The 66351-nt window shown below is 52.9% G+C and overlaps 1 long non-coding RNA gene across 1 annotated transcript; it reads right to left on the reverse strand.

Annotated features, from left to right (window-relative positions):
- Positions 1-30007: 30007 nt before the first annotated feature.
- On the reverse strand, positions 30008-44756 carry LOC108581252. The gene is made up of 3 exons (XR_001893191.3): positions 35662-44756; positions 34604-34756; positions 30008-30480 (listed from the first exon to the last, which is right to left on the reverse strand). It is a non-coding gene; the product is annotated as an uncharacterized LOC108581252 (long non-coding RNA).
- Between the last annotated feature and the right edge of the window lie 21595 nt (positions 44757-66351).

Consider the following 66351-nt stretch of genomic DNA (forward strand, 5'->3'; position numbering starts at 1 on the left):
CCCTTCGTGAGCAGCTGGGATTGGGGATGTTTGTTACCGCAGGGCAGCCTAGCATGTCCCGGCCAATTCCCACTTACACGCACGGTGTGTGTTTGACATGGACCAGGACCTGGGCATCTCTGGGGCTTGTTTCCCCACAGAGCCAAGTCTGCAGGGCACCCAGCAAATAACCCCCAAGTCACTGTTCACGCTGCTCCTGCTTCCCTGGGTGGCTCCTTCCCCCTGCAGAGCCTCCAGAGCCACGCATGCTCCTTGCTCCAGCCTGAAGCACCCAGGAGGCCCCAGCAGCAGGTTACGACCAGCAACGAGTTCTGGCTCACGCCGCTGAACCGTGGAAATGAGTCTGGTTTTGATCGATATCCTCAGGGCCTCTGGGCTTGGGTGTGATCAGTTTCTGCCCTCGATAAAATAGCTGGAGGGGAGAGCTTGCCCCAGACGGATGGACATAGGAAGAAAACAAATTTTCACTGTTTTTCTTTTTGTTCTCTCCACTATTCAGGAAATATTGGTGCACTGGCAGCCAGAATGTTCCCCAGAGTCACACAGGGCCAGGCATCCAATGCAGCATTGGCTCAGTGGCTGATCCGTCCTTCCGCGCACTCGGAGGCATGGACAGCCCCAGAAGCCTTCTCTCCTCCCTCCCCAGTGACGCGGTCAGTGCATTTTCAGGTGAGGAACGGCCTGTGTTATCATTGGAGCTTCCTAAGAGTCCCAGAGTCTGACGTGCCTGCCAGACCCGCCTCGGCCCGGCTCCCTGGGCCCTGCTCCAAGGGGCTTCATTGCTCCTGCCCCGGGTCATCCCTCGGCTCACCGTTTCTCAGGGAGGCGTCTTCACATCAGATTTGTGGCTTTTCTGTTAAAATTCTTCACAAACTGGCTGTGCCCTGGCAGGCTTGGCCCAGGGCTAAGCAGGGGCCTTGTGGAGAGTGAGTCTGGGCTCCCACCAATTCAGATTGTGGGACTTCAGTCTCATCTTCTGTAAAACGAGGATAAGGGTGCCTTCCTCCCGCGTGGTTGGAGGGATTGTCCGCGGCCGTGTGAGGACATCAGCGCAGCCTGGGGATACACCAGCACTCACTCGGGTGTTGCTGACCCTGGGGAGACGGAAGGAGCAGCCGACTTGCACAGAGAAGAAAGCAAAACACTCTGGTGGTTAAGGGCACTGCCGCAGTTGCTGTCACAGGGACTGGCGTTCCCTGTCAGGAGGGATATGGCTCTGCTGTGAACCAGGCCGAAGGAATTTCATGGCCTCTCAGCTTGGAACGTTGAGAATTTTAAACCTACCCAGATGTTGCACACCTGGCTGTCCCAGGAAAATTCTCTTTTTTTCTTTTATTTCTTTATTCTTCAATTTGGGCAAATACCTACTTGGAAAAGCAGCGTAAAGCATGTGCTCCCTGCAGCTCCTACGTGGGGCGGCTGCCCTAGGGTCTTTACAGGGTGTTTGGTGCAAACTGCCTCTGTTGACCAAAGTCGAAACCAATTCTGTCCTTAGCCCCATCAATTCCAATTGTGGAAATGTATTCAATAAATGAATTCACACCTGAACAAAATGTACGTTCACACACAGTTGTCGGAAGATTGTCTGGAGACCGGAGAACGCTCTCACAGGGCCTGGCTGGACACTGCGTGCTCATTCACATCAGGGGGCCTCACGGGTTCCGCACACCTGTGCTGACAGCAGCCACCATGGAACTGTATCTGAGTGAGGGGCCCTGGAGGGCCACATGTGTGTGAGCTCCCGTCGGCGTAAATGGGGACACAGGCAGGTGCCCCGTCCACCACCTATCCTGTCCCTGCTCAGTGTCAGCCTCCTTGCTGAGTGCGGTCCCATCGGCAAGTTTTCAGATGAATCAAGGATGCTCCAGGTAGGGCCCCTGTTTCTCCAGGTAGCGCCCCTGTCTATGGGGAGCTGCCCCTCCTCGGGTGCCTGGAGAGAGCACATTTGTTGAGGGTGGCAGTCAGTATGGCTCAGGTCTCCACACTACCTGCCCCCTGCTTCCCTCCTACTGAGGCTGGGTGGACTTCGGGGAGGGGAGCCAGTGTTCTTGGGTTCACAGACACAGAGCAGGATGTGGGGACAGAAAAATCCCTGCACAGACCCCTCGGTTCTTCCCACAGATCCTCTTTTTCGTGCCCAAATCACCTGGACATGCTTCTGTTGCCCTGGCTGGTTCCTAAAGTGGCCCTGATTCCCGCGTCCAGGGCACTGTCCTCACCACGTGCCTCTTTCCCTGAGGCCAGCCCCGATCCCTGCTGCAGCCCACAGCTGCCCTGCCCAGGGGACTTCAGTCCCAGGTCCACAGCAGCTCTTGGGGGTCCCACTGGGAAGGCTTGGGTGGGTCAGTCCCATTTCCCAGCATTCCACTAGGGCCTTCCTGGTTAGTTCTGGGGTCGAGACCCCTGTCTCCTCATCTAGATGGGGACACTGAGGCTCTGGGAGGGAGGTGGCGCTGGGGGGACCAGCAGGAGGTCAGCAGCCAGGCCTGGGCTTGTGTGTTCTTGGGATGACCTGGGGCCCTCCTGCCTGGCCTTTGGGGCCTCTCAGTCCAGGTCTGCAGCCACCTGTGGTCCTGAGGGCCACACAGCTCATGGTTTGCAACCCAGGTCATTTCTAACTCAGTAAAGCCTGACCTTTGTGGTCAGCGCCATCACTGCCAAAATCAGGTCAAAGGCAGCTCCCTTGTGCACAGAGCAGGTCCACTTCTGCTGTTGACAGGTGGGAGTCCCAATGTCCTGGGGTCCGATCAGCCACATTCCTGTCTTCATGGCAGGGCCACGCATGCATCCCCCACTCTGCTGATGGACCAGAGGTCCCCAGACACGGAAGCCAGATGTCACCATGCTGGTCCCTAGAGCAGCCGTGCGGGGCATGGAGCAGCAGAACTCAGAGCTCAGGCAGGGCTGATGCGGGAAAGCCGGCCACCCCGTGCTGCGGCCCCCATGGGGGAAGGAGCTCACCTGAAGGGGGCGCTCTTATTGGCTGGGAGCCTCCAGTGACTCCACAGCGCTCTCCTGAGTTGTGCCAGACACCTTCGAAACAGTCACTGGGCTGAAAAGTGACCAGGCTACGGGGTCGAGCTGTGAAGATGAGTTGGCCGTGGTTGTGGATGGCGAGGGAGGGAGCAGCCCCGGCCTGGGCTCTGGCAGCCCTGCTGAGTCCATCTCCCTGAGGATGGGCCGGGCTGAGCCGGGACTGGCACTCCGTGATGTGGAGCGGGGCGTGCTGGTGTGGAGCGGGGTGTGCTGGTGTGGAGTCAGGGGGTGTGCTGGTGTGGAGCGGGGTGTGCTGGTGTGGAGCGGGGTGTGCTGGGGGAGCCTTTGCTGGGAAAGACTCCTGCTGAGAGGAGCCCTGTGTTGTGGAGGCTGTGGTTCTGAATCTCTCAGCAGGTGTGATTCTCTGCTCATTCAAGTTAACTAAACTATAAATCATACCTGCCACATCCCATTCCCATTGGTTTCTGTCGATTCAATGCTCATTTCTTGTTAGAAAGTTCTCTGGGCATCAGGAGTAGCTCCATACGCAAAATGAAGCAGGTGTGGCAACTTCAGACAACCGAGTGTCCGCTGGGCTCTGCCTGCAGGTGTCTCCTGTTTCATGAAACCAACTTGGCCCTGATCGGCCCATTATGATAGGAAGGGCGGAGTTCGCTCCTGGGGACGGAGGGGCCGGCTCTGGGAGGATGAACTGAGGCTCAAACAAGATGACATGACTGTGGCAGGTGTTCCTGCCCAGGTCCCTCTGACATTGCAGGTGCCATGCTCGCCCCACATCCCACCCACGTCCTCCTTTGTCCCATCTCTAGAGGCATCCAGGAATGCCCATCTTAAGGGAATTCCTCCCTAAGCCCATGTTCTCTCCCAGCACGCCCTTTAGTTCTCCTCCAATTTCTCCAAAAGCCTTGCCTTTTAATTTGTTTTAAATGGTGGGCTTTAAAAATAAATTTATTTTTACCATGAATATGCTGTGATTCTAAATGAAATGTCGTCTCCCTCAACATTTACCTTAGATAAAGGAATCTCAAGTTCTCTCTGCGGAGCAACCCTGTCTTTGTGAACCTCAGAGAGATGTTAAACACACACAGAAACACGGAGATGTGTGTGTTTTCTCAGACTCAATATAGCACAGCATGGACTTGTCTTCTTCAAATTTTTCATTCTTTTCCTTCCCCTACTACTGGTTTTAGGATGGACTTTCTGCATCTTTGTTGCTTACCTTTTGACAAGTGCATTTGGTTGTACACTTTCATTAATAGCCATCTCTGCCTCCTTTCTGAATTATAATTAGTAATTTCAACTATTATTGCCCTCTGGCTGACAGGCTGTTAACATACAACCTTTTACCTGGGTTTGGTTTTATTTCTTCTGTCAATGCTATTATTTAATAATTATTTAATATTGTACCACATGCATCATTTTCTTTTCTCACCATAACTTACTGTATTTTCAAACTGCTTCTCAGCAAATTATCTTCTTTATGCGTTTCCTTCAGAATTCTAGTAGGGAGAGGGTCCTGGAGTTAATCCTCCTTTTCTGTATCTTTTGAAAACAGTTCTAGTCTCATGAACTCCTCATATTTTTACTTTCCATCTAGCCCTGTTCAAAACGTGTGGCTGCCTCCGGGGATCCTGGGAGATGTTCCTCCTAAGAGGTTGACTTGGAATCACCTCGCAGGATATTCCTCCCCAGGGCCCCTCCGGGGATGTCTCAGCTCACTCTCTTGCCCCACCTGTAAATAGCCTCTGTGGGGGCTGCGATGAACCCAGCTTTCGTGGCCCCAGGGCTTCACCCCCTCTCTGCGGGCCCCACCACTGCCCTTGTCTTCGGGCTTGAGCCTGGGGTGGCTCTGGCCAGCGAAGGGATGGGGACGGTCTGCAGAATCCTCAGGCTTCCCGTGTCCACGTCCCTGGCTCCCTCACGCACTGGAACAGGACTCTGCCAGCAGCTGGGGGAGACCGTCCCTGGCTCCCTCACAGCACTGGAACAGGACTCCTGCCAGCGGCTGGGGAGACCGTCCTAGCTCCTCACCGCACTGGAACAGGACTCCTGCCAGCGGCTGGGGAGACCGTCCCTGGCTCCTCACCGCTGGAACAGGACTCCTGCCAGCGGCTGAGGGAGGAACCCGTCCCTGGCTCCTCACGCTGGGTGGGACTCCTGCCAGCAGCTGGGGAGACCCGTTCCTGGCTCCTCACCGCACTGGAACAGGACTCCTGCCAGCAGCTGGGAGACCATTCTCTGGGCATCCTCGAAGGCAACGAGCTGCTGCATGGGCTGGCTTTTAGGCAGCGAGATAATTCACGGCTCATCAGTAACACGCATCCTGCTGGGTGTCTCCACAACTGCAGTGGGAAAATAGGTCTCTTACGGAAGATTAAGGAGAAAAGGTCTCTCCCTACAGACTCCTCCTGAGCAGCCATGCACGTAGCGTTTACTCTAATGGGCGATGGGATTTTAACCAGCACATGTTCAGAAGGCAGGAGGCACACCTGGAAGCCATGCGTCAGGTGATGGCCTGATTGAGCTAGCGAAGCACGGGCATCTTGGTGGGGTCCGTTCCTGATCGAGGCGTTCTCCCAGCATCGTGAGCAGCGTGGGACTCAGAGGCTCCCGGATGCCCCGGAGGCTGAGCCCTGCAGTGGGGCAAGGAATGGACACAAATGCTGGGCACGTGTTGTGTTAGCCTTGGGAGGTCTTGGCAGCAGCCCGGGTCCAGGCACACAGGCATCATCAGTATGCTCCTGCTGGGGCTGTGGGGGTGGGCACCAAGTCCAGCTGAGGACACAGGCAGGTGTGCGGCTGTGAGTGCTGGGAGGGTGGCCCATAACCTTGGCAGCCCAGGCCCACACCTGCTTGTAACACTGACCAGAGGCTCCGTGTGCATTTGGCTGCCAGCCATGAAGCAGGCTCTGAGCTTCCCCTGGGGTGTGGGTTCTCCATTTTTCAGTGGATTCGGCAGGGGCTTTCCTGGGTGCATTTGCCCCCTGCGTTGGAGTGCTGTGCAAGTTAAATCAAAGGCGAAAAACAATCTTGATCACAAAGCTGCTCAAACTACTCTGTCACTCTGGTCTCTGGTGTCCCAAGAGGTCTTTGTGTTCATCTCAGGAAACAGGATCATAGAGTAAAAGACCCTCTAAGACTCCTCTGTGTGAGGTCCTAAATGGGAGGATGGGTGGAGGTGTGGCGCCCACCTGACCTTCCCTCTGTCCACATATGTCCCGCCCCTGCTCATGGGCGGGAGTCATGTGACTGGTGGCACAGCCAATGGGCTGAGGGCAGGAGGGACCTGGTGACACCGGCTGAGGTGGGCTTAGGCCCCTCCAGCTGCATATTTCCTGCCGCCCTAGCCACATGCTCTCTTGAGTGTGGGCATGAGGCGCGGAGCCTTGGTCATCAGGGCCCCGAGTGACTCTGTGGAGCTGAGCTGAGCCCCAGCCCACTGTGCTCACGGAGTGTGGGTGAGAAAGAACTGAGGTTTTGTGCTGCTGCTGGGATTTCAGACATTTGCTACCGGAGAAGTTGTCCCAGGGGTCCCAGACCTGGGCCTCCTCCTCGCTCAGTGCATCTTGGGAACTCTGAGCATTACCATCTTCGTCTCTAAAGTGAGAAGCATCATCACCAAACCTCATTCGCTTATGGTGAAGAGTAAATGAGTTAACACAGCAAAGCTTTAGAACAGTGTGTGGCAAATACAGTCACTGTGTTGGTGTTGACCATAAGGAGGGGAATCAAACTTTTGAAGGCCTTGATTGCCAGTCTCAGGAGTTTTGTCTTCATTTTAGAGGCCTGCCTTTTTCACAGTGTCTCCTGCACACACTAATTCTATAGAATATTAAGACGTCGCATGAAAACAGTATTCTGTGATAATTTTTTTTATTTTTTACAAGCAGTGGATTAGCAAAGTGAATGCATTACTTTTTTTACTGCAGAACTTGTCAGTGCCTTTAATAGGAGGGATGAGTCTCCAGGAGAGTTTGTTGTCAGGATTTAACACTTATTCTTGGAAAAGCAGTGATTTGTGCTGGAAATGAACTGGGCAGACCCTGCTCCTATCTCCATCTGCCCCAATCTCAGTGCCCTCCACTCCCCTCCAGCAGCGCCTGTAATGAAGTCACTGGACAACACCCACAAATGGAGGAGGGGAGGAGCATCACTGTCCACCCCAGGATCATGACGAGGGCTCTGTAACTTTAACAAATGCGCAGGAGACACCTGGCCTCAAGCTTGTGCAGCAGCTCTGGAGCCTGCCCTCCCTTGTCACCCACAACACCATGACTTTGGAGGGTCTCAGTTCAGTCCTCCCTCCAGAGGGACTGTCAGTGCTAGCCAGAAAATCACCCCTCAACGACCGGGCCCAGCTGCCCTCCGTCGGAGAGCAGAGAAAGCAGACCTCCAGGAGATTCTCACTCCGCCAAGGAGACATCTCCACCCAGTGCTCATCCTGAGCAAGGGCACTGGGAGGAAGAAACGCAATTTTTAAAACTGTGCTGCGAACGATGGCTTCTGCTGCTTGCATCTCTAGAGAGCTCTGGGCACTTAACATCCTTCCACCCACACGCCCGAGTCTGTGCAGGAACCTCCCCCACGCGGAGGAGACTGCATTTCCCAATAGCAGATTCAAGTCCTGAACTTCCTGTACCGTAAAGTGTTATCCACACTGGGGAGTGCCAGCCTGAGACTCAACTATCGAGAAAAACAGGAAGAATTCAGTCCATGGCCTCAATGCACTCATTTGGCTCCCAAACGGCGAATCTCATCAATGAGATTCTCAGCTAGAAGAGTCCACACTGAACTCATGCAGAGGCCAAAGTACACAGGCCTGGGGTTCTTGGTACCAGAGATCTCTGAGCAGTTTTCTGAACTTTCCAATTTCCTGTTGAAGACATGGGAACACGTGGCACACAGGCATGGAGACCTGGAAACCAACAGGTGACCTCAGGGAGGTTTGTGAAGCTCGCTGATGAGAAGACACTTGGACAGAGGTGGCTGGCTATCCCCCACGTCCATTTTCCCTCCTGGGACCAGAGCTGACTCCATTTCTCAGCCTGCCTTGCAATGAGCATAGTCAGGTGAGCACCTGTATGCAGGGGAATGTGGGCAGAAGCGATGTGCATCACATCCAGGCCTGGGCCCTAAACTTCCCATGGTCCCCTGACATGACCCCCTTCTTCCTGTTGACTGGGATGGTGACACCAGATGACCCTGGAAGCCACATGTTGATGGTAGCTGAGCAACCACCAGTCTGGGTCCTTGAGTGATTGCATGGAGCAGAGTCTTCCTGCTAACTGCCATGACCACTCCACATTCCTGTGAAAGAGAAACGAGTGTTTTCTTCATGAGATTGTTGAGTTTTAGATGTTTGTGTGCTGATACAGCTAAGCCTGGCCCAATACACAGGGTGAGGGCAGACTTTCCCCAAAGAAGAGGAAAATGGTGTTGGGAAGAGCAGAGGCAGGAGGGCTGGGGTGGGAGGGTGACTGGCTCTCCCTGGGGAGGAGTGTGCGGGATGGGGCCGTGGGCCTGTGGGCAGTTGGGTAGGGGAGCTGGCAGCTGCCTTCTCACTCTCTCTGGAAAGGCGGCCCCAGGGTTCTCAGAGCTGGAGACCCTCGGTCCGGCAGAAAAAGGCAGCCCAGTCCTCTTGCAGAGGAGAGAATACACCCATGTCTGGGGGCTGCCTTTCTCCCCCACGCTCGTGTGGCTGAACAGTGGCTACAGCCCCTTCAGTCCTGTGTCCTCCCTTCTGCCAGCAACCCCTGAGCTGCCGGGGTGGCGTGGGGTGTGGACCAGGAGCCCCAGCTGTCACCACTCGAGCCCATGGGCCAGAGCTGGCCTGGCTCTGTTCCTACGTCTGCAGGAGACCTGGAGGGTATGGGAGGCTGAGTGGGGGAAGCTGGCCCCTCATCAGTGGGCTGAGCAGTGGCCACGCCGTAGACATGGCACCATGCTGACCTCTTTTTGCTCTGGGTTCCTGAGGGAGGCCTTCTCCCTGGACTCGCACTTAGAGCAGGCTGTCCTTGGGCCCAGTGCCCTGCATGTCCATCGATTAGGGGATGGTGAGGGGTGAGACTGGGCTGAACGAGGACAGATTGCACCGTGACAAACATCCCAACAGCAGCTTCTCGGGCTGGCTGTGGAGGGCTCACATTTCAGAATTCATAAGCTCAGTCGTGCCAAATGCAATTACTTTTATGTAACTGGAGTTATTCTCTCTTTTGCCCCAATATTCTGACTGATGCAGAAAACATAATTTAGTCAATTCTAGGAAAACTCACTCAAGTTCAAAGTAATGCAGTAGAAGGTACGGGTGTGGGGGCTTTGCAGAAACAAGGGAATTAACCATAACTTTAAGAAAATACTTTCATTCTCCTTTGCAGGGGGTGCAGAAAGGGGACTGGGGTACTTGGCTGTGGGGACTATGTCAGCTTCTAGCCCTGCTCTAGAATGTGGAAGTCTCTGGAGTAGGGTGGGAAAATACCCCAGGTCCTCCCTGGCCCCATCACCCACCGGGGCCTCTTGCTGTCTGAACCCAGCCTGAAGCCAGCTGACCAGGGCTGTGGGAAGCCCAGTTCTAGGGTTCTGCTCCCCCAGCCCCCACAAATTCACAGCACAGCAGGAAGGGCAGGACATGGATGGGAGGGCATCAGGGCCACAGGCCCAGGACAGGCATACGGGTTGCTCTTCAGGGCATTTGCAGGTACACTAAGAAGCTGCAAGAGGGACACACACAGATACACACACATACACACACTCACACAGTCACACACACACACACACACACACACACCCCTGCCCTCCCATCTCCAGACCTTGTGGTCACAATGACCCTCCTCCTCAGCTTCCTGGCACTGCTGGACCTGTCCTGAAGGCTCTTTTGGCTGGAAGTGGATTGGCGGGGATCTGAGAGCACCTGCTCTCAGGTGAGTCCTGCTTTACTCATGTCAGAGATTTAGACTAAAACAAACACAAAACGCATCAAAGACCTAAGTGTAAGAGCTAAAAGTATAAAACTCTTATAAAAAATAAGTGTAAATTTTCATGGTCTTAGATTAGGTAGCACTGTCTTAGATGTGCTGTCAGAAGCACATACAACCACAGGAAAAAAATACGTCAATTGAATTTCGTCAAAATTTAAAACTTTTGTGCATTAAAGTTCATGATCAAGAAAGTGAGAAGAAAACCCAGAGAATGAGTGAAATATTTGCAAATCATACATCTGGGACAAGTATCCAGAATATATAAAAATTCTTAGAACTCAACAACATAAAGAAAAATAACCAAATTAAACAGTAGGCAAAGGATTCAAAGAGACCTTTGTCCAAAGAAGATACACAAATGACCAATGAGTATGTGAAAAGATACTCAGCAGCTACTCACTATGGAGATACCACTTTCCACTCACACTGATGGCTATAATAAAAAAACAGAAATGACAAGTGCAGTGAAGATGTGGAGAAACTGCGTTTCTCATAGATTGCTGATGGGAGAGTACCATGGTGCAGCCAATGTAGAAACAGTTTGGCAGTTCCTTAAAAAATTAAACAGAGCTACCATCTGACCAGGCTATTCCACTCCTGTGTATTTATACACAAGGGAATTGCAGACATATGTTCACGCAAACACTAGTATGAGCATGTTCATAGCAGCATTATTCACAGTACCCAAAAAGTGGGAACCCCAATGCCCGTTGAAAGATGAATGAATAAACAAAGCATGATGTGGTCACACCATGGAACGTGACTGTGTCCTCAGCCATGAAGGGAATGAAGCACTGACACAGGCCACCATGTGGCTGCACCTCAAAAACATGATGCCAAAAGAAAGAAGCCACACTCCATGGCCATGTGTTTTATGATCCTATTCATAGAAAACGTCCGGAGCAGCCAGCGCTACGGAGACAGAAAGCAGATTCATGGTTGCCAGGAGCTGGAGGTGAGGGATAGAGAATGGGGAGTGACCTGGAATGTGTGTGTAATTTTGAGGGTGGGGTCAGGTACTTGTCTGTTCTCACACTGCCATAAGGAAATCCCTGAGACTGGGTAATTTATAAAGGAAAGGGATTTAGTTGACAGTTCCACATTGCCGTGGAGGCCTCAGGAAACTTACAATCATGGCGGAATGTACCTCTTCACAGGGCTGCAGGAGAGAGAATGAGTGCCAGCAGGGGAAATGCGACGCTTATAAAACCATCAGAGACTCACTCATTATCACGAGAACGGCACGGGGGGAACCACCCCGTGACTCAGTCACCTCCCACTGGGTCCCTCCTGTGACATGTGGGGATTATGGGGATTACAAGTCAAGATGAGATTTGGCTGGGGACACAGAGCCCAAGCATATCAGGTAGTGATGAAAATACTCTGGAATTAGATAGTGGTGACTGTTGCATAAACTTAGGAATATACTAGAAGTACTAACTTGTGCAGTTTGAGATGGTGAATTCTATGGTATGTGAATGATATTTAAGTTTTTAAGTGTAAAAGATAAAAGAATTGAGTGACTGGACACATTGGGGGTGCAGGCATGGGCAGGGCAGGCCCAGTGTTTGCACTCAGGGTAGCAGGAAACAGCCCCCACCTCTGAGGCCCCTGCGCCTGGGAGGCCAGAGTGAGGGTCTCATTTCTTCTTCATTTCTTCCTCGGACAGGGAGGCAAGGGCAGCGGTGGGTGGCTAGTGTGGGGCGGTGCGGGCTCCTCTCCTGGGCTTGGCTGTCTCCTGCACAGCATCTGTCCCTCCCTGGCTGTCTTCTGGTGCCTAATCCCCTGGGTATCCCAGGTGTCTGGTTTCTCCTTCAGGAACCTGGGTCAGTTCTGTTCCCGTCCTGAGATGCCACGCCTGGAGAGGCGTCCCCAGTCCCAGCCCCAGGAGCCCCACCTTCCCCCGGGTCAAGGCCCCCAGCCCGACACGGCCTCTCTGGCATCTCTAGAAAAAGCCCTGCTCCCACAGAGAGGGGCCGCCTGCCCTACCATTTCTTCTTTTTAAATTAACTTTCCCAACATTTTCCTATTCTAAGCACAACTCATCGTTGGAGGAAATTTAGAGAATGTACACAAGGATTACATAAAAAGAAAAATGTCCTCCTCTATGGCCAAATCTTTCCCAAGTTGCACAAATACAGACAAGTGATACGTCTTTCTTTGTTAACAAAAAAATGCAACCACCACGTCCAGGTTATTCTTTTTTTTTTTTTTTTTTCTCTTGAGACGGAGTCTCACCCTGTCGCCCCAGCTGGAGTGCAGTGGCTCAATCTTGGCTCACTGCAAGCTCCACCTCCCCGGTTCACCTCATTCTCCTGCCTCAGCCTCCCGAGTAGCTGGGACTACAGGTGCCCGCCACCATGCCTGGCTAATGTTTTGTATTTTTAGTAGAGACGGGGTTTCACTGTGTTAGCCAGGATGGTCTCGATCTCCTGACCTCATGATCCGCCTGCCTCGGCCTCCCAAAGTGCTGGGATTACAGGCGTGAGTCACCGTGCCTGGCCCTAGGTTATTCCTAAGCCTGACTTTCTCACGGCATGGTGTTTTGTAAACGGTTCTTCATGAAAATAAAATAACCCTCCTGGGCCTCTGTTTCAGCGGCTGCACAGCATCCCCAGCGCCATTTGCATGGAGAACCTGACCCCTCATTCGTGAGGCAGAAACTCACCTGAGCTGAGCTCCAGGCATCTCTGCGGGGAAGCAGGGTGGGTGGAGCAGCACCTACCCTCCCCAGTGCCCCAGAGACAAACTGGCCCAGAACCCTCTTCCAGCAGAGGAGCCCTGTGCCCCTGGGAATGGGGATCAATGGGCCCTGGTGGGTGGGCTCTGCTGCAGAGGGGGCACTGAGGCCCAGGAGGGTCCCCACAGGCCAGACAGACCAGACGGCGATGGCTTTACCTCTCTGGGCCACGGCAGCCTGTGTCCCTCAGTCTTCCTTTTGCATCTCAGGAAAAGCCCCACCCCCTTGTCCACTGGGGCACTGGTTTCTGGGTCAGGTGCCTCCCGCTCTCCAGTAATGGCCTTTGCTTTGCCTTGGGGGAGCCCCGGCCCTGTCGGATGCAGATGAAGATGCCAAGGGGAGCCTAACCGACTGTGGAGCCATCATGGAGGGAGGCAGAGCTAGGGCTGGGGGAGGTCCCGGCTGCATCACCTGAGCCCCTGGATCCAGCCACACCTGAAGGTAGCTACCCTTGCACCTCTGAGTTACACGAACCAACAAATCCCCTTTCCGTCACCGAGGCTGGAGTGCAGTGGCACAATCTTGACTCAGTGCAACCTCCACCTCCCAGGTTCAAGCGATTCTCCTGCCTTAGCCTCCCGAGTAGCTGGGATTACAGGAATGTCACCATGCCTGGCTAATTTTTGTATTTTTAGTAGAAATGGGGTTTCATTATGTTGACCAGGATGGTCTCACACTCCTGACCTTGTGATCTGCCCACCTCGGCCTCCCAGAGTGCTGGGATTACAGGTGTGTGCCACCGCACCCAGCCCCCTTTCATTCTCAAGCCAGCTTGAAATGGTTCTGTCCCTTACAAATGGAGTCCTGGTTGGTTCCCTTCTCTGTCCCTCCCACCCCAGCTTCAGTCTTAGCAGCCTGGGAGAATTCAGAGACAAATGCGGGGGCCGTGGAGAGCCGGGTTCTGAGGCTGTGGCCGCTGCCCCCCTCCCGCCACACAGGTGGGCCGATGTTTAGGAAACGCTACTTCCACCGAAGCACCCGCAGCACCCACGACTGGACACCCCTCCCCAGGTTTCTGTCTGCTCTGATGAGCCCCCAGCTGCTCTCCCCCGACATCCCTGTGCTCAGCAAGACCCCAGCTCCTCTCTGGTGTTGGATCCCGTCCCCGCCTCCCCAGCCGTGCTCACCCCTGAAGCAGGAGCTTCTGAATGTCCTGGGTTTCTTGGCTCCTCGCAGAGCCCCAGGGTCCCTGATACATGTCTGGCACCGGTGGGGCACCCAGTAACTGTTCACCCACTCCCATAAATATGCTGTTTACTGCTGAATTATAAAGGGTGTGGGAACAAGAGAGAGGTTTCAAATCACTTTTCATTCTTATGGTTTGAATACATTACACAGTGATCTAATTAGGCTTGTATTTCAAGCAGAGACCACACTTCAAAGTAAAATTTAAAAATAATTCTACTATGGGAGGAAATGAATGTTTCTAATATAAAATTTCACCTGCTGTGTTTGGCAGGCAGGGAAGCTTGCGGAGCCTCGTTATCCTAATCGAGGAAGCCCCAGAAAGGAGAGCCGTTAAGAGAAGTGACGTTTTTCTGGACGTCTGTCCTGAGAGGTTTCCATCCCTCCCGGAGGCTCTGGGTCTCTGAGCACCCCAGCCTGTGGGTTCTGACAGGACGTGGGTGGGAACGGGAGGGGGACTCAGGCAGGTGCTCCAGCCCCGTGTGGGGAGCAGAGGTTGGATGGTGGGGACTTGCTCAGACCCTCCTCTTCCTATAGTCGCAGCGCCGCGTGGTGGGACTCTGGACAGTCCTCCCTCTCCGTCTTCCCCTCACTGGGACCCAGCACGGCACAGGAGGGGCGGCCAACACCGTTTAGACACCAGAACTGTCCGGAGTGTCCTGCCCTCTGTCTCAAGTCACGACCCCGGATTCCCCAGGCAGCCACACACAGCGGTCTACACCGGGAGAAAGTCGCCGTGAGAAAGTCGCCGTGAGAACTGCGGCAGCACAGGAGGCTCTGTGTGTTTGCCTTTGTTGATCGGTTTGGCTGCAGCTCTGATGTATTTTTCTGGATCCTGGAATTGAGTTGACACTATCGGTAGCATGAAAGTGGCAGACACCAGGATGAAGTCATTCTTTTCAGACCCAGAGGAAACAGGGTCAGGAGGCCTGGGGGAAGGGAGGACGCTGCTGCGTGTCTGAGATCAGAGCTGTTTCCAAGGACTTTCTGAAGCCCCACAAGAAGGCCCTCCACGTCGGTCACGCATCTCCGGCCTGGCAGGGCTTGCATGGCTCCCACGTATACGCATTTCTACGGCCAGGGTTATCTGGTTACCAGACATTCTTGAGGACTGAAGTGATTCTGATCAGATGCTCTCAAAAGACCACTTCCCGGTGACAACACCTCCTTCAATAAACTGACAGCAGGTCTGGCTGTGGGTCCCTGTAACCAGTGAACTGTGTCCGAGCAGCTCAGGCGAACTTCTCCCTTTTGCCAGTGAAAGCTTTTTCTTACCCTCCCTCACTGGAGGCACCTGTTACTTGCCACAGGCATTCGGGATTCTCATCCTCTTTTTCTATCCCCAGATAAATTCAACATATATGAGGATATTTTTCTCTGATGTCTTTTCTGAGGTTGACAATAGTTTATTCATACATAACCATGAGCAGCCAATCATCAATCCTGCTGCTCTGTGCTAACTGGATTTATTTTTACAACTGCTGTAAGAAAACATTTATTTCCCTAACAGACTCTGAAACTTTAGTTAATGGATTACTATAATTACACCCCCCCGGCTCCCAGGTTTGTTTAAAAATGATCTAACTCAGGTCACAAAACCCAGCATTTCTTTACCCTAACACTGATGTGTCATTTTTTTTGAATGATAAGGACAAGTTTTAATAGGCTTCTGACCTAAAATATCCAGTTTTCACGACAAATTATCTGAGAACATAGTAGCTGAACTTGAAAATTTAGCTAGAAGAAAGCTGAGGTTCACTTTTTCCTTGGGTCCTGAGACTTCCTAGTGCATTAATCTGATTTTTGTTAAATGAATCACGGTTTGTTTTGTTTTTTTGTTTTTTGGGTTTTTTTTTTCTCCTCTAGCTCTCAAATCATAATAGGACCAGGCCCCTGAGAGGCACTGAAATCCTCCGTGAGCGCTTCTGGCCCCTGGACCTCGGATGGTGGGACAATTCCCTGTTTCACTGCCACAGTGGCCTGGGGGAAGTTCACCTCCCTGCTAACTTACCTTTGCAGGGAAAGCTCCTATCCTTGCCAGCAAGAGCCCCACCCACGGCCAACTGCCCTGGGTCCCGGTGTGGGACAGTTCTGTGGGTGGCCTGGACCGACTCGGTTCTCTCCCCTTTCTCACTCGTAGTTCTCAAGAGTAATTGTAGAATGTGCAGGAACGCAGCACCCTCAGCTACAGAGGAACTGCCTGAAACCGCCCCCCAGGACTTGCCCCTGTCCCTCTGGGGAAAGCAGCACCTTGAGTTAGGGAAGAGCTTCCTGGGACAGTGAGAGCTTTGTTCCTCTCTCTGCTGCACGCAGGATGCCCTTCAAAGCTTCACCCTCTGGTCACGTGTCCCCTGAGCCATGTAGCCCAGGGTGGGCTGCCTTGCAGGGTCCCTCAGCTGTGCCGAAGCAGGGCGCAGTCCAGCCTCCATCCACCCTGGCAGCTTGGCTGAGCCTGGGGGACGGGCTCCCTGTGGACCCAGCCTTCTGTTGTTTCTTGCTGCCTGTGAATAACAACTTGCAGGCAAACAGGTGACCAGGGCATGGTGGCCCTAAACAGCAGCCCAGGGTGCAGGGGCAGCAGGTGGACTCTGGCTTCTGGGCTTTAGCACAGTGGTGACCCCCAGGCAGCGGGGGGCTCTCTGGGATTGGTAATTAGTGAACCTGCTTCTTCACTGGGAGGAGCGGCTGCCCTGAGGCGAGGACTGATCTGTGTTGAAAACTGGAATTCCAAAATGACAATTAAATCTGAAAGGGAGACCAGGGGAGGCCCACACCCGGGAGGAAACTGCATTTTACCCCGGTCAAGCCCTGTCCTTGGCCTCCACAGCCCAGGACAAATACTTCAGGGCAGCTTAACAGCATCAAAGCCCCCGGGCCCCACACGGGGAGAAGGAAGAAGACCACAGACTACCCCAGGAACTTGTGGCCTGTGGGGCCCAGGTGGGCCAGGAATAAGGCTGTACCCCTCCCAGGTGGAAGAATAAGGTGAAACCAAGGGGAGAGGCCTCTCGCCTCACGGGCCCCAAACCATGTAGCCTCGGACACGTCCTGCCCTCTGTCCCCACATCCTCCTCTGTCTTGTGAGGCTGCCCCAGGGCCATGGTTTAGAACAGCCGGTGACCACGGGGAGCCACACCCTAGCCAGCCCCCTTGGCCCCACTGGCTCTGACTTCCTTGGGAGGCTGAGGGTGACTCGACGGGAGGCAGGAGAGCACAGGGGGAATTCACTGCAGGTTTAGGTGCAGGGTCTGGGGCCACCCAGACAGCAGCCACAGCCACGGCCCTGGAGGGCAGGGAGGAGGTCAGCGGGAGGTGGGGGCGCAGGGAGGGGATATGCAGAGTCTTGCCTAGGTCAGTGGGAGGCAGGGATGCAGAGGGCTGTCCCGGGGAGGCTGGGCCATGGAGGACGCAGTGGGAAACCTCAGGGCATGGGACCCACCCTATGCCCCCTCCTTTCCTCCTGCTCCTGCCTGTGCCCTCCATTGGCCAAACCCAGGCAGGAGCTAGTGGACTCGGAGCCCGGACCCCGAGGGTCAGCCTGCTGGACACAGCCAGGGAGGCTGAGGGGCCTCTGAGCAGAGCCCGGGGCGGTGGCCTCTCCACCCACCAAGGCCTGGCTTCCCGGGCTGTCCCAGTGCCCTCAGGTCCTGGTCCCACCATGGCCTAAGATGGGCCCAGGGCCGCGTGGGAGTCAGTGACCTGGGGAAACTCAGCCACTGTGAACCTTAAGAGGGGCTCCTGGGCATGGCTTCTGTAGGCACAGGGGGTCTTTGGCAGAGTCAGGGGATTCTTTGAGCAGTGAACGTTCCCCTGACCACCCTGGCCGAGTAGGTTGAGCTTTTTGGCTCAAAGAGCATCACTTGGGGACAGTGACCCACACCTGTTGGTTTGTTCTTTGATTCATTCATTTATTCATTCATTCACTCATTCATTCACTCATGAATTGTGTGTCACTGAGGCTACCGAGAGGAACCATGCACAGATGACTCGTGGGGGACTGAACACAAGTGTGGCCAGTTCAGAGCAGGAATCCAAACCACACAGGCCCCTCCCCACTCCCCTCTCACTCCTGTGTTCCCTGGGACAGGTTCCTTAATGTCTCTGTTTCTTCCTCTATAAAATGAGGACAGCAGCCAGCTCACCTCCCGGGGCTGCTGGGCTGACTGAGTCCTGCGTGGAAGGTGCTCAGAGCAGGGCCTGGCCCAGGAGGCCCCTCAGCTCCCAGCGGCCCTCACTGTGGAGCTGCGAGGCGTGTGGTTATTGATTTTCTGGTTCTGCTGATGTGAGACTCCGCACCTGCGAGGCAGAGGCTGCCCAGTGCTGTTCAGGGAGCCTGGGCTCTAATTGGCCATTCCATGATTCAGCAACTTTGGATTCTCAACATATACACACCTGAGTTATAGGAATTCCAAGATATGTATTTCGCAAGACAAAATGAGAGAAATAATTCAAATTGAATGCCAAATTAAATTGAACATATACAGTATTTATCACCCACTGTTCATTTTAGTCTGTATTCTGCATCCTGTATATGTTTTGTTCTGTATATATTTTGCAGAACCATTGGGCATTGTGTTTTGGGGTGATTTGTAAGGGCAATTTTGACCAAGCAATTTGCCCTCTGTGCCAGCATTAGGACAGAGTCCACATATGGTGTGTGGTTCTGCCTCATAAACAAGGACTTCGTTCCTATCTCAGGATGAACATAAAGGTGTGAAATGAGAATTCTGGCAGTGCCCTCCCTCCCTCCCTCCTCTCTTCCCTTCCTCCCTCCCTCCTCTCTTCTCTTCCTCCCTCCCTCCTCTCTTCCCTTCCTCCTTCCCTCCCTCCAGGGTGACAGGATCTCCACCGCATCTCAGTCCCCACGGAGTCCTGTGCAGGTCTCTCAGTTCCAAGAGCCGTGTTTGAATTCGGTCCTGCCATGTAATGGGATCATGTTTGGCATCTGTAGAGGCAGGGCCCTTGCAGTCAACGTAGTGATCAGGGACGGTGGCCTGGCCCAGGGCAGGGGTAGGGACCTGGGAGAATGGCCCAGGGCAGTGTGGGTCTGGGGAAGAGCCAGGGGCCTGGTGGACAGCCAGGTGGGGCCGGGTGGGGTGGGCGGTGACTCCTGGGCCATGGTTCTCCCTCCTGGTACCCTAGGGACGCCCCCCCTCCCCACTGTGTGCTCAGTGTCACAGAAGCTTTCGGCCTGCAGCCCCCCTTTTCCTACAGCCCCAGCTCTTCAAGAGAGAAGTGCTGGCTTCCTTGGCTCAGCACAGGGTCCCCTGTGTGGCTGGCACAGAGCTGTGCCATCTCCAGTGTGGACGGTCCTGCAGGCAGCCCCAGCTCAGGCTCCTAAGCGTTCTGGAGCCCGGAAGCGGAGCCCTCCTTCTATTCTATTCTATTAGGACAGGCGCTCCCTGTGGGGCCAGTGCACCCTCCTGCAGGAAACCCTCCAGCGTGGGATGGAGATGCTGAGACCCTCTGGCCACACCCAGACTCCTCTCCAGGCCACTATCCCTCCGCAGTCATTTAATGAGCGCCTACTGTGTGCGAGGCAGGGCTGGGCAGTCTCTGAGCACAGGGTCCTGTGTCTGGGACGGAGCTGAACGGGACGCCACGCAGTCCTGCAGTGCTGAGTGGGTGGAGGAGGGGCCGAGCCCTGGGGATGTGGGTGGGGGAGGGGCCGAGGCCTGGGGATGTGGGTGGGGACACCCCGCTGGGGAGGGGCTGGGCAGAGAGGGGCAGGGTGAGCAGGACCGGCCAGGACACGGAGGGAGCCTCGCTGGCAGAGGGCACAGGGGTCAGGGCCCGTGGGGAGGCTGCGGTGTCCTGGGATTAATGAGGTCCAGCAGGGCTGGGAGAAGGTTGGGGGAGATGGACCCCAGGCTCAAGGGTCAGTCCCCTGAGGACTGAACTCTGCCCGCTCTTTCTCTTGCCCAATTCTTTCCTAAGAGTCCTGGGGAGTCACATCTTACAAACCACAGAATCTCATGAAATGGGTTTTTCTATTCACCTGTATAATGGGGCTCACCTTCCAGCCTGACTGTGGTGCAGCTCATGGAACAGACAGCAGACCCCTCCTCTTAACCCCAGCACCCCTTCCCCGGACTCCAAGACTTCAGACAAAGCTTGGCTCTCTCAGCCAACTCAGAGCTAAAGAATCCTGGAAACCCACCGGTGACTGGTAAGCCCCCGCCTCCCGAGGTCCCGCCTTTGCGGGCTGAGCCAGCGCATCCCTTCCCTGCATGGATTCGTGATTGTACCTGCAGGCCCTGTCTCTCTGCAATGCATGAAACCAGCTGTAACCAGCCCCTGGGGCACTCCCAGAAACTCCCCAGCCTGTGTTCTCTGGGCTGTGGGCATGCACACTGGCTCAGAATAAACCTCTTTCCATATCTTGGTAGAATTTGGGTTTTCTATTGTCAGCCTGCCAGACCCTGTCTGCCTCCGGGCTGAATGTGAGGGTGTGAGTGCATGTGAGTGAGTATATAAATGGCTGTGTGAGTGTGTGTGTGTTCTGTAAGGTGTGTGTGCATGAGTGTGTGTGCACGTGTGCATGAGTGTGTGAGCGTGTGTGTTTTAGTATGTGAGTGTGTGTGTATCCTGCTGACTCAGCCACACCACCCCTGCTCTGCCCTGTAAAGAGAGCCTGAGGCTCCTGGGCAGAAGATGGCCAGGTTCTGACAGCAGGAGTGGGTAGGAACCCAAGGTGGGAGGAGCCTGAGAGGAGGGCACTCCCCAGCCCCCAGCTCCCGCTGTAGTGCCTCCATGTGGTCCCAACCCTGGTGGAGCTCCTGCCCTACTATCTGTCCCCAGCCAAGGTGGACCTCGCTGGGTGGGAGGTGGGTCCCTCCCTGGTCCAGCAGTTGAGGGGACTCCTGAGCCCTGCCCACTTTCCTTCCCCTTGCCCCAGGCTGGAAGAGGTTACAGCGCTTCCCTGTGCCCACTGCCCATGAGGCCTCTCCTCCCTGCTCCTCCTCCCTGTGCCCTTCAACCTACGTTCTCCTCCCCACCTGTCTTCCCTGTTCCTCCTCCCTGACCCCTCCTCTCTGCCCCCTTCTCCTTGCGCCCTCCAACCTGCGCCCTCCAACCTGCTCCCTCCTCCTTGTCCCCTCTTTCCAGTCCCTCTACCAGTCCTTGCCCTCCCTCTGTGTTTTCTGCTCTCCTGTGGGGTGGAGGGCCAGGCCTCCCTTCTGGCCACATCCTGTGGTTCAGGTTGGGGCTAACACACAGCCACAGAGGGGATTTTTGGGGAGCAAGTGACCATTCAGTGAACGTAGTAAAAGGTGACTCTGGCCGCCTGCAGAGAATGGCCTGGTGGGTGACAGGCAGCAGGGCTGGGGGACTGCAGTTCTCCTGGGAAGAGGTGGCAGTGGCAGTAGGGACGGGTAAACGTGGACGCAGCCATGAAAGGTAGAAAATAAACCCAGGGCCCTGGGAGGGGCGCTCCATGAAGCCTGTTGTACAGAAAGAGAAACCGAGGCCAGAAAGGCACATGGCTCCCTTGGTGGCTCCCTCGGCCGCCGCCAGCCCGGGTGCCTGGAGAAGGGAAGTGGCCTCCAGTCCAGGGACCTCAAATATGCGGACCTGAAGTCTCCTCTCAAGGCCACGTCTACCAATGGCGGCCCCGTTATCCTGGCTCTAGACAATCTTCCTGTCTGAGGCAACATTGAAACAACATGAGAAATGCAGAAGAAAGTTGCTGGCACCGCTGGCCTGGCTTCAACGCCTTCGCCATTCTCAGTTTGCACAGCGGGGTCCTCGTGCACTGAGTGTCACTGTCCTGGTGCTCAGGGGAGCTCCCGGTGGGGAGACTGGGCAGGCTGGGTGTGTGCAGCAGGGGAGCTATGAGGGACCCCATCCCTGCAGGCTCCTCCCCACAGACCAAGTGCGCTCCCTTCCTCAGGTGCTGACACAGGTGCACAGAGGCAGGACAGCCGGGGAAGGTGAGAATAGACAGAGCACAGCTGTCCCGGGCCCAGAGCCAGCACAGGCCGCTCACCACCCGAGGGAGTCGGGGTTTGGATTAGAGAAGGGGCCTTGGACGCCAGGATCAGGCCTGTGCAGACCCAAGGGCTTCCAAAGCACTGGGCTTGACTCCACCAGACAAAAGCTCATTACACCCACCTTGGGATCATTCCTGCCCTCTGCGGGTGTGCTGTGCTGAAGCCATGGGGCCAGGTGCGAAACCAGGAGACAGGGCCAGGTTGGAGGGGCGGGGTCAAACCACAGGGGTGGGGCCACGGTGGGGTCCTGGTTAAGCTGTAGGGGAGGGGTCAGGGTGGAGGGGCGGGGTCGATCTCCAGGAACGAGAGGTGTGGTCAAGTCATGGGGGGTGGGGCCAGGACGGAGGGGCGGGGTCAAGCCACAGGGGCTAGTCAGAGGTGTGGTTAAACCATAAGGGCAGGGCCAGAGTAGAGGTGAGGGATCAGAGAAGCAAATGGCTAGAAAGAGGGAGTAGAGATAGGATGGACAAGAGTAGCCAAGCCATGGGTGTGGAGATAGGGGATGGGGCCAGGATGAGGGGAGGAGCCAGACAGAGGGTGGGTCCAGGATGAAGGGCATAGTCTAACCATGGAGCAGTGTCAAGCATTGGGGGAAGCCAGGATGGAGGGGCAAGGTCAAACCACAGGGGTGGGGCCAAGGTGGGGACGTGTGGTCAGGCCCTAGGGGTGGGGCCAGATTGGAGGGGGCTGGGTCAGGCATGGGCGGGGCCAGGCAGGAGGGGCGGGGCCACGCAGGGGGTGGGGTCACACTGTCCTGTAACAGGGGAGGGAGGACACACACATCCTGACGCCCAGCCTTTGAGGTCTCCATGGGTCTCACAGCCCCTACCTCACTGTGTCCATCTTTTCCTCCTCTTCATGACTGGCCCTCAAGAGTCAGGGCTGAACGAACCCCACTGCGCAGTGCGTGACACATCACATATCATCTGTCTGCGCGTGGATTCCTTCAGGCTTCAGGCTTTATGATGTATTTTCCTTCCTTCCCATTCCTCCTCCCATTCCCCTCCCTGCCCTTAGGAAATCACTGAGCCGTGTTTAATGACGATCTTTTTATTGGGACGTGTTCTTGGAGAGTGTCCGTTGCTGTTTCTGGGCACGAACATCAATGGTCTCATGTGATTAATTTCGTTCTGTGTATTTTTAAACTTTTACAAATAATCATGTTTTAAAGATGCTCTCATATCGCTCCGTGTGCACCAGCTCATTCTGTCTCGTTGCTGCATGTTTCTCCGTGTGCGTCCAGCTCCTTTTCCTCTCTGTTCTCCCAGGGACACCCACCCAGGTCCTGTGCCCCTCCCGGCCCCCACAGACAGGCTCAGAGGTCATCTGTGGGCCTGGGTCAGCCCCTCCCTGGGTGTCTATGTGAGGTGGGACCGCTGGGTCCAGGACCCTCCGTCCACCCCCACCTGCAGGACGTCCCTGCGTCCCTGCCTCCCTGCCCAGGCTGGGCAGCGCCAGCTTCCTAATCACCGCCAGGAGTGAAAGGAGACAGCCTGGGTGTGGCATCTTGGCCTGTTGGGATTTCCTGTCCTGGGTGTTGGCTGCTCACATCACTCTGTCCACTCTTTGGGATTTCTCCTGGTTTCCTTGTTGATTAATAAAGTTACATTGTATATTTGACACATTGGTCAGTTTCCAGTTTTAAACTTTGCAAATCTCTTTTCCCATTTTGCCAGGTATCTAATAATTTTGTTCATGATCTTCTTCATTAAGCAGGCATCCTTTGTTCTGATGTGACAAAACTAACCATTTTTCTATGGTTTATGCTTTCCAAATGTGTTTAAAAAAATATTCCCAGGCACAGGCTCCCAAAGACTCTATATGCTTTCCTGTTTTCTCTCTTTTCATATTCAGGCTTTTAATCCATCTAGACTCCACCTTTGTTTGCAGTATTGGTTAGAGATTCAGTCTTACTTTCCTCCACACAGACAACCCATTTTCCCAGTACCAGTTTTACACAGCCCATCTTCTATCAACTGTTTGTGGAACCAGTTTCATCATAGTTTTAATAAATATCATGTGAACATATTGCTTAGCTTGGTTGGTATTTCTGAAATGTTCTATTTTCTGTGCACTGTGCTCCTTGGGGAAAATAAACCCAAACCACACAGAATAATGAAAACGTCATCATCATCAACAGCCAGATGCCTCCTGCTTTTCCTTCAGCTGCGGCGCTGGTTAAGAGCAGAGCTCTGGGGCCGGGCGTGGTGGCTCACACCTGTAATCCCAGCACTTTGGGAGGCCGAGGAGGGCAGATCACGAGGTCAGGGGTTCAAGACCAGCCTGACCAACACATGGTGAAACTCCATCTCTACTAAAAATACAAAAATTAGCCAGGCATGGTGGTGCGTGCCTGTAATCCCAGCTCCTCAGGGGGCTGAGGCAGGAGAATCACTTGAACCCGGGAGGTGGAAGGTGCAGGGAGCTGAGATCACACCACTGCACTCCAGCCTGGGCGACAAAGTGAGACCCTGTCTAAAAAAAAGAAAAAGAGCAGAGCTTTGGAGCCTATCAGGCCTGGTCCCCGGAAGCAGATCCTGGGATGAGGACTCGGGAACAGGTGACGCGGGAAGGGAGGGCCTGGGAGCCGGGACAGGGACGGGGTCAGGACAAGTGAAGCCGTCAGCACCAGGTCTCCTGACCACAATGACTTCCTTGTGGTCCTGCAGGGGCGCCCTGGAGCGTGAACCTGCCTCAGCCGCCCTGTTGGAGGCTCCCACACCCCGTCACTGGTCAAGGCCTCGCTGGGTGGGGAGGATGAGACAGGGCGAGCTGCTGAGTGTGGAACAACTTGCTCCTGGGGTCAGCAGCAGCAGAGCCCCTGCCAGGTTCCTGGGGTGTGAATAATTTCGCCGTGACTGATGTTAAGCCCGTGTCATACCTGGTTTACATAATTCCTGAAAACTGTGAACACTGAAATCATCTCCCACAAGCTGGGAGGAGGCGGCTTCAGCAAGGCCGGCCCCCAGGCCACTCCAGCTCACTGCGATGGGGCCAGTCGGGCTCAGTGGCCTAAGGACAGTTGTCCAAAGAGGAGTGTCAGGAGCCAGCCCTGGAGAGAGAACACAGAAGCCCAAGAGGGGTCCTGGGATGGTGAGGGCCAGAGGCTCTGAGTGGAGCCTCCCTGGTGTCCAGGTCCCTTGGGGTCGGGATTCCTCTCCTCCCCAACTGAGGCAGGTCCTAGAAGGTTATCAGGGAGCTGCAGCTGTCCCACAGCAGCTTGTGGGAGCCGACTCTCACATTTTCAGGGGTTTTACGAGCCAGTTGTTAAACCGGTTCCATCAGCCTGCCATGACCGTGAAACGCAGCAGCCATGCCCATCCCCTCCTGGGGAGAGGAGTTCAAGCTCACAGAGACCCTCAGTGCCAAGATCAAACCCAGGTGGTATGGTTTGTCTGTGTCCCCACTCAAATCTCAACTTAAATCGTATCTCACAGAGTTCCCACGTGTTGTGGGAGGGACTCGGGAGAAGTAATTGAATCATGGGGGGCAGTCTCTCCTGTGCTATTCTTATGATAGTGAGTAAGTCTCACGAGATCTGATGGGTTTATCAGGGGTTTCTCCTTTTGTTTCTTCCTCATTCTCTCTTGCCACCACCGTGAAAGAAGTGGCTTTCGCCCTCCACTGTGATTGTGAGACCTCCCCAGTCATATGGACCTGAATGTCAAATTAAACCTCCTTTTCTTCCCAGTCTCGGGTATGTCTTTATTAGCAGTGTGAAAATAGACTAACACACCGGCCATTCTGCACTTTTGGCCAACAGGGCAAATCAGCATTCTCAGGGCCAGGCTGTGAGGCCAGCCTGTGTGGGAAGCAGGTGTCCCTACAGCTCTGGCTCCTCACTGCTGGGGTGGGTGGGGAGGGAGGCCTGTGCCCCAAGGAGAGGCCGAGGCAAGAAGGCCCCTCTTTCCAGAGCTGACATCAGGGTCTCAGGACAAGAGCAGAAAGAACTGCACGACCCAGCTCTGGCCTCTACCTGGTAGGATCCGGCCTGCCTTCGGCCCCAACTGCAGCCGCTGTACCTGCTGGAGGGACAGAGAACAGCCCGCCCTGCAGACCACAGGGACCACTCAGACCCTGAGCTGTGAGGAGACCCTGGGAAGCGGAGCGCTGGTTACAGAGGCCTCTTCCGAAAGGGGAAACCTCCTCACAGGCACCAGGGGAGCAAAGTGCCCCTGGAAACCCAACTGATCCCTCCAGCAAATAAATGTCCAGGGTGGCAGGCAGGTTTGAATTTCAGATAAGCAGGAAGGATTCTTCCTGTAAGTATGACCCTGTGGGGAGTGCTCCCAGCAAATGGGCCTGCTCCATCAGGAGGAGGGGGGACTGCGGGCAGGGAGGACCCCTCTGTGTCTGCCCTGAGCCCCAGGACACGGATCACTCTGGATGGGCGGGCCACATGGTCACAGGAAACACTCCTACAAAAACACTTCAGATAATCTGTTAAAAGCTTATCCTGTGCACTACTTTCCCTAGAAGAGTCTCTGTGGGTGGAAAACAAGGTGTAGCCTGTAGCTTAGGGGTGAGGACAGCAGAGAAACACCGGATGTGTTAGGGGTGAGGACAGCTCTTTTCAACACTAATGTGCCCCGGGCGTGTTTGTGGGCTGGAGAGAGGCAGCTAGAGGAGAGGAAACAGTTGGAGAGGGAGAAAGCCTGGGGCCTCTTATCACTGAGGGGCAGGTGAGGGCGGGAGTTGGGGGGCCAGGCTGGCTGCAGCCATCGGCAGCTCTCCTGAGCTGGGAGGGGAGAGGTGGCGGGAGGTGCTCAGACCTCTCCTGCCTTCCTTTCTGTGCACAGATGTCTTATGTATAACCCACTATTTAAGTACATTGAACACATTGATGTGTCACATATTTAGCTCTTGGATAGAGAATTTTTTTCTAAAAGCTGTTATTTTGCTTTTCAGTATCCATTTCCCATTCTGTTGCTAAATCAACCCCAGTGTTCTTTTGGGTAATCAGTCGGACCCCCCTGACGCCTCAGTTCCTGTGGTTTTGGAGGAACGAACCCCGCCCCTCCATTCCTCGAGTCCAGGTCTGACCCATCAGAACCGGTGAGACGACAGGGAGCTTTCTCTTATCACCAGGATCCTGTTGCAAAAAGTCAGAATCGCTTCATGAAACCACCAACCAAGGACATATTTTCATTTTAAATGGAAAAAATTACGATGCTTCGTCCTAAAATTTCTGATCAATCCCCTAAAACAGTTAAAAGACAGTAAAATGCTTACATAGGAAGGTCCAACTATCATGTCAGGGTGCATAATACTGACAGGGTCCCTTCGTGATCGGCAAATAAACGATCAACACAGTTGTCAGCTGACCACCACCTGTGTGCGGATGGAGCCCCCTGCTCAGCAGCTCGCATCAGTGTGGGTGAGCAACCCTCCGTCCCTGCTGACATCTGGTGCACTTTTCAACACAGGTCTACGTGATCACCACAAGTGTATTTGGAAGTCACTTGATTTGTTCCTGGATATCGTGTTTTCACATGTATATTAAGATTTGTTAGTGGGCGTTGGATTCATTCTTATGTAATCAGCCATTTTTTCAAGGAGACATCTGCACATTCTGTGAATTTTGGATATTAAAACCAAGCAGTGATTCACTGCAATCCCAGCCAATCTCAGGAAGGCATTCTGCAGATTATGTCAACCAAGTCTAACGTTTTATGGAAAGGCAAAAGTCCTTGAACAGCCAACGCCATGAGGAAGAACAGAGTTGGAGAACCCACATACCTGACTTCAAGTCTTACCTTAAAACGACAGTAATCACCACAGCGTGGTGTCAGTGCAAGAACAGACAAACAGACCCCTGGGATGAAACAGGGAGCCGGAAGTAGGCCCACAGAAGCCCCGTCAGCTGATCTGTGATGGGGAAAAGCCGGCTCTGGTGTGGCCTTTGCCCAGCAGTCACTGTTCAGGATGGGGGAGCAAGGACACAGGTGATGCTAGGGCCCCACAGGGAAGAGCTGGGCCAGCAAACATCTTCCGTCAAGACCCAGAGCCTGTGAGACCTGCAAACGTGTTTTCAGGGCACGCAGGCTCTGACGCAGCTACTGAAACCTGCCATTGTTGTGTGAGAGCCACTGGGGAAACGAAGAGCCAGCCCACGTGCAGACCCCCCTTCATGGGCCCAGCAGAGACAAATGGGCCCCGAGAGGATCCCATGGGCCTTCCCCAGAGGACGAGGCCATTCCGGGGCCTCATTATCCACAGATGTCACACAGCTTCTCCTCCTCCCCTCGTCCTCCTTCTCCTCCTCTTCCTATTGCTCTTCCTCCTCCTCTTCTTCCTCCTTCTCCTCACCCTCCTCCTCTTCCTCCTCCTCCTTTCTCCTCCTCCTCACCCTCCTCCTCTTCCTCTTGCTCCTCCACCCCAACTCCTCCTCCTCACTTCCTCCTCCTGCTGTCCCTGGTGGGTGAGCCATCAGTAGTGGCCAGCCACACACTGAGTCTGGGGAGAGCAACCTGGATTCTGGTCTTGCCTCTGCCTTAGCCTCGTACTGTGGCCCTGGGTGAGTCCTGTCCCTTCCCCAGGCCTCAGTTTCCTCACTTGTAAAATGAGGAAATTGGACTCGTTCTTGGCTTCCCAAACTCCAGTCTTCACTTCCCACCTTTCATGTTCCATACACATTACTTATGCCATTGTTTTCTTTAAATCATCTCACTTTCACTTCACTAAATTCCTCTAAAGAGGAAACATATTTCACCACCATAAGCAGAAAATCATTCTCACTTACCATAAACAGAAGGTGGCTTGAATGTGAAATGAAGACAAAATGATGTTATTCACAACTAGCTAAGGCTTCGTCTGCCCAAAGCACTGAGCCCAAAGCCCACCCACAGGGGTTGAAAAATCAACCACCACCAGGGGCCAGGATGGGGTTTTATTTGCATGTTAAAATGATAATGAGGAGGAGAAAACTTAACAATCTATGTTCTTCAGGTGTACGGGCTCCCTCAACCCTCGTAAGAGCCAGAAAAGGGGCCGGATGCAGTGACTCACCCCTGTAATCCCAGCACTTTGGGAGGCCGAGGTGGGTGGATCGCTTGAGCCCAGGAGTGTGAGACCAGCCTGGGCAACAGAGTGAGGCCCCATCTCTATTAAAATAGATTTTAAAAAAGAGCCAGAAGTGGCAGGTGCTGGTCTCATCGCCACTCACAGACGAGGAACCTGAGGGTCTGAGACACAGGAAGCTGCTCGATCCTCCAGCCAGGACGAGGAGGCTGAGGGAGAGCCCAGGCCAACCTGCTCTCGGAGTTTCGACTTTCAATCGTGAATTTTCCACAACTGTGCGGAAATGTTTGTCCAGGGGTTCTGGAAACACTTATGGTCTATCTTCTGTTTTCCTATTTTTGATAAACATAAAACAAAACAAGACAGAAAAAAAAAAAAAAAAACCTTCCCTTTCTCTGTTGGTCCATTCTGAGGAAGCGTCACCCAATGTGGTGACAAACAGCAAGTGGCATCACCCCCAGCGTGGGAGCGACAGGGCGTGGTGGGGACGGTGGCGCCAAGAGGGTGCAGTCCCCACCTGAAGGGAAGCAGCAGCTCCACCCACAGATGCTCCAGCAAGGAGAGCCCCGTGCCAGCTGCCCAGGCTGTTGGATCCAGTCAGGGATCTGGCTTGAACATGGGCCCACGAAGGGGGTCTGCACACGGGTAGGGTCTTTGTTCCCGAGTATCTTTCCCCAGCACCCACGGCAGTGTCCACCTCAGAGTGAGGGGGGGATAAATGATGTGTGAACAGATGAATTCATGGAAATCTCCCACTTTTTGCCTATTGGGGATTAGTTCCATGTTTTAAGTCTGGGCTGGCAGTGCCACGTGGTCCTCCTGGTGTGTCTCTGTCCGGTGCTAGAGGACACCCCAAGGTCAGCAGGGGCTTCTGCTGGGTCTCTGAGCTGTTGTTCTCTCGCCTGCCTCACGTGGACACAGGTTTCCCGGGTGGAGTTTAGTTGAGGGATCTCAGTCATTCGCAGGAGGAAACCTGCTGCTCCCTCAGGGGCACAGTGAGTTTCAGGCATTAGGACGGAGCCAACACCCACATTTCCTAAAGCCCTGAACATAAATTTCTCTCGACTCCCTTTTCTTGGGAATTAGCAAATCAAACACTGTGTTTTTCAGTGTCTCAAATCTCCCTTCGTCCCAGCTGAGCCCAAGGACAGTGAAGGGCAGAGGGTGGCGCAGGGTGGAGATTTGAGAAGTTTAATTAAAGCCTCAGGTTCAGGTGTGGGGTGATCCTGATCCATCACTGAGGTGCGGCCGCTCCCACTTCATGAAGAGACAGCCCAGCCCTGAGGATCAGAGCCATCTCTCAGACGGAGAAGAAGTCAACGCCTGACAGCCTTCGCTGGTTTGACAGATGCTTCCCTTTATGGTAATAAAGTGGTCTCCATGGTAACTGCTGAGGTCTTGATGATGGATTAGACGGGCTGTTTTTAATCATCCTGAAAACAATGCTGGCAGGTGCATAAAATCCTTCCAGAACCTTCCAGCTCAGCCCAGTCCCCAGCAGGATGCAAGTGAGGAAGTGAACCCAGGCAACTCCACGGCAGAAGAGCCACCCAGCTGGGCCCTGCCAGAGATCCTGATCAAAGAATTGTGAGAAATAATGGATTATTGATTTTGTTTGAAGTGACAGCATTTTTTGGATGGTTTGTTAAGCAGTGAGACATGAGTCAGGACAGGTGGCACAGACTGGGCAAGGCTGGGACTTTAGTCAGCCAGGAGGAGCTGCCTGGCAGAGCTGTCCACTGGTCTAGGACCCAGGCCACACTGCCCTGCAGCTGGTTACCTGCAGCTCCTGTTAGTGCCGCATGGCTGTGTGTGTCTCCTCTTTCTCATTAGGTGCTTTACTGCCCTCCTGGAATGTCAGGATTTAATTTCCATTCAGCTTTAATGAGACCTCCTGACCGTGTGGTCACACAAACTGAAATTAATTTCTCCAACCTGGCTCTGGCGACTTTCATCCTTAATTCCTCCGTGTCCCCAGGGCAGCTCCAGGCATGTTGTTGTCTTAATTCATCTTCTGTGATTTAACAAAGGGACTGTCCCAGTGTGGGGCACCCTCATGTCACACATGTCTCACCACAGCCACGCCTGGGCCAGGTAGGATTAGTTCAGAGATGCTTTTGAGGGGCTGTTGTCATGGACACCAAGGGGCAGGTTCATTTCTGGTCACAGACATGCGTTCAGCCTCTGTCTGCCGCCAAATGGAAGCAGCTACATTTGCTGAAGCCACAGAGGCCTGTGGTCACCGGTCCTGTGTCATTTTGTCTGCCTGGCATTTGTTCCCTCTATTTCCAGTAACAAGCCCTGATGGGCTCTGCCCAGCCACACCTTCCCTGCTCAGCTCTCACAGCCCCTTTGGAATTGCTTTCTCCTGGCCCAAGCATTTCACAGAGGCTGCACCACTCAGTCCCTCCTAGTCCCCTGGAGAAAGTGGCTGAGGGGGTGGTGGGGGATAATTGCATTTCCAAAGTCCGGGCAATCAGCCAATGTAAACAAGCACCTGAGTCACTACGTTGGGCTCTCTAGGAAACAGGTAAAGTAAATTAAATACACACAATTTCCTGACATTCCAATGCATTTCTGCATGAGCTGGGTTGGAGGAGGCCACTGTTCCTCCTCTGTTTCTCCTCTCAGCTCTGAGCTGAGCCACAGGTGGGCTCCTGAATCCTCATCTCCAGACTCAGGGCTGCTGGCCCCCTGCCTGACAGCCCCTTTCTCACCTGAGCCAGACACTCTCTGCCCTGCTCTGCAGAAACCTCCGGGCCTGGCCAGCAGCCTCAGAGGCCTCAGAAAATGTCCTGGCTGCAGGTGAAAGAAGACAAGGGTGCAGCTTCCCCAGCGTGCTCGGAGTTCACCCACCAGACACAACCCCTTCTCACAGTCACACAGGCTCCCAGGCTCTCCTGTGGGAAAGGCCAGTGGAAATGGCAGCATGGACGGAGGCATCCAAGGCCCGTGATGCGTGGCTGTGTCAGTGGCAGACCTGAGAATGGACGGAGGCATCCAAGGCCCATGATGCGTGGCTGTGTCAATGGCAGACCTGAGAATTCACCCATCCCCGCCACCCCATCCTGCTGCTCTTCTTCTCTCTCACCACCTTCTGCCCCTCTGGGCTCCTCACTGAGGACCACCAGGACTGTCCCTGACACTGATGCCGGCCAGGATGTCCGGGCGTCCCTCACACACAGTCTGTGCCTGGACAGGGATGGGGTGTGAGGCCCACTCGGGGGGGAGACCAAGGGGGGGCTCACCCAGGTGCCCAGGGAATCCAGGCAGAGCACAGTGCCCTTTGCTGCAGGGTCTGAGGGATCTTGGCCCCTAGAGCTGCTGCGGCTGTGCACTGTTACATCTCCAGAAGATGTGCCTTGCTATGCTCTCAGGACTTATAAAAAAGGAATTCTCTGTCCACAATTTATTCCTGTGCTTTAAAAGTTTGAATTCCAGTGGAAAAGCAGCAAGAAGACGTGAGCCTCAAGGATGATTTTGGAGATGGGTCTGATGATCGCGTTTGATCCACCAAAGCTTCCCATGAGAACAATATGTTTGTTTTTGCTGACACCACCAGCCCCCAGCTCAGCTCCTCTCCTGGGAGGCTGTGGGGTCATAGGGCCCTGAAGTGTCCCAGGGCTCGCACCCAAGCAGAAGACCTGTTTTCCTCAGGGAGTAATCCTCGCCCAGCACGTCAGGTGTAGGACCCGTACGTGGGAAGTCACAATGGGAGGCTGGGCACGGTGGCTCACACCTGTAATCCCAGCACTTTGAGATGTTGAGGCGGTTGGATCACCTGAGGTCAGGAGTTCAAGACCAACCTGGGCAACATGGTGAGACCCTGTCTCTACTAAAAATACAAAAATTAGCTGGGTGCAGGGCGCATGCCTGTAAATCCCAGCTACTTGGGAGGCTGAGGCTGGAGAATTGCTTGAGCCCAGGAGGTGGAGGCTGCAGTGAGTTGAGATTGTGCCACTGCACTCCAGTCTGGGTGACAGAGTGAGACTCTGTCTGAAAAAGAAACAAGTCACAATGGGAGCTGATGAAAAGCAAAACAATTTCATCTGCATCTCTCTAGTTCTTAGCAGGCTTCCACTGGGCTCTGAGTTCTAGGTCTGTATTTATTCACCATCCGTTAAGTCACTGAATTTGAATTATACACTTTTGAGGATTCTGGATGGAAAGAGGCGCTCATAAACTGTCTGGGTGTATAATCCTGGACCTTGCTGCTGTGTCAGCCCCACGAAAACTTGTTTATCGGTAAACATCAAGATGCAACATTTCCCTCAACTTACCTTTAATCCTCTTTTTATTATGTTTTCCAGACAGGAATTTCTTCTTTCAAGGAAGGCTGTCATAGAAAGACATGTTCTTGAAGTGTTCCTTATCATTGTCAATAGTGGAGGACACTTTGTCTCTCTTCTCTTCTGTTTCAGCCCCACTGTGGGTCCTGAGAGCCCTGCACCTACTGTAGCTCCACCCTGCTGCTTGTGCACTTCCGCCTCAGCCTCCCTGGATGGCTCTTTAAGTCAACTTGCGTTTCCCTAGGAGAGGTTATCACTTCGTGGGTAGCTGGGCAGAGCCTGGTCAGGCAGCAGTGGTGGAGCCCTGGCTCTCCTTTCCCTGGATGTGTGGCCTTGATAAAATCTTTTCATCAGGCACAGAGTTTCATGCCTATAATCCCAGCACTTTGGGAGGCTGAGCTGGGCTGATCACCTGAGGTCAGGAGTTCAAGACCAGCCCAGCCAACATGGTGAAATCTCGTCTGTAGTAAAAATACGGAAATTAGCCCAGCGTGGTGGCAGGTGCCTATAATCCCAGCTATTCAGGAGGCTGAAGCAGGAGAATGGCATGAACCCAGGAGGCGGAGGTTGCAGTGAGCCGAGATCATGCCACTGTACTCCAGCCTGGATGACAGAGAATCCATCTCAAAAAAAAAAGTCTTTTCATCTCTGTTAAGGTCAGTTTCCTCCTCTAGGAATGATTATAGGACATGTCACATAGAGCCGACGGACGAGTTACTAAATATACAGAGGTTAGCACCAAGCCTGGCTGGAACACAGCAAGTACTCAGTAAATGATAACTGTCATTATTGTGATTATTATAATTCTAAACATTTCGTTGGCTTTCCATATTTCTTTCTTACCTCAGGAGACCTCTGTCTCTTCTGTTTCTATTCTCTAGAATATTTCGATTGTGGCTCCTGGTTATTTACAAAGTTTTGTCAAATTTGAAACAAAAGGAGACAGACAGGAGAAATCCCTGCTGAAAAAGAATAGCCACCATGTCTTGGGCATCTACTATGTGCCAAAAACTGTATTAGGGACAATTGTGATCTGTCTTTTAATTCTCACAACATCCCAGTAAGATTTATACTATGATCTTTTTCCTTTTTCAGACAAAGAAAACCAGGCCCGATGCCTGCAGCTAGCAAGTGGCAGAGCCAGCATTTAGATCAAAGGCACACTCCCACTTTTCACTACGGGATCTTTCCTTCCTGGTCCATCCCTAATTACCTTAAATCACATCCTCAATTCTCTCTAGCACAGTCCAAAATAGGACAGAACATCTCTCATTTTAGAGTGTGCTGAGAACTTACTTGGAGAAATGAAGATTTAAAAATTTGTCCCTGCTCTTTCAGGTTTAGCTGTTTCCCATGGAGACAGGTCTACTGACCTATCTCCATGATTACTTATTCTTGTCTCCTTACCTGTGTGTCAAACAGACAGTCTGGGGAAAGCATTCTACAGCTCCTTTGCTGAGATTTTTCTCTCACATGAGCATTTCATCTTCTGTGGTCATTTCCATCTCTCTGCTGAAATTTACTATATTCATTCATATTCTTCATATTTTCCATTGAAACCTTTAATACATTAATCAAAATTATTTTACATTCACTGACTTACAGTTTCAACATGTGTGATATCTGAGTCTGGGTTTATCATGTTGTTTCTTGACGTTGGATTTTTTTCCTTGCCTTTTCTTGTGTTTTGTAATCTTTGGTTGGAAGTTAGACATGAGGACCAGGCACAGTGGCTCATGCCTGTAATCCCAGCACTTTGGGAGGCTGAAACAAGTGGATTAGTTGAGCTCAGGGGTTTGAGACCAGCCTGGGCAACACAGCACAATTCTGTCACCACCAAAAACACAAAAAAACTAGCTGGGCATGGTGGTGTGTGCCTGTGGTCCCAGTTACTTGAAGACTGAGGTGGGAGACTTGTTTGAGCCCGGGAGGCAGAGGCTGCAGTGAGCTGAGATCATGCCATTGCAGTCCAGTCCAGGTGACAGAGTGAGACTGTCTCATTCAAAAAAAAAAAAAAAAGTTAGACATGGGATAGATAATAGAAATTGAGGTAACAGTACTTGTACCTGAATTGGGCATATGTCTCTTCTTTAAGCCTTTATTTGGGATAGGAGGTAAATGATTCTAGACAGTGAGCTGCGTTTAAATGTCTCTATTCTGTGGTTACTCTCAGTGTACCATAAAGCTTCAAATTCTGCTAGTGTTACCTGTGTCTACAGTAGGGATTGAGTCAATGGAGAATTTTTCTCAATGTTCTTGCTTCACGCTCTGCTTTAGGCTGTATTTATGAGGCTGTGCCTCAGACAGGGTCTCTCTATACCAGCTTGCCCCTCTCCCATGGGTTCTGTTTTGACTTGTCGATGCCTGCTAACTTCATGACGAGGGCTGGGACATTCTCTGCTGTCCTGGGTTAGCACAAGTATTAGGTGGGCTCTGTGTCACTGAGACTCAAGGGACAGGCTCACCTAGTGCTCCTGCTCCCCCTCCAGCCGCGTCCAAGCTCTGTTTTCTTGTTTTGGTGTTTCTTGTGTGGGAGTTTCCAGCCCTCCCTCAACAGAAAGCATCTCTTACCATCTGGGCCTTGGGTATTTCTGGCTGTCCCCCGGGAGGGTGTTTCTCTGTTCCCTTTGTCTAGTCACAGTGGGTCTCTGTCTGCGGCCTGAGGCAGGGTCTCTGTCTGAGGCCTGGAGGCAGCATGATTTGTTGTCCCATCCCCAATGCCCTCAATTGTTTCGGATTTTTGCTCCATGGGTGAGATTGGAGAGAAAGATCTAGGAAGGCTCTATCCATTTTCTACAGTGACAACTGTACCCTACACCCAGGCTGGTGCCACAGAAGGGAGCTTTCTCCACTCTCATCCTAGCTCCAATATTTCTTTTGAGTATACAGCAAGCTCCACAGAGAAACCTCTGAAAATGGTTGCCCATGTATCTGTGCCTACTAGGATTCTATACTCACTGGATACAACATACATATACAGGCTGTAGAAACTTGCTAAACATTTTGGAAGTAATCTTCCTAACAGCATTTGTAGAAGCCTTGTGTTGCCCCCACTCCCTGCCCAAGTTAAGCCAGTTGCTCCCTCCCCATCTCTCCTTGGAGGCACCATGAAACCCCAGCTCTCTAATGGCTTTAAGGAAATCCAGTATGATTTTGTAGATTATTTAGGTTTTGCTTGTTGTCAGTATAGGAATGATGTTTTTTATAGCATTTTACAACCTCAGTGGAAACCACACATAACCCTTTTTGTTAAGGGTGCTGTTTTTTCTTCATGACCTATTAGCAACCAGTCAGAAACTGGTTGCTTCACCACACATAGCTAAACGGAACACTGGAGAACGTAGTTTGTGTTCTAAATAGTAATGTACCTAGCTAAATATTTTAGACGACGGAAGATGCAAGGAATGGTCATTGAGGTATAACCAGTAGACTCTGCCACACCCTGGAATCATTTTATTCTTCACATTTTCCCCTTTAATTTTATAAATAGAAATACTAAGGTTGAGAGAAGTGGCATCGTTTGCCCCAGTCACATGGTTCCACAGCATCAGAGCTGAAGCATGAGCCAGTGTCTCAAGCTGGGAAAACTTACCTATTCAAGAACCATTCATCCAGTGCCCACTCTGCACTGTGCACCATTTTAAACATAATTGTGATGATGTGAGTGAAAAAAACTCAATGCTAATTGTGACGTGATATGGGGAGAAGAACAGACGATGCAGCAATTCACTATCTGGGCTCACCAGTGTGGCTTGCTTCATATTTCCCAAGTCTTCGCCTGGAGATAACTAATATAAATGCCTAACGCTTTCTGTGCTGAAGCTTGTTATTTATATTGGGTTCACTGAAGACACAAAGATGGACAGCAGATGAATGTTTTCACTTGTCTTACTGTGAGTTATCTGATGTAGGTTTTTTAATTGGGAATAACATCTCATACATATAAAAGTCTGTTTAACAATTTAATTTGAGCCTGGGGTAGAAACAGGGGTTCAGGAGAAACTCTCCTGCCTGTGCAAGTAAGATTTTGCAATTTTCCAGTATTTTACATCATTCTGATGGGGAGACATTTCTAGTCTGTTGATCCATCCTAAATCCTCTGCAGCAGTCTGGATGTTGAGGAGGTTCTTCCTGTACTGTCCTAGGGAGGGGCAGAAGAGTAGAGTTCAGGAATTGAGAGACAGTGGCAGGGAGGGGGTGCAGAAGTCACTATGAGCACCCCCGCTGGGGGCTACCCACCCTCTTCCCAATACAGGTTGCAGGCTGCTGAAGGCCAGCAGACACCTCCGCTCCAGACTCCAGGGGCCTTGTTGTTATAAGTAAAATGTTTACTTAGAAATAGAATGCTTGTTCCTCAGTACCACAAGGAAAAATCAGCATTCAGACAAAAAAGTTTTTCTCAGCAAGGCAATTTTACTTTCTGCGGAAAGGGTGCTCCTCGCAGATGGAACAATGGTGAGAGCACACCTGAACAAAGGAGGGAAGCAATTTTTATCCCTTACGCAGCTTGTCCCTGCTAGCGTGTCCTGTCTCCATTGGCTGGAGCCAGACTGCACAATCTAAACTAAATTCGACTGGTTAATAATTTAAAACTTTCTTAAATAGGTAAAGGCAATAAAGAACAAAGGAAAAGAGGAAATTGCTTATGAAAAGACTTAGAGAAGTAATAATATTTCTAAATAGGGAAGGGGCATAGACTGTAAGCTGGGACATGACTGTGAGCATGTCTAGCACAGACATCTTGGTTAAAGTACAAGGACATAGAATGTACTTATTCCCTTATGTCTAACAGCTACATAGGGTAGGGCTTAACAAAGAGTTATTAAGAAAATATAAGAAGGCTTTGAAGAAAGTCTTTAAAAGAAACTATTATTTCTAACACTTATGATTTATTCTTTAACAAGAAGGGAAACTTTGAAGAGGAACTTTTTACTTTTGATATTTGTCCATGGCTGTAGCTCCACTGTGAAACACAAAACCTGGCACATAGTAAGTGAGCAGAACACGGTTAGAATGAATTAAGGGATGCGCACCACTGAGGACCCAAAAACCCCATGTCCCTGAGGAGGTAGGAATCTCGGCTGAGCAACAGGGGAGAGGAGTCCTTGGCTCCATGCGTGAGAGGAAGTGCATGGTCAGGAAGGTTCAGCTGTGGGAAAAAGAGACCCCCAAATAAGAGTGGCTTAAATGAAATGGGGATTTTCTTGTTATCCACACTCCAGGCATAAATTGTCCAGGGCCCTGTGTTGACCCCAGGATGTCAAGACCCCAATTTTCCTATATGGTTGCTCTACCAGCCCTGGCTGCCCCTTCCCTGCTGTGATCCAAGATGGCTTCAGGCATCCACTATCCTTCAGGGGCAAGTGGAGAGAAAGAAGAGGGCAGGCTTTAGGGGCATGACCTGAAAGTACTACACACCATTTCCTCTCTCATCCCATTGGCCAGAACAGGGTCATCTGACCACACCTTGCTGCAAGGGAGGCTGGGAATTGTAGTCTTTATTCTGGGAGCTCATGTGTCCTGCTAAATCCTGGCAACTCTATTACCACAGCACAAAAGAGGAGGAAAGCACACTGCGGGCAGCAGTCACTGTCCCAAGGCTGTGCCCAGGGGAAGTCTCAAAGCCTTGAGGGTCCTTCCCATTTCTAACTGTAAATAATTAGAGATGAACAAAGCAGAACTCAAGGTAAATCTCAGCTGGGTCAGGTGATCACCCATAAGGTTAGGGAGAGAAAAAGAGGGAATTTCAAACAAGCTGGAATTTTAAGTTCGTGTGACTTGTTTTCCTAGAAATAATTAGATAATACAAATTTAAAAATTAAAAAGAAAAAGAAAACAACCAGCTCCACTTGGGAAGGATGTGGAAATTGCTTCTTAAAACATTTATGCTACAGCAGCCAGAAGAGCCCACCATGAATGCCTAATTATATTTTTAAGTTGCTTTTGTGCTATTGGACTCTCTTTAGCAGTTATTGCTCTTATTATTTGTCATGAGGACAAGCCATTTAATGCATTTCAGAAAAATCCATGTGTCAACTATCTTCCCTCTGCAATGTGAATTCAAACACAGCAATCTCGCAAACAACTACTTCCTTCCCTGGTCTCTGATATCACTCAGGCAGCTCACCTTGGGGCAGGCAGGGTGCTCCGTCCCTCTGCCCGTGGAGCTCCAGTCAGCAGGCATGGGCAATACCGCTGCTCCATGTTCACACCAGGCCCAGACTCCACATGGGAAAATTGCCATCTGAAAGGAGAATTGGAATGCACAGCCATTCTGACTCTTGTCTTGCTGAGACATTAAAAATGAACACCCCCCATATCTGTATGCACAGAAGACAATACCACCAGCTGTGTGAGGACTAATCTTTCTCTCTCTTTTTGTGCACAATTTTCCTGCACAATAGCCACTAACTTGTCTTTCATTTCTGGGGATAATTGTCCACCCGAGTGTCAGATGAAAGAATTATTTCCAAGATACAGTGCAGGAGCATGACCATGTTTCCAGTGCTGAGGGTTTCTCTGCAGCTCTCTGAACCTGTGTCAGTGCGTCTGCAGGTGGACACCCGAGTCTGTGCTCGGAAGGCAGCCCCTGAAAGGGAGCCAGGAGGCCCAGACACACACAGGCACCTGTGCCCAAATCTGGCAATGATCCAGAAACTAAACGCCCAGGTCTGTCTCTAATTGTGTTTCAGCAACGCCGCCCACCTGATACATCACTCTCTGATGTGCAGGGAGGGGGAAATTGCAGCCAGCGAGTCTGGTCTTTCCTCTGGAAGGGTTGGAAGATGTCAGGGAAGTGGCAGCAGCAAGTCGTCTCACGTGAACCCTGAGGTGCTCTGTGGTCCTCACGGGGCAGAGCCTGCAGCTGCTGGGGTCTGGGATGGAGGGGCTTTGCACTGGACCACCTGAGTTATCCAGGGCGTGGGGCTCCATAGAGGCCTAGACAGGGGCTCAGGGACCACCAGCCGGGGCAGAAGAGCTCAGGGGTGGTTTCCAGGCTCTGTGCAGTGATTAGGGTGTTAGAAGACACCAAAACAAGGCCCCTCCCCCTTGGATCTGCAGGGCATGGGCTGGTCGTATGTCAGCTGTTGCTGCCACAGAAGTCAGGGTTCCGGGGTGGAGTGAGCCCTGGGGTGACCTGGTGATTCTGCAGCCACTGTGACAAGGCACGGAGTGCCTTACGGGTTCCCTGCGGTCCAGTGTTAGAGCACCGAGTTACATAACCCACGTGACCCTGAGCTTCTCAACACGGCGCAGGCTTTCCCGTAGACCCTGCTTCACGCTGGAGCCCCTTAGACAGGAAGGGTGAAATCAAAGGAATCCTTCTCTCCATGAGGAATGCCAGCGCTTGCAGCAGCTGCTCTGCGAGGGCCCGCATGTCTGCAGACCCGGACCTCAGGAAGGGAATGCAAGTGACCACAGCAGCGCATTCGGGAAGGTTCGTGGCCAGCTGGCGGCCACACGAGGAGCCTGCCCTCCCAGGTCAGTTGGCCTCCTGGCTCTGGTGCTCCAGGCCAGCGTGGCACAGCTGCCTGCGCCCTGCTCAGAGGACTCCAGGTCTCATCTAGGACTGCCCATCTCTCTCCCTGCAGGTTCCTCGGTCAGGGATGGAGGTTGCAGAGTCTCTCCCTCTCCAGTGTCCAGGTCCCGCCCTCAGGGAGCAGAACAGGAGCCTCCCATGTCCATCACAGAACCCTCCTTCCCAGGAGGAGGCCCAAGTGTGGCTGAGGGCACCTTCAGAAAGTGGGAGCCGCTGCCCGCAGGAGACTCCGGGAGGCTGGAGACGGGTGCTGCAGGGCCTCCTTCCATCGCCAGCACCTGCCCTCTGTGCCTCCAGTCCCTGGCGCTGCAGGGACCCAGGATGAGGGATCCACTGTTGCTTGAATGCTGGTGTCCTAGTTCCATGACTCTTTCTGCTGGACCGGAAGCTTCTCAAAGAGACTGTGCCTGAGCACAGGCCCTGCTGGACAGCCAGGGCTCAGGGATATTAGTTGAGTGGTTCCTTGGATGATAGTGATGTCCACAGCAGAGTCTCTACCATCTGGCCATAGGCCACGCTGATGTAGACGCTCGCCATGGTAGGTCACGTGATCTACTCTTCAGGTCTTAGGTGGGAAATGCATCATGTGACCTCTCCAAGCTTTTCTGTGTGGGACACATGGAGGTGTTTGGGAGAAAAAGGTTCAGTCTTTCTCTCCATACCTTTCCATGGAGGCCCTGCCTGGCCACTGGCCAGGGCATTGAATGAATGAATGAATGCTAGTGACTGCCGCCATCTCTGAAGGAAGCCGGGGAACCCTCCCACAGAACCACCCTGGGGCTGGGGTATCAGAGGCCCAGCTAACAGTCATCTATGGCCCTCAGAGCTCATGGCCACACCAGCACCATGAATCAGGCCTAGGGTTCCAAGGCCCCTGCTCACTCATTCTACGAGTCCCACCCCAGCAGCCCACGGAGGCTGTCCCATTGGTGACTGCCCCATCGTTCTCAAACACGCCTGGGCTGGGCTCTGCTCCTCCCTTCCTCCATCAGCTGAATAGGGGCTGCTCTCCCCACCCCGAGAGCTCGCATCTCTGAGGCCTCAGAACTCTCCACCAGCAGCCAGCACCTGGGACTTGTGGAGGTGTCAGGTGTGTGCTGTGGGGAGAAGTGCATGAACTCAAGCAGAGGGAAGGAGCCCCCACTTGGGGGCAGGAGGGTTGGCAGCAGCTCCAGCTTTGCTCTCACCCGGGCTGAGGCTGTGTCCCAGGGACATTTACAGCAGGCTCGTCTCCCGGCTCTGTGTGCATTTCTAGGATGATCCTCACCTGTCCCTCTTTCCTGACCCAACCCTCTGGTTCTCCAGACTTTACACAGCCTAAGTCACTGGCATTAGTCAGGTTCATCCCTTCTACTGTAATTGGGCTGCGTCTCCCGAGGTTGGTCAAGTAGCTTCCCCGAAATCACCCCGCAGGGTCCCTGAACTGACGTTAATCAGCTTCAGCCTCAGTTATTTCCTGGACTGGGTCACCTGTACCCGAGGCTCCCAGCTTCAGCCAGACTCAGGCCTCTGATATTCCTCAGCTCGCCCTGGTCATTAACCAGACTTTCTCTCTACTCATGAGCCAGCCTCAGGCATCTAAATGTGAGTCCCCCCCACTTCTGTGCTCACAGAAGTTGAAGTGGGGCGCTGCGGGGAACCAACCTCTTGTTTTTGATGGGATATTTTCCCTGTGAAATGGCCTGCACATTGCCTTCCGTTTCCAGCAGCAATGGTCCATCTGCCTGTCGGATAAAACACCCAGAGGCAGTCCCTGATGCAACCAGGACTCTCAGCACCGAGGCGTCCCCCCTTCAGCGTTCAGCATGTGAGTCCATGCTTTTCAGACACGGACATCTGAGTCTGTCCATCAGCAGCAAAGCAACCTCCTTAAGTAGTTCCCGCAGGACCCGGACACACACACACTCACACACACACACACGCACACACACACACACATCCAACCCCATCAGCAGCAAAGCAGCCTCCTTAAATAGCTCCCACAGGACCCGGACACACACACACACACACACACGCGCGCGCGCGGGTCCAACCCCATGGCAGTGATCTAGAAGCAAACCCCAGGTACCTCTCAGTCAGACATTTCAGGAGTGCCGGCCACCTAGTAATCACCCTAGATTCAAAGTGCGGAGAGAAACTGCAGCTTCCAACCTCTTTAAAGCTGCCAGAGGGTGTCAAAGGCGAGGAGTGGGGTGGGCGGTCTTGGTTCTCAGTTACCGACACTGTGAGTGACCCGTGTCCCTCGTGGGGAGCGGAGCCTGCGACTGCTGTGCATGTGGGGGTGGGGGGAACAGGGGAATCCAGACTGATGGCCTGAGTCCTCCAGCAGCGCGTGGGGTGCAGAGCCCCAGAGGACAAGGGCAGGGCTTCAGGATTATTGATCTTTGAGGGCAGATCCAGGCTGGGTCACCCTCTCAGGGGGCGGTTGTCCTGGGTTTACCTGCAGTGCCTGGGGCTCTGAAAGCCCTCAAACAAACCCCCTCCACCTCTTAGATCTGGGGCTCGGGGCACCTTTCAGTACTGTGGTTAGAAACGGAATGGGCAGTTTTTCAAATTTTGATAAGTGCTGTCGGTTTGTTGACATATCACGATGGCCACAGGTAATGGAATCCACATAGAGGCTTCACTTCTCGTCATTCCAGCATCCCCCACCATGTGTGGAAATGCACCTTCTGTTCTCAAGGGAGATGTTCCTCCCATCCAGCCGTCTGGCTCCAGGAATATACTGTGCTCATATATGACTCCGCCCCCATAGCCACCACTGATTGGTCTATTGGTGGTCACTTGACCCCACAGGCAGGTCTATTGGAAGCATTCTCTGGGGTTTTCAAACTGGAACTACATGAAGCCAAGAGGAGGAAGAGACCACATGTTTTCTGTCCTATGGAGAAGGCTGATCTACCATGACAAAAACTTAAGCCAGTCTCATTAGAAGACAGAGGAGGTGGGGCTGGACCATCCAGCGCGGCTGCTCCGACACTCACCTGCACATCTGACCTGCTCTTTGGCTGCACAACCTGAGTCTGAGAGCAGAGCCACAGGGCTCCCTGCAGAGAGTTCAAAGCAGAGGCTATTTACAGAGGTCTAGGTAGGGATGGGGAGGCTGCACCCCATGAACTGAACCGCAGGGAAGCTGTTATCCGCCGTAAGCCCCAGGGCACAGGTGTGGGGCTTTGTTTCTGAAATGCAGGGAGGGTTGTAACTCTGGGAGAGGAGTTATCTGGCAGGATCGGAGATCTTATTTGAAGGAAAACCTCCACTGCCAAACGTCAGTCAAGCAGGCTCCAACTTCTGTCTCCTCCCACCCTCAGGCTTCTCCTGCTGACTCTCATCAGCCAAATCCAACAGAATCCAGAGGGCAGGGAGCCCCACTGGTGCCATTTATAGAGGTCAGCCTGCTGGGCACAGCGAGGTCAGAGAAGGGCACGGAATCGATGCAGAGGGGCAGTCAGAGAATAACTTGTGTAAAACAACCCTTCCTGGATTCCTTGAGTCCGTAAATGTTCCCATTGTCTTAGCATTTCTGACTTGCATTTCTCTGATTTGACTCCAAAAGTCCTGTTCCTGTGACCGACTCCCCAAAAGACAATAAGTTTCTTAAGCCAGTTACTAAATCAAGTACAGGGGCAGGTGAAGCTAAGTAATGCTTGTTGCATGGCTGGATAAGAAGGCGAGAAAGCTCTGCAGAGGCCCCATCAATGTTACATAGATGCTGCCCTGGTTTCATCATCTGCCACCCACCCTTAGGCAGTATCTTTGTTAAGGCATCTTATGACCTTGCCCAAGATTACCTGTGATGGAGTATGAAGGCCTTTGGCAGCACAACCACTCTCTTCATGGTCTTTTAGAAAACCAGCTGCCCAGCAGTGCCTGAGACTGAGCAGACATTCGATTCATGTTGTTTGAATGAAGGGACAGATGAGTCAGTGACATATAGATGATGAATGGATGGATGGATGGATGGACGGATGGACGGATGGATAAATAAATGGATAGAAGAGGAAATAGATAAATAAGTAAATGAGTAGATGGGTGGATGAGTGATGGATGAATGACAAATGGATGGATGGGTGAATGAGTAGATAGATGTGTGAATGACAAATGGATGAGTATGTGAATGGGTGGACGAATAAGTAAATGGGTAGATGGGTGGATGGGTGAATGAATGGATGATGAAGGTACAGACATGTGGATGGGTGAATACATGGGTGGATGATGGATAGATGCTAGTGACTGTTTCCACACCATCAGGAAGCCACCTACCCCCTAAGATAATTAGGGGCTGAGACTTCAGAAAGGCAGTGTCCCAACTCATCTCTGTGACCCTTACAGCTCCACTCCCACACTCCAGCAACTTCCCCCTGGGAGGCCCCTGACCACGAGGAGTCCTTATTTCATAATCTCACCAAGATGAACAGATGACCATCCCTGGAGGGCTTCACATTGAGTAATTGCACTTATAGTTCCAAAACATCCTCTTGAACTGAGTTTTGCCAAGGGCTGTTTCTAATTGTAGTTCATATTTTATTGCATAAGTTTAACAAGTGCTGGTCTCTCCTAATTCTAGTACAGAAGTCTGTGGATCTCAAAGTAGCTCAAAGGAATTAAAATCCAGGAAGTGGTGAGATGTTTGGTGTGTGCTGAGGTGGGGAATGAATGGACCCAGGAGCAGGAAGGTGAAGGGCCCTTCACAGTGGACCTGAACCAAGGCGCCTATTCAAGCTCAGACTCTCACTCACTGTGGGGGACTTTAGAGCAGGCATTTAGCAATCACCTTTTTACCTTTTAAGAACAGACTGGAGTGTTTGCTTTCTCTTCTCCCTCTGGGACACAAAAGCTTTAGTCTCTCAACACTAATCAGGCTGAATCACCCGATATGAAGATTTATTCCTCTTCATGGACCACACTGATTCTCCAACCATTAACCAGGCTGACTCCAGACTACCCAGGCTGAATCTCCTGGAAATATCCAGGAGTCCCTGGATGTTAACTGTCCCCGTTTCTCAGTTATTTGTGAGACTGAGTCTCCAACCATGAGCCCACGCCAGGCCCCCACATTTCTTAGAATCATTCCCCAGGAACTGGGCCAGGAACTGTGGCATCAACCAGGCCCACGCGCTGGATGCTGCCCTGGTTGACTCCCCCTCATTCCCCATGGTGGATCTCTAGATATGAGGCCACCCCAGGCCCTGCACGTGAGTCAGCTGATGGGACAGCGTTCAGTCTTAGCCCTTTGAGCATGGGCCAGCCTGGCCATGAGGCTCTTGAAGCTGCAGGTCTTGGTGCCTGGGCCTCTGGAGAAGTGCTGCTGCAAAATGGAGAGGAGACAGTGGAAACAGCTTCCAGAGGAAAGCTGGAGAGATGCCAGGAGTGCACGGCCGGTGGCCCTGGTTCTCAGGGGAGGGTTACAACTGTGTCCGGAAGGGATAATTAACCGTTCTCAGGTGGCGTCTCAGCCCATCAGGGTGTCTGGGCATCCTGGCCCAGTCCTCTTGGCAGTTCCTCTAAGAGACTAGTCGTCTACTCCCGGGACAACCCGGGATCGATCCAGTCCCACAGCCCCGTGCAGGGTCTGCAATGCTGCCCAGGCTCTGGTTCCTTCGCACCTGAGATCTCCATGTTAGGAAGAAGGCTTCTGCCTGATACACCCGGCCTTCTGTGCAACATGCCGTTTGGTCTGAACTCATCAAAGAACCCGAAGCTGAGCTGGGCTCAGGACTGACGTTAGAGCTGCACACACTGGCATCTCACTGTGAGGACACGGGGCCAACCAGGCCATGTCCCTGGAGTCCCAAATCCCAGGTCCACATCCCCACCACACTTTCCTCTGACTGACAGCGGGCCCAGGCTTGGGCGGTGGGTACAACCGGAGGGAGGCAGAGGCAGTGCCGGGTGCCCCTGGAACTCGTCCATCAGGGCCTCTCAGCGGCAAGAGAAGGAATACCCATTCAACCCGTATTAGAGCATGCAGGAGCCTTCCCGACTCCTCTCACCAGCCAGAATGAGCAGAATTGAGAGGCTGAAAATGTTCACATCCAGTTTTCCTGGTCCATCTCCTGGCTCATTGTCCCTAGATTAGTTTATGTTCTGACAGCACCTGTGTTCTTTTACTTAATTCCAGCCCCCGTGTTAGTTTATATTAGGACAGTCCCTTCACTAGCTTATCTAGGAGCCGGGGCTTCCTTGCAGGTGGCCACTCCATCTCCAGCCCACACCCCAGGGCTCAGTTCCCCAATAAATGAACTCGTTCTGGGACCGCCCACACCAGTCTTAGGACTCTGATTGGACCCACACAGGTCACGTGCACATCGTGAACCTACCACTATTGAGTTCAGGGGCTCGGGGCTCTGATTGGCCCTTCCAGGAAACCCATGAGACAATCAGAGGCCGTTATTGCAGAGGGGCAAGTCTGGTGTCACAAGGGTCACAAGGTGGGGAGGCTTGCTGTTGGCTCCTTCACTAACTGTCCTGGCTGTCTGAGTTCCTGGGAACTGGGAGGTCACAGAGGGGCCGCCCTTTCCTGATACCCACAAGGAAACAGTGTAGCTTCTCATTCCCCAAGTTCCCTAGAGCCTGTGTGGGGCCCAAGCCCTGGGCGGGACCATGGGAACAAGGACAGAGTGGGACAGGAGACTACATGGGAACAGGACTGCAATGAGGAACAGGACCATAGGAACAGGACCATGGGGCCGAGACTGTGGGACGAGACCATGGAAAGGACCATGGGAACAGGGGCCAAGTGGGACAGGAGACATGGGAACAGGACACAATGGGGGACAGGACCATGGGGCAGGACCCATGGGACCCAGAGACTGTGGGACCGAGACCATGGGAACAGGACCATGGGAACAGGACCGTGGGACCGAGACCATGGGAACAGGACTGTGGGGACAGGACCATGGGAACAGGACCATGGGACCGGGACTGTGGGAACAGGACCATGGGACTGAGACTGTGGGACCGAGACCGTGGGAACAGGACCATGGGAACAGGACCGTGGGACCGAGACTGTGGGACAGAGACCGTGGGACAGAGACCATGGGAACAGGACCGTGGGAAGAGGACCATGGGACCGAGACTGTGGGACTGAGACCATGGGAACAGGACCATGGGAACAGGACCGGTGGGACGAGACTGGTAAGGACAGGGCAGTGGGAACAGGACCATGGGACAAGACTGTGGGACGAGACCCGTGGGAGTTAGGACCATGGGAAGAGGACCATGGGAACAGGACCATGGGACCGAGACTGTGGGACAGAGACCGTGGGAACAGGACCATGGGAACTGGATCGTGGGACGAGAGCGTGGAGCAGGACAGGGAACAGGACAGGCTGCAGGGCTGGATCCCCATCTGACCCCACTCAAGGATACACCTGGCCTCCTATGTGGAGAGGAGAGCTTAGCCCCAATGGGAGTCAGGGTCCCGGACTGCCCTGTTCTTGGGTCCTGCCTGTGAATTCTAGGGACTCAAGTCCAACCTGCTCTTTTGTCCTGGAGGGATTTCCAGCCCTGATTCCCGGAAGACGTGGGTGGTGGGTTTTACCTGCGTGACTCCAGAGGTCGTGTTACTTCATCCCGGGCACTGCACCTGTCTCCTGGATCTGATTTGCTTCTCATTTGTCTGTGCCCTGCCTCTGGCTACTGGGAACTCTAGACAGTGACAGGCGTAGGGAAGCTCAGGCCGAGAATGGAGCCATTTCCCAGCATCTCACTCACTCTCAGGAAAGGGTGTGGAGCTCTAGAGAATGGTGGTGGGGAGGCCATCTGATGGAAAGCTGTCCTTGCTCTGGTGAGAGAGCTCTGACCTTTGGGGACAAGCCCTTCCCCACTACCATCCTACCTGGGGCAGATAGCCCAGGCCAGGCCCATACATCACACACATGCAACCACAGCACCTGGCACCTGGCTCAGCGGTGAGCACAGGAGGGGTGTGTGTGTGTGTGTGTGTGTGTGTGTGTGTGTGTGTGATAGAAACAGAAGAGAGAATATATTCTGGGGAGGTAAGGTAGAGCCCATCGATCTAGCCAAGCCTGCACTTTTCAGATACATTAAAACAAATCATTTTTTTTCCAGACCTGGTTTCTGATTTGCCAGTGCTCTATCTCCTTCAGAAGGAATCCTGCTGCTACATGTCTGGGGAGCCCGGTGTGCTGGGTAGGGGTCTAGGTCCCTCTCTTGCTTGAGTAGTCTTAGGGAACCAGGTCTCTCACCAGGCCTGTTCCTCCTGTGTCTTTGAGGGGCTGGGGTGATGCTGTCTTCACCTTATCTGCTCTGAAAGCCCATGTCCTGGTGATTTAAGCAGTGCCCCTTCCTATCCAGGCTATGACTCTCTGCTTTCTCTGGAGGTTGGAACGCAGTTGCGGGGGAGGGGACCAACATCTAGGTGGCCTTTCCTCCTGCCTGTCCTCAGCTCCATCCCAGACTTGAGTTGTGTGTCATCCCGAGCCCTCTGGCCAGAGAATTCATGCGCACCTGCAGGGGCCACCTCGGTAGACACCCCCTGCCATGGAGCATGGACAAAGCCCAGGTGGGTACAGCTCTTTACTTTCCTGCACATGGAGGATGCAGGTGATGCAGCTACCTCTGAAAACCCCAGGATCTACACTCCCCCAGGAACAAAGATTCCATCCACTGCAGACCTCCGGCAGCTTTAGATCACTGGGGGTAGGGAGATGAGAGTCTGATGTTACAGGAAATTTCATTCTTTCAAATCCAGAATGTCCAAGAAAGTTATATGCAACAAAAAGAGAAAAGTCAGTGTCTGTTTCAACAGCCAAACCAGATTTATCCAAAAAGGAAAAGCTAAAGTTCACATGTCATGGTCTAGGTACCTTCTCACAGGGACATGAGATAATGTGGCCATGAAAAGACTTCGGTCAGTTAAACCTGAGCTCATGTCTTTACTCTGAAACCTTGTTGCTGTGTGACCTTGACTGAGTTGCTTACCCTCTGTGCCTTTCTTGTCTGTAAAAGGGTGAAATGGCAAGTCTTACGATATGGTTTGGCTCTGTGTCCTGCCCCTCCCCACCCAAATCTCATCTCAAATTGTAATCCTCATGTGTCAAGGGAGGGACCTGTAATCCTCATTTGATGAGGGAGGGTGGTGATTGGATCGGGGCCAGTTTCCCTGTGCTGTTCTCATGAGAGTGAGTGAGTTCTCACTGGTTGTCTGGTAAGTGTTTAGTGCTTTCCTCTACTCTTTCCTGCCGCCATGTAAGATGTGCCTTGCTTCCTCTTCCCCTTCTGCTGTGATTACAAGTTTCCTGAGGCCTCCACCTCTATGTGGAACTGTGAGTAAATTAAACCTCTTCCCTTTATAAATTACCCAGTCTCAGGTAGTATCTTTATGGCAGTGTGAGACCGGATGGATATACCCTACTTGATGGGGCATCGTGAGGATTAAATGAGATGGCACGGTAAGGTCCTCACCATGCCCCCCACACGAGACATGCTCAGGGGATGTAACGCACCCCGGCAGATCAGCCCAACCTCCCAACCTACTCCCCACCACCTTCCTATCTTGGCAAGGCCTTTACCATCCTCCTGCCTGCCTGGCACAAACCGTCAAAGCCTCCAGGCCCTCTTTTCCCCACTCCCACCTGTCAGCATCCTGCAGGATCTGTCTCATTCAACGTGTCTTTCCTCTTTCCTCCACCTGAATTTCAACCCCCAGATCTAGCCACACTCACCCCAGCTCTGGGTTATGTCATCAGACTCCGCCCACCCTCTGCCTGCACAAAAGCAGAAGGAACGCTCTAAAGAGTTGTCAGACGCCCTCACTCTCTGCCCAGAACCTGCAGGGGCTCCTGCCTCACTCCAGGTGGAATCTGGAGTCTTGACAAAAGCCTGCCGGGCCTCGTGACCTGGCCCCATCCCCCCAGCCCTGCCATCTCTCTGTGCCCACCTCTTGCCCTTCCTCCTGGCTCTACATGCACAGGTAACCTTGACATTCCCTAACACACCAGGCATGCGCCCCTACAGTAACCTCCTGGCTGGGGATCCTCCCCCACTCGCCAGGTGCAGACCTCCGCAGTGCTCCAGGAGGTGACTAAGCTTCGGCCTCCACTGCAGTCTGAGGAGCTGGCCTCTGAGCCTCAAGGTTCAACCCTACATTTGCTGCAAAAGTTCCCAGGGGAATCCTCAGCTTGGCGGTACAGCAACGTTGACCCAGATCCCTGGTCTTGGATCCAAGAGTGAAGGCAGAGTAATGGTGCTCTAGTGAGCTGGTGGCCCTCAGCACTGTGTCCGGAACAGGGACCCAGGGACCCATTTGCTAGAGCTCGGCCTCCACGTCTTCTTTTATTTTAAATGTGTATCTATGTCTATATCTATGTATCTATATCTATGTCTATGTCTATGTGTCTGTATCTATGTGTCTATATCTATATCTATATCTATGTGTCTATATCTATGTGTCTGTATCTATGTGTCTATGTCTATATCTATATCTATATCTATATCTATATCTATATCTATATCTATATATTTTTTACACAAGGTCTCTCTCTGTAGCCCAGGCAGGAGTGCAGGGGCATAATCTCAGCTTATTGCACCCTCTACCTCTTGAGCCCAAGCAATCTTCCCATCTCAGCCTCCCAAGCAGATGAGACTACTTTGTATCTTTTGTAGAGATGGGATTTCGGCAAGTTGCCCAGGCTGGTGTCATACTCCTGGGCTCGAGTGATTCACCCACCTCAGCCTCCTAAAGTGTTGCGATGATAGGTGGGCACCTCTGCACCTGGCCCCCGACCCCTTCTTGAGAGAACAACAGAGTTCACCTGCCCCATGTCCATTTCCGTGGACACCTCGGGGCGAGGTCTGCCTGCTGTGGCCAAACCTGCATTCTCATCTTCCTGGATACATAGCCACACCACACGCTGGGCCCCTTGGTATTATGTGAAGTTGAGAGATGAGATCAAGGTCAGGGGAAGGGAGCAGAAGTGAAGCCATCCTGCTGGGCAGACCCAAAAAAACCTCCCTGGAGCCTCTTATCCCGCTCTTTACCTCCCACCCACCTGACCCAGGTGACCTTGGGACCTTGGAGCCCAAACACTGGAACTGGTGGAGTTACAAGAAGGTAGTGACTGGGGTCCCTAAGTTGCCCTTGGAGGGGAGACAGCCCCGTCGGGAGCTCACATGCTGGGCTTTGCTAAGCGAGGACACATGGCTGCTTACCTGCTGAGCCATCTACATGGCTGCATCTGTTCCAGTAGCTGGCATTACCCTCATCAATCCATCCACCCCTGGATCTCCACAGCAGGATGGCTTGCTGTGGGGAGTCAGGTTACTGTGTCCATTCCAGGTGAGACCAGAGGCCAGTGACCTGGCAGGAGTCCTGTTTTGCAAAGGGCATGAGAGTCTGGCACCATGCCACAGCAGGGTGTTCAAGCAGGCCTCAGTAGGAGGTCACACAGAACTGGCTTTTTACAAGAAAAAGCTTTACTAGCAAAAATGGTTTGTTAGGGGCTCCAAGGATCATAAGACATCTTTGAACTTCATGTCCCTTAGCATGGACAGTCCTAGCCAGGTTCTCTCTTTGGGTCCCTCCCAAGCCCTGGCTGTTGTCCTTTGAGGGAAAACACAGCCACCTGCTGGATCACATGACAAAAGGAAGCCCTCATGGGTTAGAGACAAAGGCCACTCAATGCCAGATGATGGGTCCTCTTGCTTTCAATTCTGGTTTTCCCCAGTCAGTGATTCTTAAGCTCTGCCACATGTTAGGATCTCTGGGGAGATTTAACTATTCCCAGCCTGCCTCAGTGAACCCGGAGTCTGGAGGTGCATAGGTTTCCTGGGAGATGCTGAGGCACAGCAGGTGTGAGCACTTGAACCATCCTTGCATCCTGAGATCACTCCCACTTGCTCTTCACAGCAGCTTCTCAAGCTGCATATGCACAGCGGCACCTGGGGTCAGTTAAAGTGCAGGTTCTGAGGTTCTGATCAGGTAGCTCTGGTGTGAGGCCTGGAGTCCAAACTTCCAGCAAGCACCGAGTGACATCAAACTGTCAGTCCATGGACCCCACCTAGAGAGGCCTCAGAGCATCTAGAGCCAGTGGAAGGCCATCTTTGGATGCACCATTTACAGACGCTCCTTGACTTATGATGGGGGCTACTCCCTGGGAAACACATTGTGAAGCCAAAGCATCACCAGTTAATCCATCACAAGTGCAGGACCATCTGTATTTTCAATTGATTTTCATTTGGGTCTTTGGAATCAAGTGGTGAAAACCAATTGAGCTTTAAGCAGCAGGAACAAACCCACCCCCAAGTGAGTATCCTATGAATAATGGGCTAAACGCTGCTGCCACTGCTTTTCAGGGAATGAGCTAAGGGGAAACCAGCCATGGTCACAAACACAGATGCATGATGAACAAGAAGCAGAAGCAGAGAAGTTCCTGCAGCTCAACTTCCACTCAGTGCTCCTGGGTGGAAAACTCACCCAGAACAGGCAACTAGGTGCAGTGGCTCATACCTGCAATCCCAGCACTTTAGGAGATCAAAGTGGGCAGATTGCTTGAGCCTAGCAATTTGAGGGCAGCCTGGGCAAAAATGGTAAAACCCCATCTCTACAAAAAATGCAAAATAAATTAGCTAGACATGGTGGTACATGTCTGTAGTCCCAGTTACTTGAGAGGCTGAGGCAGGAGGATGACTTGAGCCGAGGGAGGTCAAGGCTACTGTGAGCCATGATCAGGCCACTGCACTCCAGCCTGGGTGACAGAGTGAGATTCTCTCAAAAAAATTTTTTTTAAAGAAACAGGCGACCCCATTCTTGTTCTCCCCTCAGAGTCTCTGGGTGATCTCAGGGAAGAATTCTTGCTAGGAACCCACAAGGAATGGGGAGCAGACCTGGAGGTTCATGAAACCCAGGCTCTTTTCTGAGAGGACAAGAGTTAGGGTTTCTCAGAGCTGCTCCTCCTTGGACAGTTCTTGTTTCAAAATAAGTTCAGAGACTGCACAGCTCTGAGTACCTCTGAGAATCTGGCAGCAGATGGGGGCAGTTTGAAGTGGTGCCTGACTCAGACCTAAAAGCCTCATCGAGTGAGATCTCAAGAAAATGCCTCTCCCTGTGACAGAGACATAATGGCTCCTACTGCATCAGAACGCTGGACCCTCATTTTCAAGACAGTCTGGCAGCTTAGAGAAAAGAGTGCTGGGTGGACAACCAGGAGTTCCTGTCCTCATCCGCACTGGACCCACTCTAACCCCGCTCCAGGCCTCAGTTTCCCCAGCTGCAGTATTTGTACTGGGCAAGCTCTAAGGTTCTGCACCCGATGGTCAGCCCCGGGGTGTGGCTGGTAACAATGACACAGAAGAGAAGATGCAATGAAGAGTTGCCATTAGATAGGGAAGGGAGGAAAGGCCTTGCTGGGGAGTGGTCTTTGAGAAGAGACCCAAACAAGGAGGCTGGGATCTTCCAGAAATCCAGGGAAAGAACAGTCCAGACAGGAAGCAGTGAGCACAGAGGCCCCCACGCTCATTCAGGAACGGAAGAAGCCCCTGTGAGGCTGCAGGTGGTGACTTGGGGAGTTGGGGAGTGCAGCTCATGGGCAGAGGCCTCCTTGGCCTCGATGGGAATTTTATTCCAAGCACTGAGAGAGAACAGAAGTGTCCCACCATGGGAGGGACACCATCTGGCTCCATCTGGTGATGGTTTGTGCTGGGGAAGATGAGATGGGGAATTGGAAAGCGGAAGGAGGGAGATGGATTACTTCATCCCAGTGGGAGGAGCAGGGTGACTTGGGCCCCCTTTATGCCCTTTCCCATTTACTTATTCATTCATTCATTGCCCATCCCTCCCCTCCCTCTAGAATGCATTGTCCAGGAAAGCAAGAAAACCTTGTTTTATTCATTTCTGTGTCCTCAGTACCTGCCATGTGCTTGAAAGATGATCAAGACTCAGTACATGTTTGTTGAATGAGTGAATGAAGAAATGCATGCACAGGTGAGTGAGTGAATGAATGATGCATGGGTGAGTGAATAAATGAATGCACATGTGGGTGAGTGAGTGAATGAATGGGCACATGGGTAAGGGAGTGACTGAATGGGTGCATGGGTGAGTGAGTGAGTGAATGCGTGCATGGGTGAGTGAGTGAGTAAGTGAATGGGTACATGGGTGGGTAAGTGAGTGAGTGAATGGGTGCATGGGTGAGTGAGCTGAGTGAGTGAATGGGTGCGTGGGTGAGTGAGTGAGTGAGTGAGTGGGTGAGTGAGTGAGTGGGTGCGTGGGTGAGTGAGTGAGTGAATGGGTGCATGGGTGGGTGAGTGAGTGAATGGGTGCATGGTGAGTGAGTGAATAGGTACATGGGTGAGTGAGTGAGTGAATGGGTGCATGGAGTAGTGAGTGAATGGGTGCATGGTGAGTGAGTGAATGGGTGCATGGGTGAAGTGAGTGAATGGGTGCATGGGTGAGTGAGTGAGTGAATGGGTGCACGGGTGGGTGGGTGGTGAGTGAATGGGTGCATGGGTGAGTGGTAAGTGAATGGGTGCGTAAGGTGAAGTGAGTGACTGAATGGGTGCATGGGTGAGTGAGTGAGTGAATGCGTGCATAGGTGAGGGTAAGTGAATGGGTACATGGGTGAGTGAGTGACTGACTGGATGGGTACATGGGTGAGTGAGTGAATGGGTTCATGGGTGAGTGAGTGACTGAATGGGTGCATGGGTGAGTGAGTGAGTGAATGCGTGCATGGGTGAGGGTACAAAGTGAATAAAATTTTATAGGTAGTGAGTAGGTAGATAGGTACATGGTGAGTGAGTAGGTGGGTGAATGGGTGCACAGGTGAGTAAGTGAGTGAGTGAGTGAGTGAATGAATGGGTGCACAGGTGAGTAAGTGAGTGAGCGAGTGAGCGAATGGGCACATGGGTGAGTGAGTGAGTGAGGTGAGGTGAATGGGTGCATAGGTGAGTGAGTGAATGGGCGCGTGGGTGAGTGAGTGAGTGAGTGAATGGGTGCATAGGTGAGTGAGTGAGTGAACGGGTGCATGGGTGGGTGAGTGAGTGGGTGAATGGGAGCATGGGTGAGTGAGTTAGTGAATGGGTGCATAAGTGAGTGAGTGAGTGAGTGAATGGGTGCATGGGTGGGTGGGTGGGTGAGTGAATGAATGGGGGGTGAGTCAGTGAGTGAATGGGTACATGGGTGAGTGGAAGTGAGTGAATGGGCGCATGGGTGAGTGAGTGAGTGAATGGGTGCACGGGTGGGTGGGTGAGTGAGTGAATGGGTGCATGGGTGAGTGAGTGAGTGAGTGAATAGTGAATACATGCCTGGGTGAGTGAATGAATACATACATGCACAGATGAACGAGTGAGTGAATTCACGTCCGGGTGAATGACTGAATCAATGAATAAATGCATGCATGGGAGAGTGAGTGAGGGAATGAGTGGGCGCACAGGTGAGTGAGTGCTGAGTGGTGGTGACTTGCAGAACAGACCTGCCCGCCAACTCCTGCCTGTGTCTTCTGCCCCCTTCAACCAAGACCCGCCTGTGTCTAGGTGGAAACCCTGCATTCCCTCTGAACAGTGGGGCCCCTGTCCCGCTTCACACTGCTGCATCTCAGGCACCTTCATTCTCTGGGAATCTGTGCCCCCACTTTATCTCATTGGTCCTGGCATCTGCGCATGGTAAGACAGGCACCCTGTCCAAGAGGAATAGTGGCCTGGCGCCGCCCCCCTGGCAGGAGGAGAATGAGTCTGGTGAAGGCTGAGCAGCTGTGATGGGGCTGGGAGGGGTATGAGGATGGTTTCTCGGGGTCTGGGCCCAGCGCTGACCCAGGAGCCCAGGAACTATGGTTTCTGCACAAAGTCAGCAGCGCAGGAGACGGGACAGAGACCCGGGTGCACCCGGCATGGTCACCATCTGAGACGAGTCCACATGGCGGGCATCGGACTCCACCTCTAAAGACAGCCGAGTGCCCGCGGTCTCAGGCCTGGGGTCGGGGTGGGGTCTACCTCCAGCTTTGCTTCACAGGGGGCATGGGCCTCCGACCCAGCCAGTCCGACACTCGCCAGCTTGACACTCGTCACTTGTCAGAGTGACCGCCGACCGGTGCCAGCTCCCCTGGAGACGCTTGAGGGGAGACCCTCTCCTCCCACACACTCTGCAATTTTTAACTCCTATTTACATAAAAGCTTTTGAATGCAAATTTTTTGTATAATTAATCCAAATATTTTTAAAGTATGGCGTAATGTGCAAGATGCTGTATTTGTCCTCTTGGGCTTTTAAAATAAATCTTTTCAAGCTCTGCAGCCGCAGCCTGCTGTGTCCTGAGTGGCCCAAGCGTCCTGTGACTCTTCAGAGTGCCCAGGAAGCGTCTGCCATGTGGATGCCGGGATTGTGGTTCAGAATGAGCCCGACAGAGAGGAAGATGCACAGCTATCCAGAACCATAAAAAAACCTCCTGGTGAGGCCCCCTGGGGATCAGAGGGCACACGCGTGTGTCTCCCACCCTCACTATCCTGGGAGATTCGTGAATGACACATTCTCTGTCAGCCCATGCTCACCTTTGGGGTCCAGAAAATAGACTCGATATTCATGGAATTTCACACTCCATCCTCGTGGGTCTGAAGGCATCTTCGGAGCTTGAGGTGTCTGAAGCAGATCTTCTGTTATTCTAGGTACGAAGCAGGATCAGGCCTGAGTCGCTATGACCTATCACTCCTCCGAGAAAGGACTCTGGCTTGGCCTTCCTGAGACCCAAAATGGAGGTGGATATTCCACCAGCCCCGGCTCGGTCCTCCTCCGTTTCCTTTCATGATTTCCCCTCTTCTCTTCGGCAATTCAGTCTCAGGCCTGGCCCTAATTCAGGCCCTGCCCTTGCCCTTTATCTTTTCCAGGCCTGTTCTCTGTGGCTTCAAACATCATCCAGCAGCCCTTCTGTTCAGATCTGCAATCTGAAGCCCCTTCATCCAGGGACCCGGCCGCAGTCTGCTCTGGAATGAGGAAAGGAGCAGTGGCCAGGTCCTTCCCCGCTGACCCCCGCCCCTCCACTGGGCCTGTTTGTTTTGGCCACTGACACCCAACAATTCACCCAGCAGGCCCACCAGAGACCACGCCTCTTCCATGTCTTCCCTCTCTCCAGGCCCTCCCGGGGACCACCTTTGCCAAAGTGTAACTGGACACCAGCTGGCAAGAAGCCGAGTGGCGGAAAGGAGTGGTAAAAGGCTGAACACCACCGGTGGTGTTCGGGGAGATGCTGGGTGGGAAGGTCTCAGGTCCATGAGGAACTGAGCCTGTGAGAGGGAACATGAAGAAACAGCATTGGATGCTGAAATCCACAGGTGTGGCAGGTGCGGATCCAGGATGCAGCGTGTGGGTGGATCAGAGACAGGATGGGCACCAGGCAGGGCAGAGCCCGCTTTGGCAGGCCCACAGTCTGCAGCGAACCTCACAGTCACACGAGGGAACCCCACGGCCCTGTGCTTGGCATAAAGTAGGGATCCATGTCTCGGGTGCAGGAGCCCCTGAAATTTGAGCTGCAGAGAGTGGCAGGCAGCCGGCTGTGGAAGATGGCGTGGGATCTGCCCTCTTTGCAACTGGCTGGCTGTAAGAGTGGCTCTGAAGAGGGGCCTCTAGGAACCCCGCGTTTCAGGTGTTTGAGAGCAAAAGAAGGTTAAAGTCCAAGCTGTACACATGGAGAGGGAGGAAGGGAGAGGGAGGAAGAGAGAGGCACAGCTGACAGCCGGAGGGAGGGAGGCAGCAATCGACAAACGGCGGGTGAAGGACACACGGTGGGACGGCGCGGCTGTGAAGCAGAGGAGCCCGTGCCCCACAGTCCTCCACGGGTTCAAAGAACTGGATGTTACCGGTGGCCTCCGTGGATCAGAAACTTGTGGCAGAGGCACAGGCTCGAGGAAGACATCAGAAGACAACCAAAGGTGATGAAAACCGAGGTGGCGGCGCTCAAGGAAAAGGAGGAAGGAAAAAAGTCAAACATCGCAGAAGTGGAGATCATCATCACAGAAAGAAGGACAGAGGGCACGGATGACAACAGAGCAGCAACAAGAAGGATACATTTGCAAAATAAACGGAAAGAAATAATTTCAAGAAGAATTACAGAAAACAATTCATATGGGAAAGCAATAAACAGAGCCAGGTGTGTGGTGGTTCACGCATCCCACATCTTTGGGAGGCTAAGGCGTGGGCAGATCTGGAGGTCAGGAGTTCGCAGACCAGCCTGGCTTAACAGAGGCAAAAAAAACCCGCTCGCTAAAATACAAAATATTAGGCTGGCATGCAGGAGCGCCGTGGCCTGTAATCCCGCATACCGGGAGGCTGAGGCAAGAGGATTGATTGAACCCGAGGTAGAGGTGGCAGTGAGCCGAGATCGCGGCCACTGTACTCCAGCCTGGTGATAGAACGACTTCACTTTGTAAAAAAAAAAAGAAAGAAAAAGAAAAGAAAAGAAAGCACAAGAGGCAAGGCTTACGCTGTAGTTTGTTTCTGGGCAGAGAAGAGAGAGAGAAGGAATGGAAAGTATCCAGAGATACAATTAAATTTGAAATCTAAGAAGGGTTAAAATCCAAAGATGTAAGATATTCAGGTAAACTCAGTACGGATTTACTGGAATCCCTAGGCTACTTTCTCATTAATTAAACTTCAGAGAGAAGCAGTTTCGGACAATAGCAACAAAAAAGTCATTTTTCAGGACTGGTCAATTTCCTGAATTTACAGGAAAATTCAGACTGGCTCGAACTTTTCCAAGCAAAATGGAACATTAGAAATAAGTAACCATGAGCTCCTCTTGAAAAAAAATCTGTGAGTGCCTATGAACACGGGCCACTCGGGAGGGGCAGGGAGGTCCTTTGGGGAGTAGGACAGCTGGTGAGAGGGGATGACCCTCTGCGAGGCACCCAGGGGCCCAGCAAAACAAAGGCAGCCTGTGTCACCCAGGCATCACAGAAAGGTCCCCACGGCCACCGCTAATGCAAACCTGTGTATACACAGGTATCTATGTCCATGCACACGTGCATATTTTAGCAGAAATGGACATTTAACTGCACATCCTTCCTTTTTTATTTCCCAATCTGGCAACCCTAGGTCTCCCTCCGATTTCTCCCAAGTTGACCCAGACCTGGGTTGTCTCCAGCCCCCATGACTTCTGGATATCAAACCTTATGATCCCTGCCACCGCCCTCCCCTAACACAGTGAACCCAGGCGGTGTGGGTGGGAGAGTGTGCCACCTCTCCCTGCAGCAGGGACGGGGTGATGTCAGAACAGGCGTGCCCCTTGCTCAAGGCTCTGCTTCAGCCGCCGCTGGGCACCTTGTGAGCCTCCTCTGGGGACTACGACATTCCAAGTGTATCAGTGCATCCAGCTTGCCCCTGTGTATCCTCTGTGTGTCGGGGTAGTGGGGAGGGCTGGAGGCCCCTCCAGGAGCTGTGCAGCAGGTAGCCAGGTGTGTGCAGGTGACTTTGAGAGAAGTGGTATTTGCTGGTAGTCACGGGGGCTGCAAACCCTCACATTGGCATCCGGTCCCCCAGTGCTTTCGGAAGTTAGCGCTGCCTCTGCCCGTCAGGCTCTGAGCTGGGGGTAGTGTGGGGGCAGAACAAGTGCAGACTCGGTGGTCCCTGGAGAACTGGGACAAGGACAGGAGGGTACTGATGGGGAAGCATCACTGCCAGGCAACTGGGAATCCCTGGAAGAACCATTCCTCATCCCCACTGCCTGGCCCCTTCGATGTCCCCAAAGCATCTCACTCCACGTCACTGCCTCAGATGTTGCTTCTGAGTCTACACTGAAGCTGGGAGGCTGAGGGCTGAGCACAGGCACCCAGCAGAGCGGGGTGAGTGGACAGGAGGAGCCACCAGGCCATGCAGCTCCTTCCCCCACCTGCATGCTGGCGGTGCACCCAGGATGGGCTCGCCCAGTGGGAGGACATGGCAACAACCACAACAGCCAAGAGGCAGGAGCAGCCAGCGGGAACTGACAGTGAGTGGATATCGGAAATGTGGGATGTCCACACAATGGAGCATTATTCAGCCTGAAAGCAAGGAAGCCCTGCCACTTAAGACAGCATGGGTGAGCATGGAGGACACTGTGCTGGGCGAAATGAGCCAGCCACAGAAGGACAATGTCACACAATGCCCTTATATGAGGCATCTGAAATAGGCTCGTGGAAGCAGAGAGGAGCATGGGGGTACCAGGGCCTGGGGGAGGGGGACGGGGAGCTGTGAGTTCAAGGGCGTCATGTTTCGCTCATACAATATGTATTGGTCCCTTCTTGAGTTGCTAAAAAGAAACACCTGAGACTGGGTAACTTCTAAGAAAAGAGCTTTAATAGGCTCCTGGTTCTGCAGGCTGCACAGGAAGCATTGCGACTTCTGCTTCGGGGGAGGCCTCAGGGAGCTTTGACTCCCGGCAGAAGGTGAAGCAGGAGCAGGCACGTCGTGGGGAGAACGGGAGCCAGCAGGTGGGGGTGGGGAGTGCCACATGCTTTTAAAGGACCTGATCTTCTGAGAATTCATTCACCATCACAAAGACAGCCCCAAGCCATAAGGGGTCTACCCCCCTGACCCAAACACTCCCCCCAGGCCTTGCCTCCAGCACTGGGGTTACAGCTCAACATGAGATTTGGGCGGGGACGTGGATCCAAACCATCTCACAAGACGAATATGCCCTGAGGTCTGCTGCAGGCGTGGAGCCTTGTCTCCAAGTCCTGTTGTGGGCTAAGATCTTATGTGAAATGTTCTTATCACCCTCAGAAAAAAACCAATAAACACAGAGGGTGGGAGGAACTTTTTAGAGGGTGTTAATGGCATTGGCGGTGGCAGTGGTTTTGTGTGTTTATGGCACTGGCGGTGGTGGTGGTTTTGTGTTTATGGCCTCGGCGGTGGCGGTGGTTTTGTTCTTTAAACAATGTGTTTATGGCATCAGTAGTGGTGGTGGTTTTGTGTGTTTATGGCCTCGGTGGTGGTGGTGGTGGTTTTGTGTGTTTATGGCCTCGGCGGTGGTGGTGGTTTCGTGAGCATACACTCATCTCCAGACCCACCCAGTTGCACACATTAAATATGGACAGCTTTTTGTATGTCAATGATTCCTCAATGAAAAGATTTAAAAAATGTTAAGATGGTGAATTGTACGTTATGTGTATTTTACCATAATTAAAAGTAATTTTAAAAGGAAAAAGTTGGTATTATCACTGTGTCTATGGTATTATCTTTTATCTTACATATATATATGTGTGCAGGACTTGTAATTTTTATTTTCTCTCTAATCATTTCTGTTTTCAGGCATTCTACAGTGAATCATTGCAATAAGAAAATACAATATGGGCAACGTCTTTTGAAGATGCCTGGGAACCGCCTCTGTGTCTTTAAAAGTCTTAGGTCGAAATGTTTGTGAAAGTTACACTGATCAGTGTGGGCAACAGCTGGAAGATCTCTTCCTCCCTAAAGCGGGTGGAGGAGAAAAGCAAAGTAACCTCGAGGGTCCTGTGGTCACCTCAAGTGCACAGACTCAGACACCCGTGAAAACTGCAGCCAGCAGGAGGGAAAGGAGACAGGCTGGGACCTGGAGCTCAGAGACCAGCCACAGTGACCCCTGAGACCCGAGCTTCCCCATCCCAGGCCTGTGTTCAAGAAAACCCTCATCTTCCAGCCACCAGGACATCCTCCCGCCTTCTTGAAAGCACAGTCAAGCTGTGATGTTGCCTGTCCCCTTTGAGGCCGCTTGGGGGAGAGAAGGGTCACATGGCAGCACAAGACCGAAGTGAAGGGCCCCAGCTCCCACCGCTCCTGACCAGGCTGTCCCTGCCGATGGAGGGGTTGGGGTCGCTCAGCTGCCCGCAGTCCTCATGGACCACAGGCCCAAGGAAGGACGGCAGTCTCACCAGCTGACCAGACTCTGCAAGGGTCCTGCTGCCCCGGGCTGCCCTGAGAGGTGGACACAGGGACCCTTTCTGAGGGTGCACGAAGGGTCGTCGTGGCTCTCTCTGGGAGCAGCCATGCCTTCTGCGCGGGGTGATGTGGGTGGAGCCCGCAGTGCCGTTGAAACATCGTTCTCAAGGCCAATTACACTCTCGCACACTCACATGCACTCGGTTACCTCCAATACAATTTATGACAGTTCTGGGACCATAGGGGCCCCCTTTCTATTTATCCCTTGTCCACAGTGCTAGTGGGGAGGCCCCGGGCACCCCCATATGAGTGTCCTTCTGCTCAGAACCTCCTCGTGGTCAGCGTCCTGCCTTTTTCTGAAACCGTCTCTTCACCTCTCTCCTCTCCCGGCCCCCAGCTTTCTCCAGCTTTGGGGCCTCTGCACGTGCCCTTCCTGTGACTGGAGACGGCCTCTCCCCTCCATTCTTTGCTTGGCTCGTTTCTACTCGCCCTGTAGGTCTCAGCTCACACTTCGAGGTCTGGGATGTACATCCACCACTTCTCCATCCCATCCTTCATTTGATATGATCTCGAGCGACCTGTCTTTTTTTCTTCCCAGAACTTATCACAAGTTATAATGATGTATTTGTTTCTATGATTATTTGTTAAATGCAGGATTTCCTGCCTAGACTATAAAATCCATGCAGATGAGGAACAGAGAGCCATTTTTATGACGGCACTCGGCATGATGCCGCTAGACATTTGCTGAATGCGTAGATGATTCTTCCAGGGCCTGTACTTTACAGGGGGAGCAATGGAGGCCCAGAGAGAAGGCAATTCAGCTCCTCCACTCTGTTCAGGATCATATCATAAGGACCAAGACGTCTGTCTGCCTTGACACTGAGACCCCCGCTCCCCACCACCTCCCATGAGAGACAAGCTCTCCCTGCCTGAGCTTGGACCCAGGCCCCTTCTCTGCTGAGCTCTAAACACATGCTTGACTGTGATGTGACAGGGTGGTAGCCCCCACAGCATTGCACCTGCCCCGTACTCAGTGTGGGGAGAAAGGAAGCGTGGACCCCACATTTGCAGGACAGGCCGCAGATGACCAGCTGTCACTCAGCTCCCATCACTTGTGATAGAATTTTGGGCTCAGTCTTTTCCTGGAGTGCTCAGTGGTCACAATGGGTGTCTTTCAGCCTCCCTGGAAACTAATGTCAATAGCCTCATTTAGCCCTGATGCGTGGCCCCGACCTCTGTGAATGATCCTGAACTCCAGGACACCCCCACAGAGTAAGCCCAGAATAGCAAGCACGGGTAATGAGCCTGTGAGTGACAGTTTACCTTTGCAGGAAAAGAAATGGCAAATGAACAATGGAGATAAACAGGTCCATTAGGGAGACATTAAAAGAAGAAAATAAAATCAACGTTACCTTCCCCACTAAATTTCCCGCAACACCCCTGGGTGGCCGTCCCTGAGGGCACCCAAATGAGGTGCGGAGGGCTCCTGCCAGATCCTCCCCTTGCATCCGCAGTGATGACTCAGCTCGGCAGGACAGGAGAGGCTCTCGCTCCAGCAACAGCATGGAATTCGGCGACTCAAAGGGCAAATGTTCCTGGGGTTTGCTCTGCATTTGCTGCTTCCAGCTTTTCTTCTTAAACTACATTCGTCAGGGTCTTTGTGGCAAGTGACAAACGCAACTGAAGCTGGCTTAGGTGAAAAAACAATAAAACCCACGCGCCGTTTCGTGGGACGGGAGCCTCTGTCCAGACCTCAAGGGCAGTCGTTTCCATCCTCTCAGGCTCTCTCCAGCTTTAACTTGCTTTCCTCGGTCGCCTTTACTCACAGGGTTTTCTTCGAGCGATGCTCTCAGCCATCCCAGGCTGACACCCCAGCAGCCTCCCAACTGCGGTGGAGAGAGAGCTCCCTGCTTCTGCCGGTGCCCACAGAGGTCTGGAATTCAGCCTCCTGGCCTGGCAGGGGCCGTGAGCCCACCTCTAACCCATTGCTGAGTCCAGGGCCAAGGCTGACGCTGACCAGGCCTGGGCTACAGGAGCTGGGGTGGAGGATGGATCAGCCTCCTTCAAATCACAGGTGACGGAGGGAAGGTGGGAAAGGGAAAGGTGAGAACTGTCTCAAAGGGATGGAGAACAGACGTTTGGCAGGATCCAACCGAGTGTCCACAAACGAGGTTAATTCCCGTGCACTGCAGGGTGAGGTCCTCAAGTCAGGAGGAAAGAGGACATGGGTCATTCCAGACAGAATTCACTTCAGGCCCTTCTCCTGCAAGGTGGACAGTCTTCTCTCCTTCGTCCCCGTATCGGATTCCCCCAGAGCATCATGTCCGCTGGAACAAGGGAGCTAATACATTCAGACCAAGGTGGGAGGAACTGAGTCCGGACTCATGGCTGTCTGGTCAGGGTGGGCGACAGAGCCTAACAGCCAACCCCACTCCTGTAGGGACTTCAACCAGTGTGAGTCGAATGTTCATTTGGGACATTCCAAAGTGGGGCACAGGATCACCGCCCACCCCACGGTCAATCAGGGCCCGGACTCTTGCAGCGACTCCCTCCACTGTCCTCTGAGCCCCTGGGGTCCTCTCTGTCTAACTGGCTCCTAAGGAAGAGAAAATGCGAGAATTGCGGCTCTTCTTCATGGGCCTGCCTGGAAGTGCTGCGCTCTGGGCAGAGCTTGGTCGCCTGACCCCACCTGACACAGGGAGGCTGGAAATGGGTCTAAATGTACCCAGGGTGGGGGGAGGGGGGACATAGGGTCTGGCGCACTGCAGACTCTGCCCCCGTGAGGACCTCTCTCTGCGGGAACCCACAGTTTACCTGGGGACACAGCACTGGGCAAATGACAAAGCTGTTCTGGAGTAATTCCAAGCATTCCACAATGAAGCCAGTGCATGGGGAAGAGGATGGAGAGGGCGGGAGCTGGCCTGGGGCATGCTGGGGTCTCCCCTTCTGAAGCAGGGCAGGAGAGCCCCAAAACTGGGGCTTAGCCCAGGACAGTGAGCTGAGGGGAGCGGCTTGGGGAGGCTCTGCAGTCATATGTATCTATATATACCCACTCTTAATTACATGCAAATTAAGGAAAGATTTATGCAGAAATTTCAGGAAAATGGTGGTAACTTCCAGGTCCTGGGTTGTTGCCATGGAAAGGTGAGGGAACCTCACAGTGTTGTCATGGCAATGGTAAACTGTCACGGCACTAGTGGGCGTGTCTTATGGAGAGGCACTGTGGCCTTTTCTCTGTTTCAGCCAGTCTTCAATCTGCTCCAGGGTTGAGCCCTCAGTTCCTACCTCACTTCCATGCACACAGCCCCGTACATGGTCTCAGTGTCAGAGCACCCATCCCCCGGGACCCAGTCAGGCTGTCATGGGGGGTGAGGACAGTCAGAGCTCAGAGAACTCACCCTGAGGAACTGAGATTAGGTTGGCTCCGTGCCGGGGACGTCTCATTAAGACAGTCACACACCTCCTCATGAGAGCACAGCCTCCTGGGATGGCACAGTTCCTGTGCAAAGCCGAGCAGCGTCATCAGATAAGGGCAGGGTCTCGAGGAGTCTGGGCGCCCCACCAGCTGCATTTCTGGTAATTGATTTTCCTGCAGGCAGCCCCGGAGCGGGAGCCAGGGCAATGAGGTGTTTAATTGCAGCCTTGCCCCTGACAACAAAGCTGCCCACCCGCTGCCTGGTGGTCCCGCCTGCAGAGATGTGGCCCACTCAGGCCTCCACGACGTCTGGGACGACTTCATAAGGGCTCAGCTGCCTCTACTTACAAATTCACCCCAAAGTCTCC

This window comes from Papio anubis, chromosome 9 (assembly GCF_008728515.1).
Source record: "Papio anubis isolate 15944 chromosome 9, Panubis1.0, whole genome shotgun sequence".
In the NCBI taxonomy this organism is placed as follows: Eukaryota; Metazoa; Chordata; class Mammalia; order Primates; family Cercopithecidae; genus Papio; species Papio anubis.